This window comes from Pinus tabuliformis, chromosome 9 (genome assembly GCF_031772625.1).
Source record: "Pinus tabuliformis cultivar Carrire ecotype Pingquan chromosome 9, CPIR1, whole genome shotgun sequence".
NCBI lineage: Eukaryota > Viridiplantae > Streptophyta > Pinopsida > Pinales > Pinaceae > Pinus > Pinus tabuliformis.
Window position 1 is genome coordinate 1,149,886,618 of NC_142307.1, and position 72,089 is coordinate 1,149,958,706.

At 39.6% G+C, this 72,089-nt stretch overlaps 1 protein-coding gene across 1 annotated transcript; it reads right to left on the minus strand.

The window, feature by feature from the left end:
* Positions 1-25,694: 25,694 nt before the first annotated feature.
* LOC149152706 (uncharacterized) lies at positions 25,695-39,418 on the minus strand. Its single transcript, XM_089443573.1, has 3 exons — positions 39,094-39,418; positions 36,850-38,745; positions 25,695-25,969 (listed from the first exon to the last, which is right to left on the minus strand). Exons 1-3 carry the CDS (start codon positions 39,416-39,418, stop codon positions 25,695-25,697), a joined length of 2,496 nt encoding a protein of 831 aa, XP_089299699.1.
* Positions 39,419-72,089: the final 32,671 nt, after the last annotated feature.

A 72,089-nucleotide genomic window follows, 5' to 3' on the forward strand; every position in this document is an offset into this window, starting at 1 on the left:
GTTTATTCATATCATTTTAAATTCCTGTTGCATTTTACTGGTATGATTTCTTTAGATTTGCCTTACTTCCTATATCAAAGTGTAGCTAAGATGGCAGATAAAGTGCAATGGCAGATAAAGTGCAAATGAAATCTCAAGGACATGAAACTTCCCTTTTTCATCATGGTCTAATTAAACTGATAGTTCTACATGAACCCAAAAGGATCAACAGAGAATGGTATTCGTTTTTATTTTTATGTGATTTTGGAGCAGAAAATGAAGATGCAGGCATTAGCCCTAAGGTTAAAGAAACTCCATCAGCAGAAACCAACAAGTCTGTAATGTCCAGGGCAAAGAGATTTGTTAAGTTGAAACCTAGAAAGCAGGTGAAAGAGCAAGTGAACAAAAAATCAGTGGTTATTCCTGAGATTCCTAAATCCACAAAGGAAAATATAGTTGAAGTTAAAGAAAGGACACAAGAACAATCAACTAACAAACCAGGTCAAAGGAGATTGATTAGAAGTCAAATTGCAAAGGAGAAGGGTAAATCAATGATCTCGGGAGAAAGTCCAAGCTTGAAGAGTAATTTAAATGATATTTTAAAAGCCATTGATATTGTAGAAACCCCTTTTGTGCAGGCAGATGTCATAGAATTTGATAAAGGAAAGTTGAAGAATATGAAATCCTCTAAGAAACTGGAATTTGAGGATGATGTTACGACATTTGTGTTCAAGCCCAAAAAGCCCTTAACCAGGCAATCTAAGAAGATACAAGAGTCTAATGTTGATTTAGGGATAACAGAAGAAGATCCCGCTATTCAGGAAGAATTGATAGACCCTTCATCATCAATACCTGAAGGTGACAAAAATAGAGTTTTTCCCACTCAAACAGAAAAAACCAGTTACGAAGAAATGGAAGGAAGGTTAAGAGCAGCTAATAATGAAATTTCTAGACTAAGGATGACAGCAAGAAGGCACGTTGCTGAGAAGACAAATTTCAAAAGAATAAAGGCCCTTTGGGAAGTTGAAAAAGTTTCCAAACCAGAAGTAGTAAGCAGTGAAACTCAATACTTTACTTGGACTGTTTCTGCAATCAAAGAAGCCAGATTTGTAAGGAGGATGAATGCTCAGTTGAGAGCTACTAACAAGAGATTGAAGAGACAAATTGAAGACCTAGAAATACAATTAACAAAATCTGAAGAAAAGGCTACAACAATAATGAAACAGGGTGATGAAAAAGGGCAGTGAAGGATATATCTTAAAACAATTTTGGCATAAAAAAGAAGGTCATCTGTGAAGAAGAACATCTTATAAGGGTAAGTTGTTTTGATTTTTGGTGATCATATCAGTCTTTATGAAATTTTGAAAGTTCCCAAACTGTATAATTTTGAAGGACGTGTTGAAAAAAGAGCATACACAGTAGTTTCATAGCACGCTACAAAACTGCTGAAGGTGACCTTTTAGCACCTTATAGATGTATTTCGAAGGTAAGGTATGATAAATTACAAGTTTTGATGATTGATGGTAGACATATGAGGATCATTGATGAAGTTTCAGATGGCAGTGATGTAGAATGGTTCAAAGAAGTATTTCATAAGTGATATAAAAGCTGTGCTACAAAAATAGACTATTTTCGTAGCACAGTCATGTTTCATCCTCTTTTCCATATGTTCAAGGTTCCCTTTTTTTCACAGGTGGAGAATGAAGTTTTAATGGAGTACTAATACATGCCACATATACACCAGCAAAATTGCTCGAAGATGAGCATAAAGGATCAAGGGCTTTAAAGGAAGGAACTCTGTCTCCTTGTTTTCAGGATAGTTAGGTCATGACTCAGCAGGGTTTGCAACAATAATGGAGACAACATAAAGCTCGAAGACATGGATTAGAAGCTGATTAAAGAATGTATTTAAGTCATAGATAAGGTTGTTGAAAGCATGTTTTAGGAGTTTCACTCCTATTTTTATTAGGACTCTTAAAGACAGCTAGTTGTCAAGTTGTAATTAAGTAGTTTGTTTTATGATAGATAGGTGTCAATGTTAGGATTTCGAATTCCCCTAAACATGGATCATAGTATCCAAGGTTGTAAAAACTCTATATAAAGCATGAGAATCGAATTCCTCCAGGGGAATTTCATTAGCAAAAGAAAGTTGTGTTATCGTAAGAAACGGTGGTTTTTCAAACTTAATACAGAGATCAGTTTGACTACTCAAGATTCACAAGGAGTTTATGTGTTTGATGTTCTTATGGCCTTTTTATATTACTTATTTGCAGTGGTATGAGTTTGTGATACTTAGAATTCATTGGAAAGTTCTCTAACTTCCTTCACATGCTTGTAAACTGTGTTGATTCACTATGTTACTGTTTTACTTATAAACCTAAACTCCAAGTGCCTTGACTTCCATGTTTTGCTAATCATGTTGTTTTGTTGAAGACTATCTTGACTCCATAGCCCAATATATGTTTGCTAATATTTGATTCAACCAGTCAACTAGTTATACATTTGTCCACTTTTGTTCCTAGAGTTAGCCATCTAATCATTAATAAAAAATCTTAAACCTATTGAGAGAGCCCTCTCAGGTTGAGGAGGCTAAGCCTAAGCCAAAATATTGGTTTGAAAGAGTTACTCAAAGTCTACTTGATGAACAGCCTATCAGGGTCATATTTCGTGATAACACTTGCCATGCGAAAATTCTTCAAGTTGCATGACTAATTAGAGAACATGAAAGCAAGAGTGGCTACATTCAGTCTCAAAGGTAAAGCAGATATTTGGTGGGAACATGTGAAGAATGTCAGATGCATTCATGAGGAGGATTTTACTTGTATTTAGTTTGAGTGGCTATTTAAGAAGAAGTACTTGTCATAGAGATACTTTGATGACAGAGAAAAATAATTTTATGAGCTAAGGATGGGTTCCATGACAAATGATGAGTACACTAGCAGGTTCTTGGAGTTACTGAAGTATGTGCCTTATCTCACAAAGGAAAAGGCCAAGATTCATAGGTTCATTAGTGGGTTATTGGTTGCATTTAAAGATGAATTGAGTTCAATGATCTTAGATCATTTGAGGAGGCGATTCAGAAGCTAAGGCATTTCTATGAAAAATCGAAGCGCAAAACCGAGACTAAGCTAGATTGGAGAGGTAATGAAAAGAACAAAGGAAAATGGGATAGAAAGAGAGAAAGACCTCAAGATACAGGTAACAAGGAGAATTCAACACCACCTAAAAATTTTAATGCATTAGATAGAGGATGGGGATACCGATCAGGGGAATAGAACAAGGAGGCAGGATGGAACCCTATAGAGTGTTGGATTTGTGGCAAGGATCATCGCAGGAGGCACATACTATTGGGGATGTTGGTCAGAGTATTCTGTGCATCTATGAAACATTGGATAACAAACAGTCAGATCATTAGGCATATATTATTGAGATGGATGGTAAGCTTTGTGATCAAGTTACTTCTATTTTGATTGACCCTGGATCTAGTTATCACTATGTTAGTCCTGACTTGGTGGAAAAGTGTGGTTTGAGTAAGGAATTTCATGCAGAGCCTTAGTTAGTAAAGTTGTCTACAGGTACAAAGAAACTAGTTCATCATTGAGTAAGAGTTTGTGCATTTGATTTGAATGGTATGCCTACAACGACACATTTTAATGTATTACCGTTGGGTTCATACAATATGTTGTTGGGCATGGACTGTTTTTATCTTCATAGAACCAAGGTAGATTGTTATGATAAAGCCATTGAGTGTTTTGATGACAATGGAGAACCAAGAGTCTTATAAGGTAAGAAGAAAGCTACATCATTCAGGATGGTGATAATTATGCAAGCAAAGTGTAGTCGTAGGAAAGGGTGCAAGTTATTTACAATGTACATTTCTAGTGATAAGGGTAAGGAAGTTGACGGTATAGATGTGTTGACAAGGTACCTAGTTTTACAACAGTTCAAGGATGTATTTCATGAGGACATTACAAAGTTTCCACCTCACAGGGAGGTAGACATTTCTATTGAGTTAGTTCCAGGGGTAGCTCCAACATCAAAAGTACCTTAAAAGATGAGCACACCTGAGTTGGTTGAGTTAAAATTGCAGTTGAAGGAAATGTTGGATAAGAGATATATTAGGCCAATTGTATCACCATGGGGTGCATTGGTATTTTTCATAAAGAGGAAAGATGGAACACTTAGATTATGAATTGATTACAGGTAGTTGAACAAAGTGGCTATCAACAATAGGTACCCTTTTCTGACGATTGATGACTTATTCAATCAACTAAAGGGAGCAACAATGTTCTGAAGATCAACTTGAGATTTAGATACCATCAGGTATGCATCAAAGATGAGGAAATTTACAAGACTACATTTCAGAGTAGGTATGGGCATTATGAGTTTGTTGTTTTTCCATTTGGCTAAACTAATTGTTGGCGCGAAAGAGTCATTAGGGGAGAAGACACTGGGTTCAAGCACGGAGAGCCAACAATGGACCGTTGTAGTATAGGACAAAAACGACATTTTCAACTTACCCAAGGGGTAAGGAGTCTCACCCAAGGCGTGCCGCAACCAGAACTAAGAAGGGCTCATCATGGAATCAAGGATGCACCAACCGATAATAGATAAACAACATCACGTACATAAGCAAGATAACAACATACCATCCATTACTAAGAAACTACTATATGCATGAACCTTACATGACATTTAAAATTTTAAGTGAGTCACCACATCATAAACAACCATGCTCATCATGCTAAGTAACCAGTATAGACTTTACTTCATATTAATTCAATAGTAAACTATTACATAACACATCGACATTTGTCACAAATGATAACAAGGAATACCCATTTACAGACTCACAGGCTTGTTCTCTAACTCAAGGGTCCTGCTCAACTCTGTCTCTGCCTTCAAGCTCTATTCTGCCACAACCAAATATCCCCACCGCAACGCTACCACCCACAACTTAACCAACAAACCTCTCTTCCTTACGGGTGTTCTCCTTTTATATTTTCCCTGCTGTGTGGACTGCCAGTTCCCGCTCGGTTGTTCTTTCCCTCAGCTACCCCTTCTCCTCCCTTTCTACTCGACTGCCTTTGTCTTTCGCTGACACCTTACCACAACCCTTCCGCAATTGCCTATTCCTGTTTTATTGTCCAGTTGTCCTCTCCACAATCTAACCGTTGCTGCTACCACTCGTTGCTGCAAGCCAAAATAATCAAAACCTTTGCAAAATCAAAATAAAGGCCCCAACAGGCCCCGACCACAATTCTTTGACTCATCCTCGAGTAAATTCATTTCGATCTCAGTTGACCCTATCAGTATCTCCATGGGTGCTCCGGTTGGTGGCTGCACTGTCGGTTGTGTTGGTTCTACTGATTGCTAGGCTGGTGCTTCCTTTGTTTCAGCCAACACTTGCAGGGTGGCATTTGCTCCGCTTACACTTTTCTCCTTCTGAGGCTCCCTCATTTCAAACGAAGGCTCCAACTCTAGAATAACTGTTGTGGTTTGCTGCCTGAACTCTCTGTACTTCTAAAGGGCGGCTTCCCATCCGACGAGGATTGTGTCGACTCGTTGAGTAAAGTCCTCTGTTGTATTCAACATTAACTCAGTTGGCCGTTGGCTTTGCAAATTGTCCCATTATTCCCCGCTTGTGTCATAAACCTATTTTAGAGTCAGGACCTGTGTACGGACCAGTGGGCGCAGGTCTCTAATTACCTTCTTTGTTTTTATTGACTCTTCTTCGATTTGATCGACCTGTGCCTAGATTGTGTTGATCTGTTGTAGGTGTACCAGATCCATGCAGTGCTTGGTGCTAGTGAAAAATGCCTGTATCTTCTCTCGCATGGGGTATACCAAATGATTTTTCAGCGCCAAGATTCCTAGCCAATCGTGGACTATGTTCATTAGGGCGTAGCCATCCATAAGGACATTAGCTAGTGCTTGCCTTTTTTCTTATACTTCAGTGATTTTGCCTTTGACTGTCCTCGTGTATATCGCGACTGTGTCCGGTAGTGCTGATCTTACCATCTCTAGTTTCCTTTTCATATCAGCATTAGTGGCTACTAGATTCGAGCATGCCTCTTGGATATGGTCGCAACATCTTACCAGTGTGCAAGCTGCGATATCCATCAGGGATTTCGTGTTTGCACCAGTGATCGTTGGCCATAACGATTGGAATCTCTACATGACCTAGTCAATATAGGCTTGTAAATATGTGTTTTCCTATCTCAGGCGATCTCATTTTTCCATCACCTCCTGCAGTTGCTTTGTCTGTTGCTCATGCTCTTTGGCGAGATCATCATGGATATTTTCAGACCTATGTGCCACTTGTTGTATGAATGCAAATAGATGTGTCGACGATCAATGTTGTAGTGTGTCAGATTGCATTGTGTTGGGCTCTGGAAAATGCTGCTGTATGGGTAGGTCGCTTGCTATGGATTTTTCAAAGTGGGAGGTGGGTGAGTGAACGGGCTGTGACTGTGGAGTGAACAGAGGAGTAGGGGGAACAATGCTAAGATTTGGGACCACTGGGAGATTTATAGGAAAAGGTGGTTGGTACGGTTCATCCCTTTTCCCCTGCAGAGTGGTTGTGCTTGGGATTTTACCTTGTGGTGGGTCCAACCTAACAAGTAGTGATGCTAGTGATGCTTTTTGGGTACCACTAGCAGAGGTGGTGCACCTATCCCGCTCTGCTCACTCAAGTTCCATTTCCATAGTTGTTGGTCGTTGTCCGGACAAGAGGGTTTCTGATAGGGTCATAGAAGTGGAGGTTGTGTGTGGGGAAGATTCCCGCGATTGATGTAAGGCAGTGGAGGTGGTGGGATGAATTTCTTTGAAAATTGGGGATTCAAAAAATAAGTGTTAAACCTCATTAGTAAGGTCGACAATTCGAGGTGGTGGAGTAGTTCTTGGCTTTTTAACGGCTGGATTGTGAACGAATATTTTCTTCTTCGGCTTGGGCATTGTTGGCTGGTATGGAGTGTGAGCGACTCCGGTGGGGAGTTTCATAGCCAACAAAGTTGTGATGATGAGTGAAAACATGGTGGAACCTTGAAATTGCAAGGGTAGGTTTGCCTCAGTGCAAACATTTTCTCCCCCATCTGCAGTACCATTGGGTGGAGCACATCTTTGGCTGGTCTCTTTCTGCTTCTTTCCGCTACCTCTCCCTCTTGTTCCCCGCGGCTTTAAGGGACCGAACAAATATTTTCACTTCCCATCACTATTCTCGCAGGCCACCCCCCGCCATGATCCCACCTCGCTATGTAGTGCCGCTTTGTCTAGAATAAATTTTTGTGGCCTCATCTTGAATGTTTCTGGATGGACACACCGTGGTCTAAGGTAGGTGTGCCCATGTGAGGCTCTGAACCAGATTTCTCCAGAAAACTCATCTAGAAAAGTTTTGTGTATCCTCTACATTCATCTTACTGTATTCAGTATCATTTCATACCAGTTCCTAAAAGTCGTTTCATTTACCTCCTTCGTGCTTGGATCCCCCGACACTCTCCATTGTTCATACCGGAGTGCTATCGGTTGTCCTTTGACAATGGGCATCATTTCCCTCTCTCTCAGCGGCCTCCATTTACACATGGACAAAGACATTAGAATGTACCCAAATAGAAAATTGGTATTCCACCTATACACATCTTCCCATCCTTCAAAAAGTTTGTTAAGAACAAAAGTAGACCAGTTGAGTACCCCCCCTTTGTAGCAATGTTCCACAAGTGAAATTGGGTCTAGTGTGAATTTGTTTCTCGAGAAGTGTCTCATGGTTTTTCCTGTTATGATGTAGCAGGAAAATCTAATGCCAACTTTATTTATCATATCAAGCTTTGCTCCTCTTCCACCATGTTCAGTTCCATATCTTGCATAGTAGTTATCTTCGCTATGTTTCTTGGATCTTTTAGCACCTAACTGGAACGTTGTGGTGACTACGTTCCCCCCGGCTAATAGCCCTGTTAGACAATGAATATAGTTTACATGAATGGGGTACTCTTTTTCAAGCCACAGTGATCTCCCATGCATTCTGCTGGCCAATATTTTAGTACATTGCATGGCGGAGAATTGAGTGCCGAAAACAGGTAGGCTTCTCAAATGGAGTAATGTCGACCTATGTAATCCTCTGAATTTGTCCTTGACTCTAGAGGTCTTGGTGCCATCATCCTTCTAGATGTCTTCTATGTAGACCTCTCTCTTCAGAGTTGGGAACTAGAAGCAATCTGTAAGGTCGTTGGTGACTAGAATCACCTTATCGTATTTCCCATACAGATTGTCGACCAACACAATTCATTCATCTAACTGATCTTGTGGAACTCATACAATTCCCTTCACCATATCCCTGCGTATCTGGTAAACAAATGTCACCTGAGGTTTCACACTTTTGTGTTTTTGCAATTGTTCTTCAGAGCGGGCTTGGTTTTCTTTTGCTATCTGCAATTGCGACTCTGTAGTTTCCTTCATTTTCTTGCAAGTTAAGTAGCTGGTCTTGACAAGACATTTCCTGACTAGACCTTAGAAAATAATTACTCTGGCAACTTTCCCCATGTGTTCTAGACTTGCTTTGCCACTGTCAGCTGACCTGGACCTAACAATCTTGACGTGGACTGGGAAAGTGTTTTGGGAAGTTTTAGTGTCTACGGATAAACACTTAAACCTCTAGACTAGTAACTAAGTCTAGAACAATAGTTTCAAGAGTTCTCTACTTTTCCTATGAACAATAGATTAAATCAAAGGCAAAGAAGTCTACATGTAGCCTTCGCTTGCTCCTTATCTCACTTGATCGATTCTGTTGCTCCTCTCCGTACTTAATCCGCTTGAAGAGTACCTACACACAGACATAAGACAACAACCAATTAAAGCATATGATAATGATCTATTGATTAAACATAGCAAGGAATCAAGTACATGATACACATATGAAAGCATAAATGAATAACACAAGCATATGGAAAAAGCTTTGAACACTTTATTAATAAAAGGAAGAGTTACAACCCATTGCTCGATTCAGCGTCACTCCTCCAGTTCAAACCCATCCTCTCCTCATAACAAGCAAGACATTTTGACGTCACTACAATACTTGAAATCAACTCAAGTCTCATACTAACAACATCTCCCTATAATTCAATAATTTCCAGCCCCTGATCACTTGGATGAGTGGTATTTTTATAGGTAAATGAAGGAAGTTATGCCATAAATGGTGATAATGAATGCCCTCCCAAACTTAGAATTTAGTTCCATGGAGGAATGGATAAGGGATTGATGCTCCTTAACTCCCTTACTCAGCCAAATACGAGCTCAAAGGAGTAGATAGCCTTGAGAAACTTCTAGAGGCATCCAATGGATAAGGAATCTTTCAAACCCTCATGGAAATTAGCTCAAATTCTCCCAGCGCGGGCCAAAGAGGGACCAAGTGCACTGCATAGCACCCTGCTAGTGTATGGTATGCATTGCAGCGCACCCTAATGAAGGCCTACATGCGCTGGTCTTCTTAGAGGCAGTTTCTGGATGATTTTGGTCATGAAACTTCTTGGGAAGCTAGGCATTTTGATGGTTGACTTCTTTAGGGCATGTAACAACTGAATTAGGGTTTGATGGGCCCTAATAGTACTGATCTGTAGGTTGGGGTTGATGTTCCCAAATGGATCTGTAACAGTTTCCCCTAAAGCATGAAGTCGTAAATATATTTGTTGAGTGAAATGCTTTATCATGTAGAGAGGAGGCTTCGAAGCAGAAGGTGACCTGCATCAATTACAATACATATATCATGATAATTTGATTTTTTCTCATGAACTTGCTGAGGGAAGGCATACCCATGCTTAGCTTCTAAACTTTCATTACATGTACAAATATAGTCGTTTACAGATGTAGAGACATGAACGGTTGACCATGAATGTAAGGCCATTGTACATTTGATTTAGTACTCCTAAAAATATCACAGCCCGGATGGATGAAACTAGATCCGAGGTCTTCAATATCGTTCAATCTTTCGCTCAAGTACAAGTCTAACCATGTGAATAGATGTTCTGAAGTCGAACATGGAAAGACATCATCTAATTACCAGGAAATGATGTAAGCTGTTAACAGACGTGAGAGGAATCACCGATAATGATAATGACCCTCAAGGTACTACAGTACATTTCGCATGGTGTTAATAAATGATTTGATGTTGGACACCATAGAAAGTCTTTTGGTCAAAGGCCAGTGATGTCAACCTATCGCTGGAAGTGAGAATACTACCATTGATGTATGCAAGCCTCAAGGTATTGAAGGGGTGTTTCTAAGTAAACTTCTTGGATAATGTACTGATGTCGACAATAAGAGACTCGTCGTAGGAGGGCCTTGATGTATCCCACATCAATGACACGAAATGAGGTAAATGATTTTGGAGATGAAAAAATCGACTGACGACACAAGGTTCAAGAATGGCGGTCATGAAAATGAAGGTTTATGGTATTGCAAAGGATGAAGTTTGAACTAAATGACTTCTCTTGAACATTTCGTCGACACTAATATGAATTGGTAGCATTGACCCACAACAAAGTAATGGATGGTATGATAGACCAATGGTATGATAACCATCAAGCTGAATGACCCAACCCACATAGTCATGGTGATGAGGCGAAAGTGTCATGTTGAAGAGCGACTTGCTACCATAAAGTTTTCTCAGCTTTTTCCCATTTCCCCAGTCATTTCTGACCAGTACCTCTTTATTTTTTATCAAGCTTGAGGAGGATAACGTATGCTTGTTGTATAATTTCACCCTTTGGGCGAATCCATCGCTATTTGATGTTTTAACGAGTCTAGCGAAGGTGAAACTTGGTTCTTGTCTAGATGGACAAGTTTGTCGCTATTTATGTTTTTAACGAGTTTAAAAACAAATATAACTCAGTATTTTTCATGTTTAGGGAGTTTGAAAAGGGACGAAAAGGAAACTCCACCAGTTCTTTTTCGTAAGTTAATCTCTCAAGTCCGAAAAAGCGTAAAATAATACAAGAGAGATATCGTTGCCAATGTTTTAACGAGCTGGAATGGACAAGTGCTCGACAATCTTTTCATAATTAGAGAGTCTGAAAAGAGCTTTAAAGAGGACTCCAATGGGGTTCCTTTTTCATTTTTAACAAAGCTCGAAAAAGAGATAAAAGTTTTTTTTGTGGTCAAAGATGTTCAATTTACATTTGAGTAGGTGAAATTCTACATTTCAGTTGTTAAACCTGCTCAAAACACCATCAAAATAGATTAAAAATACTTGTTTTATGGATAAAAATGAATAAAAACTAATGTTTACTCAATCAATGTGCAAGAAATAAACATAAAAACAAGTTTTACCATTCATTTTTACCATTTCACTTTTACCCTTTGGTTTTGGTGCTCTGGAGCAGTTTTTACCTCAAAGTTCACTTGCTGACTGCGGAGGATTCAGTGAACCATTCCTCGTGCCTTCTGGAACAGGTAGGAGCTATCTCTGTTCTCTTTTATTTCATTCCATTTATTTTTAGTTTTAAGAAAAATTTTGAGTTTTTGAGGCCCCTAGGGTTTCATTTTTTAAACTCTGGATCAGTGCACCCTTTCAACATCGAAAGGTGCGCTGCATTACACACACCCAAAAGGCTGTATGCATTAGAGCGCAATGTCTCTAAGGGAGGGGTGAACTGGCATAAAAACCAAATTTACATAGTTGTTTTCTCCCAAATTCGTCGCTGCTCTTTGCAAAAAATGGATCCTAATTTGTCTAATGGTTGCATTGCAGACATTCATCGGATCAAAATGGTGATTATATGGAGAGAATGAGAGCATGAAGAACAAGATATGATTGCCATAAATAATCAGGGTACGGTTGAGGCCCTAAGGAATTGTGGGTTACTCAAGTATTTTCGATTATCTAGCATGCAACAACAAATTGAGCTTTTACAGTTCCTTATTCGTTCTTGGGATCCTACCGATCAGGCCTTTCACATCAGGGACAAAGTGATCCCTTTTACCATCGATGATATATAATTTCTGACTGGACTATCGAGGTGGGGTGCCCCCATCTCACTATTAGGATTTTCCAGAGGACGTGAATCAATGAGAGACTATATATGACAGTTCTGCCGGGAAGGAGCTCAACCTAGCAGAGACGAAAAGATTAACATCAGGGATGTTAGTGATTTACCGTTGAGGATGATCCTCTTTACCCTTGCCAAACTGGCTGGTAGTGCAACACTACACTTGGAAAACAGATCATACATGCAATATGCATTAGAGTGTTTAGAGCCAAAAGTGTTCAACTGGTGTGAGGCAGTTCTTTCATCCATGAAAGAACAACTGACCAAGGTAAAGAATGGAGAGAAATTTTTTTTTGGCTATGGGTTGATCCTAATTTCTTTTGCCCTAGAGTGAATACCACTTATGTAGCCACAACTCATTTCACTGGGAGTACCTGGACCTAGAGATCCAAGGATGCAAAGATGGGTAGATCTTATGGCTAGACATGCTGGTCAGTCATTGATCCCATTTACCCCTGTATTCTTTGAGTGGTTTGATCGACAGGATATGGCCTTCACATAATATCCATATTCAGGAATGGATTTCCGTGGTGATCCAGATTTGATGTTACCATTTGGAGCACAGTGGAGTGCAATAGGTAAATTAATTGACCAAAGTGTTTTTGATTTTAAAGTTTATACGTTTTTTTGTGTTTTTTTATTATCTCCAAGACTAAACAATTTTTTTTTAATGTATGCAGATGTTGGACCTGTTCGACCTGTGGGACACCAATAAGAGGCAGGTGGACCAGCACAGAGACCTATTGGGAGAGCAGTTCTCCGAGATTTAGACTTAGGTGAGACATTGGATGAGCTAAAGGATCACATAGAGGGTTTGACCCTAGGCATTCTGGATGTCCGAATCGAGGAGTTGCCTATGAGACTGCAGCGCCACACCATTGGTGTGCTGAGTTGTTGGATGAGACTCTTACGTATGATAGCACATTTTGTGACCTATTATCATGAGAAACACTAGTCTACTTAGATGTTTTTGCATACATTTTGAGTTTTTGTGTTAGATGACCAAATTTTGTCTTGGACACAAACTATTTGTAAAACATTTTAACACAATTATCTATTTTACTTTCAGAGTTTTATTATGGTTTAAGTGATGCAATCCTATTCAATTGATGATGTGAATTGAAAATATTTACTTTACATATGTCGAAAATGTCTATTTAACACATAATTTGCTAGAGAATAAGTTAATGTGTTTAGATTTATGGAAATATGATGATATTGAGTAAACTCAAAATACCTTTCCAAAATATGAACTCTAAGGAACGTGTGATGAATTGCTTGGTTTCGGATGGTATAAATGCCAATAAGTTGTAGTACAATGAGTTGTGAGTCTAGCCTAATAATGATTTGGCGTATGCCAAGTGAAATGGCATCAGATAGGAGTTCAATCAACACGCTATACTCAACAATGTTGTTCTTCGATCGACCAATACATATCCCTCTAAAACTCACTAACTCGCTGCTTGGAGCGAAAATGGCCCATGCTGTAGAGGATAAATTTTGTGTACTACAACTAGCTCCATTGGGGTAACCAACAAATGGTTTTCAAAAGTTCGACATATGTAACAAATGAAAAGTGGATTACTTATCCAAATAAGAACTCTAAAAGAAACACACACACACACATGTAATCAAAGCATATATACAGTGAGTTTTACTACACTTAACTAAGCATAGTAACGTTTAAGGTGCAACCCATTTCGAGGCTGAGACAATGGAATCCCATCATAGTCCACTAACTCGTAGGCACCTTTCGTCAAAACATGCTTAACAATGTAAGGGCCTATCCAAAGTGGTTCAAATTTTCCTGTGCTAAGTTTATCAGACTCCTGATCGTAAAGCAAGACCAAGTTCAAATTTTCTTGTGTGCTTCGTTAGCCAATGCGGCATCACGACGAGTTTCATCCAGATGGATTAAGTGCTTTTGTTTCCCTGGTCTGTCAAACACAGTAATATTGAATTCTTGTAAAAGTAAGAGCCATCTTGTAACTCTGCCATTAGTAATAGGTTTGTTCATTAGATATCTAATTGCATAATGATCAGTATGGACGAAAGTTTCATAGCCTGTTATATAATGTCTAAACTTATTGATTGCATGAGCAACAACTAAGAACTCTTTTTCAGTCACAGTATAGTTCAACTCAGTGGGAGTCAAATTTTTACTGGTGTAGTAATTGGCATAAGGAACTAAGTAATTTTGACCCAACACAGCTCCTAGAGCTGTATCTAAAGCATCTGTAGAAATATGGAAAGGAAGTTTCCAATTTGGCCCTCTCAAAATGGGTGCTTTAGATATTCTTGTTTTCAAGGTTTCAAATGCAGATTGACAATCAAGATCCCATTTGAATTCACAGTCTTTTGTAAGTAATTTGAAGAGTGGAGATGCTATTTTGGTGAAGTTTTCTATAAATCTTCTATAGTATCCAGTAAATCCCAGAAAATTTCTAACATCTTTTTGACAATTTGGAATAGGCAACTTGGAGATGACTTCAACTTTTGATCTATCAACTTTAATCCCATCCCCTGAAATATGATGTCCCAAAACAATACCTTCAGTAAACATCATAAATAATTTTTCATGACTCAATGAAAGGTTTGTTTCTTTACACCTTATAAGGACTTTTTCCAAATTCTCTAATGCCTCTTCAAATGAATCACCATAAGCTGTAAAATCATCCATATAAACCTCTACACAATCATGGATTAGATCAGAAAAGATTCCTAGTACTGCCCTTTGAAATGTTGCGGGTGCATTACATAATCCAAAAGGAAGTACTCGGTAAGCAAAAGTTCCCCATGGACAGGTAAATGTGGTCTTATCTTGATCTTCAGGTGCTACCTGAATCTGATTATAGCCACTAAAACCATCCAAGAATGAAAAGTACTTCTTGCCTGCTAGAGTATCTAATACCTGATCGATAAAAGGTAAAGGAAAGTGATCCTTCAAAGTTGCTTTGTTCAACTCCCTGAAATCAATGCATACCCTCCATTTACCATTCTTTTTAGGTACTATAACCAAAGGAGAAACCCATCGGCTATCTGAAATTGGATAAATGAAGTTTACATTGAGTAGTTTTTGGAGCTCTTCTTTCACTATCTCCCTAAGGTTTGGATTCATCCTTCTCTGAGGTTGTCTGATTGGTCTACTATTTTCCTCGATGTAGATGTGATGAATGCAAGTCTTAGGGTCAATACCTTTCATATCAGTATACTCCCATGCAAATGCAGTAGAATGTTTTTGCAAGATTTTGGTTAGCTCTCCCTGTTGTGATTTTTCCAAGTTTTTGTTGATATTCAATGTTTTACCTGGAAAGATCTCAATGGTGGAAATACCAAACTCTTCCATAGAGAAAAGAGACATTTGTCTAGATGATAGATACTCAATGTCAGAATCTAACTGAAATTGTGTGTGGTCATATTTTAAAGATGTTTCAAAGTTTTCTAATGTGTTCAGAATTTGACTATCTTCACTGATTTCAGAAATGGTAAAGACAGGTTGTATAGTATCCTCATCATCAACCCACTCATTATCTCCTATTTCTGTAATTGCTTTTCTGGAGGATACAGATTGAATTTCTTTGTCGAATTACCATTAGAAATATACATATCCCCAGATCTACAACTGATAAAAGCATCAGCTGTGGCTAGCCAAGGTCTTCCTAAGATGAGAGGGTGTCCTCCTAAATTACTCTTGGGAGTTAAAATCATGAAATCTACTGGATATTCCCAAGAATCTAAGGAGACCGAAATGTCTTCTAATACACCATCCGGTTTGATAATTGATCGATCGGCAAGTTGCAGTAAAGTAGGTGTAAAAAGAAGATTAGGAAGTTTTAGCTGTTCCATAGTCTGTCTACTCATAATGTTGATAGCAGCCCCTAAATCAATCAAAGTATTTGGAATTTCTACCCCATTGATATGTCTTTTGACAATTGGACTACCGGGATCTACATACTTCAGCATAGTAATTTTTCCCATCATGATATTTGCAATTTTTCCTACCAGGTGGATTCTTTTTGTATCTCTTGGTTTCCTTCCTGGTCTTTTAAGACTCAACTCCTTTATTGTTTTTGCTAGAATAGGAATCTCTCTAATGGCTTGTAACAAGGGAATCTTGATACAAACATTCTTTAATTCATCTAGAAAATCATATTCAGGCAACAAGATTTGTTTTTCCACCCCTTTGTCAATTTGTAATCTTTCAGGAAAAGGAGGTGTGGATGAAGATGCAGGTTGCTCAACTATAGGAGTTGTGGGGGTTGACACTTTTTCTTTTTCTTTTTGAGTGCTTGAGTTTTGAAGAGATGCTTCAGAACCTTTATTGGCTTCAAGAGAATCTTCCTCATAAATGCTTTGCTTTTGAGCATCTATAGAAGGCTTATCTAAAACTCTACCAGATCTGAGTTGTACATCATTGAGAGGAATAATCATATAGGTAGGAAATTGTTGTCCTTCTACCATGTAAGCATCTTGAGTATTTTTATTGGTTGGGTTCGACAATGGCTGGGAAGGTAGTTGATTTGTTTTCTGTTGGAATGGAAGCAAGAGTTGAGAATTTGGATTCTGTTGAGAAGGTTTTTGTTGTTGTGGAAATGGCAATGATAGTTGTGGATTTTGATTTGGAAGTTGTGGAGCTTGTTGATTTTGAAAAGATGGAGGATATTGATAAAATTGAGCAAATCTCCCATAATGATTTTGCATACCTTGTACCCATGATTGAAATGGATTTTGAGGTTGGGACCAAGGTTGTTGCCAAGGATTCCAATTTGGTGGGGGTTGAAATTTCATAGAGTTGTTAAACCCTTGATTTTGTTGCCCCTGCCAAGGTCTCCTGGCAACAAAACAGAGAGACTCAATTGAATTTGGATCTTCTTGAAAGACAACTTTGAGCCCAGGGATTGAAGGACAATCCTTGGTCTCATGGGTTTCTGAACAAATCACACATGTTTCTACAACTTTTGCATCCAAGGGACATTCCCTTAGAGCATGTTTCTTTCTACATTTTGGGCAAAAGATGGCCAAAGCTTCAGCTTCTGCTTTCTGCTTATTTTGTATCTTAAGGGTGTCTAGTTGCTCACTAAGACTCCCTAAGATATCAGTTTTGAATTCATCAAGCATGTTGCCAATCTCAGCCCTACTTACTGATCCAGTTGCAGATTTGTTTGCTCTAATGAGAGAAGGATCTCTAGGCCCTTTTCTAGTTTTAGATTTTCCCCTTGAGAGATGGACACATAGCTCTGCTATATCATGAAGTGGAAGTTGAGATATATCTCCTTTTCCCATCATGTTCAAAATATCTATCCATTCATCTCTAATGGCTTTTAATAGAAGGGATTTCAAGGTTTCCTCATCTAAGTTATTCATTTTTTCTCTTTTCAGGTTGTATTGAAATCTTTCAAGTAAATCCTCCAAGTTTTCATCTTCTCTTTGCACCATTTTGAATACCTCATCCTTGTGATTGGTGGGCATACAATAGTCCAGGTATCTATCCAAAAATGTTTGTTTCATATCATTCCAAGTCCTAATGGATTGAGTGACTAATCCCATAAACCATTTCAAAGCAGCTCCTTTCAATGTTGAAGGAAACAATTTGAGTTTTTGAGAGTCTTCCAGATAATCATAAGTTCGACACACGACTTCAAATTCAAATAGAAATGTTTTAGGATCCTCATTTCTTAACCCATGAAAGTTTGGGAGGACAGATGGTGAGATGTTTTTCATTGTTGCTCGAGAATCCTCATCAACTATAGGAAATCCGAATGAGTTATCTCCATCCCTATTTCCCCCATTGTTACCTCTACCTCCTCCATTGTTTCCTCCTCCTCCTCTACCTCTACCTGTACCAAATCCGTTTACTACTTCCTCTGTCATGATAGTTTCCTCAGAGACTTCAAAGTCCTCTGGTTCCTCTACTAATGGCGAATGAGGAGGAATTTCTCCCTCTTCTTCTTCAGGTGATTCTATTTCTTCAATTATAATGTGTTTTCCTGTAGAAGTAAAGAAAGGGTCTTTTCCTAATTCAGATTCGGTGGATAGTGTGGGAGAGTCTCCTAATTCAACTACTGCCTCTTTAATTCCAGGAATCCTAAGGCTAGGAGTGTGAGTTGGAGATGATGGAGGTGTTTCTTGTCTATTCCTTGAAGTAGATGGAGTTGTAAAAATCGAACTCTTGGCCCTAGCTAAAAACCTTCCCCTAGAATCTCTTGCTCTATGCATGTCATTTTTTATTTTTTTTCAAGTCGGGCTAATAATTCTCTTTCTGATCTTCCAGATCACTCTAGGTGCAAGAAGAGAGCATACTCAAGAAATTATTAAACCAATAACTCTCTTTTCTGATCCTCCAGGTCACACTAGGTGCAAGAGGAGAGCATACTTTGAGAAGTTATCAATTTTTACCTTCCTTGAAATTTTCTTGTTTTTTTTTTTAAGAAATTGGCTACCTAGTTTCACTTCCCGGGCAACGACGCCAAAATGTTTGGTCAATTTAATTTGTTCTAATTTTTTGTTTAAAATTTCAATCCGAGAGTCGTAAACTGATGAAGTGAAGTGCACTGTATATGCAAGATAACCGATTTCTTATTTCTTTGTTGTTTTTGAGTTTTTGGTTTGTTTTTGGGTTTATCTTCTGCTGCTTCCCTAATGTGAGATGGAAGAATTGAAAGTCAAGTATGGATGGTAATGATGATTTCTACAATTATTTTCCAAACTTTAAAGTTCTCAAAAAGGTTTCAAACTGGCTGTGATGAAATCAGTTCTCAAAAGAAAATAAAAATGTACCAAAACAGTGAACTAGTGACAATGAAGCTCAGTATCCTTACTGCTATAAAAAAGAAAAGAAAATAAAAACTTAACTCAAAGCAATTCAAAGACTGTAAGCAAAGCAAACTAAATCACACTACTTCAACTCATATTCTGGCCCCTCACCTTTTGACTCGCTTTGGCTATAGGAGGTAATCATAAACAAATTGAGTAATATGATATCTAAATTGTAGGAAATGAAATTGCATAAAATGAAACTAAGATTAAACTACTCATTCATATTTCAATTCCTGAAAATGACATAAGTAATTTAATCACTTACTTGCAGGAAAGTAAACTAAATCATACTACATCAAGTAATATTCTGATTCCTCACTATTTGAGTCGCTTGGCTATAGGAAGGAAGTCATAAACAAATGAGTAATATGATATCTAAATTGCATAAAAGTAAATAAGCAAAGCAGAATTGAAAGAAATGACAATGCTGGAATTAAAACTCAGAAAATGAATCAGCAGAAAGGACAAGATGGTCTCATGTCATTAGTCATTAAAACTATGTAAATTTCCCGGGCTGCCTACAAGAAAGAAAAATATTGATCAACTAACAATCGTGAGAAAGCATAAAAGAAAAGATGGACAACAGTTAACATGAATATTAGGACAGCGTAATATATACAAGCAAATGATTATAAAAGCAATAACATAATGAAAGAAAGTAAGAAACTATACAGTAGATACAGAACCTTGGTGTACAGGGGCCCTCTGCAACCTCGGCCAATCAATACTCAGTCACAAATTGAACTTAAGAACGTTGTCTTCTCATATATTAAAGTGCAGTCATAAGACAAAGGTAAAGCATGACATAGTGGGCTCGTAACAACAGTCAAAATTACATATGAAAAGCTAACTATCAAGCTTATGATAACGAGTTATTTATAACTGAAGATGCTATAACTGATTCCTAAATTCTACGCTGCCAAACAAACACGTAAATCTCCACGTCCTGAGATCTAGCAGTATGGTAGTCATGACAAATAAATCTATGGAGTGGTGGCCGTTCGATTTGGTTCACGGATTGATCCACAGGTGTTAGCACACCTTCGGAGATTGAGGAGCTTGCCATGCAAAACTTCACATGGGCAAAATAGAGTCGTGCCACTGCAAAACTCTTGGTTTGACCACTCCTTTGATCGTCCTTGACCATGGCTGTTTGTGAGTGATTCGGTTGAACCAAGGGGACACGCTCCATGTACATGTCATTTGCAGCTTGCCTATGTGGTCGGATTCTCCATTGGACACCTGTAACATAGTCTTCAACAAAATGGTTGCGGAAACTTGAGCTGGCTGCGGAAAGTGACAAGTTTACGCAGTTGATTGAACAAAAATCTAAATCAAACAGCAGTCACAAACATAGTTAGGAAACCATTTTATAAGCTCTTTTTAAACTAATATGCAATGCTTTAACAGCTTGGTGGGTCAAGTAAATGGAAAAGAAGGCTAAAAAGGTGTATAGGGAAGATGTAATTTTGGGGCTCAACAGCACCTACGTAAAATCATATCAAGACCACGATGATAAAGTGTATCACCAACGATCAGATAATCTTTGGCTTGGTATCGAGTACGTCATTCTTCAAAGTGAGAGTTATTAGGCCGAAAAGCTTGGGTCTGGAGATAGACCAGTATATCTCCATACCATGGATCACTTGACGAGATAAGAAACAGAGATTCATCCAAGATTGATGCTTATGATGTTAAATCATTGGAGGATGAGGGAAGATCGCAAAGTAACTCGGCGAAGACAAGAGATTTCTTTGATTTAGACTTGATGAATTCTAAATCAAACTCTTGCAAAATTACTATCCATTTTGAATATTTTCCCCCTAGCAATTGACGTGACAAAATGTATGTCATAGGGTTGCAATCTGATATAATGGTAGTTTTACGGAGGAGGATGTAATGACGAAATCTCTATACAACTTGAACGACTGCCAAAGCTAACTTTTCGACGTAGGAATACTTACTTTCTGTATCATTGAGATTATAACTCAAGTAATAAATAGGATGTTCAATTCCACTTTCTTCTTGGACTAAAACCATACCAATGGTTGTATCTGCAGCGGCGAGATACAGGTAATAGTCTTTTTGATAGTTTGGGGCATACATTAATGATGCTCTAATTAGGGAATCTTTGAGAGCATCAAAGGAAGCTTGCACAACCTGATCCCAATGGAAGGGTACCTCTTTCTTCAATAGACATGTAAAACCTTTAGCCAACTCAACATAGTTTGGAATGAACCTCCTCAGAAAGTTTGCCTTCCCTTGAAGTCTCTGTAACTATAACAAGTTTGAAGGTGGAGGCAAGTCAAGGATTTCCTGAACCTTAATTGGATCGAGTCGAATTCCATCTTTTGAGACTACGAATCCAAGCAATCAACTAGATCCAACATAAAACACACACTTGTGTGGATTGAGTCTTATCTTGTAGTGTCGACACCGTAAAAATATTGCTCTCAAATGTTGCGGGTGATCAGACCACTTTTGTGAATGAGCAGGTAAATCATCAAGATAAGGTTGAACAATGTGCTTGATGTCATGGAAGGCATAATTCATTATCCTCTTAAATGTTGCCCCTGCATTCTTCAAACCAAAAGGTAACTTTCGATGAGCGAATGTGCCCCAAGGAAATATAAAAGCTATTTTAGATTGGTCCTGTGGGCGGATATTGATTTGATTGTAACCAAAAAATCCATCCATGAACGAAACGATTTCACATCTGGCACATTCATCAATAATCTAGTCAATAAAGGGTGTAGGATAATTGTCTTTTGGACATGCTTGATTTACATCCCTATAATCGACACACACTCGATTTGTCCCTTGTTTTTTAATCACTGGAACAATGTTAGATACCCAATCAGTAAGAGGTACAAGAAAAATGAAGCCAACACGCAAAAGTTTTTCAACCTCTGCTTTAATGGCAATGACTTTCTTAGGATGAATAGGTCGAAGCCATTGTCGTACTGGTTTGACATCAGGGTACATTTTAATCTCATGTTCAACAATACTTGAGTCAATTCCTGGCATCTCCTCGTAAGACCATGCAAAAATATCTATAAATTCACAAAACAAAGCACGGTAATTATCAAGTTCCAATGAAGAACAGGATTTTTCGACATGAATGTTCTCTACAATATTAGGCTTGGTTGAAATGTTTATAGAAATTGTTTCTTCTATGTTTGACAAATTACGCTTAGAATATACAATTTCTACTCTAACAGAATTTGACAAGAAATAAAAATTGATGGGTGTTTTAACTCATTTGAATAATATTCATTGTCATCTGGAAGATTGGAACGATGATGATAATCACCCCACAGTTCCTCTCCTATCATCATTGACTGGATGATTCGTTCATCCGTAGAATGTATACGTGAAAAAGGATTCGAAGAGGTACCATATTCTAACAACCTATCTACCCATACAAAAGTTGAGTGCGGATTTGGGTTTGTCGCACAAGCCCGAAAGATTGATTGCTATGATAATTCAATGGGGCTTAACGGCAATACCTCATGATTACCGTCAACTTCAAATTGGTTGGAAATCCTCCTTAAATTAGATGAGGTGGAGGAAATCATGTTGCAGGTTTCTACTCTTGCCACTTCCACCAAATCAGATGGTGACGGGAGGGTAAAAGTACCCATTAGGGAAGGATCTTTAAAGAGACCTACTCCAACACTTTGAAGTGACAACAGGGGTCCGTGTACTAACATAATGCTTCCTATAGCCTGTGAACTATTGGCAAAGAAGGATAGCTGGTCAATGACTATGATTCCACCCTTAAAATGGAATGCCATAGTACGAAAATACGTGGAAAACCACAGCAACTATAGCATATACCCAAGGCCTTCCTAGTAAAATGTTGTAATCGAGGGGTCTGTCAACTACCTCAATTTCAACAATAACCATTTTGCCCCCTAGTTCGACTTGCAGGTAACTCAAAATCCCACATGGAGTATACGTTCTTCCATCAAAATATTTCAACGTGGTTGGTGATCGTGACAACGGTGGTGAACCAAGTGTTTTCCAGCAACTCATGGACATAATGCAAGTAGATGCCCCCTCGTTAATAATAGTTCAGTGAACATTCTTATTGAGAGATTTTACTTGGATTAGGAAAGCTAATTGCATTGGTAACTATGGTGAATATCCCACTTGGTTAAAGAGTACAAGATTTGAATCTGTAGGATCTATTCCGCCTATTGCTGATAGTAAAGCCTATTTCTGGGAGGGACAGTTTTGCAACACCTCAAGTGTCGACATAGTTGAAGGTGATTTAGCAAGATCTTCTATAATGTTATAGTTTTGAGCTGCTCGAGCCCGAGGGTTGAATATCGATTTGTGTACAACTCCCTTTGGTGATTTTATTGTCAATTCAGGTACAATAGGTGGAACAACTTTAGATGAAGTCGAGGTCGAAGGATTAGGTTGATCAGTGGCCTGATTATTCGATGATGACAGATTTCCATAATCTTTGTTTCTCGTTGACACCAAAACATCATTTTGAGGCTTTGCGATGGATAACATAAGTACTTGGGATGTGGAATCATGGTCTGTTGCAACCAAATGTGTTTCCGGGGTTGGAAATGGATCTGTCAACACTACTGATGTGTTTGAAGTCTTTAAAAGTTTAGAGACCTCAAAGCGATGTTGATAAGCTCTTGTATAATGCTCATCATTACATATCAGACATGGATAACAAGTTTTCCTTGCCGCGGTAGAGGAATCATATGATTTCTCTGGAGGGGAATTTTCTTGTTTCTTTTTGTTCTTCCCATTTTTCTTGCCTGCCAGTTGCTCTGGATTTTTTCCTTTGTCAAATGACATGACATTAATCTCAGAGGCAAAAGTATTTTCTGATGCATTGGTAATTTGGTTGGAAATAGAAAGAGTTTGACCAGATGGTCTTCCTGCTGATTGTGTGCTTGAAGAACCGATCACACCGTCGCCAGCATGGAAGAGGTGGAATAGTGAAAGCTGGTTGAGTGCATTGGGAATTTTATCGTAAAGCGTGCCATATTGTGTGTAAATTAAATCCAAGTATTGGGCATGAGAAATTACTTGCTCTTCTGTGATGACTCCACCTTTTGCCACATCCTTGGTGATTGATGGCAACAAGGATTTTATGAACCACTCAGCTAAAAGTTGATCGGGAACATATGTCTTAACCATTTGACGATGACGCCGCCACTCATGAATGTGATTTGATATATGGGTAGCAGTAGTCTGTTTAAAGTTGGTTAGGAGTTCCATTCAAGTCTCGTATCTAATAGGTAACTGGAAGTGGGTCAAAAAAGTAGTGGCTAAAGTGGTGAAGTTATCGAAAGAAGCTCTTGGTAGCTCAATGTACCATTTAGCAGCTGGACCAGTAAGTGTTCTTTGGAAAAGACGAAGTTTGACCGAATCATCATTTAAGGAGTTAAATAAACACCACAAATGAAAGGTCATAACATGATTTGATGGGTCTTCTCCAGGATTTCTGTTAAACTTCAGAATGTCAGATGGTAACTTATGCCAAATTACCTACCACCAAGGTGCATATAAGATTTGATCATTAGTGAGCCGATTTAAATTTGGTGATTCTAAAGTTGCGACAAATGGAAACTGATGATTCAATTTAGGTTGAGCATACACAGGATATGCTGGAATTGCTGGGGCAATAGGTCTTTGCATACCGGCATAGGGCATCTGCATTTGATAACCTTGGTATGGTTGTTGAACAAAACCAGTGTAAGGTGGTTGTTGATAACCAAGTCGAATAAGTGGTTGTCCATAACTTGCAAAGCCTTGTTGACCTTGACCTTGGTAAGCTTGAGATTGACCAAAACCAGGTTGAGCCTGTGAAACGGGTCCAAACTGAGGTTGGTACTACTGGAATTGGGGTTGTTGAAATTGAGGCTACCACGGTTGTTGAATCAATTGTTGTTGTTGTTGATATAACTGTTGTGGATTCAACGGTTGTTGTTGTCTAGCAATGAAAGTTTGGCTAGGTTGTGAATAAACTATACCAATGTAAGCTTGGGTCAGTCCAGATAAGGGTACACTAACCTGAGGTTGTTGTTGGACTCCAGAAACAAGTGGTTGTTGTACAACAACTTGAGGAATTTGAACTTCTTGACTTGAAACTTATGATTGCAAGGTAGAACGATCTATTTGAACAGGTTGAGATACAACAATTTGAACTTGTGACTGTGGTATAGTAGTAAAAATAGGTGTAGTAAGAATAGTTGACACAGTTTGCATTGGTTGTGTTGGATACACAAGCCTTGGTTGAACTAGCATTGTTGGTTTCCATTGACAAACTCTAATTATAGGTTGACCTGAATACTGTGGGATATTACCATATGGTAGTCCCCCAGAATAAGGAGGATACAGTGAATAAGCATATTACTCTCCATATGGTGGAAATCCAGTATTTAATGGATACATAGGTCTTGGTTGACCAGATTGCCCAGCTTGATACTGATATGCAGGATCAAATTATTGAGTTCCCATTAGAGAAGAACCAGGTAAAATTCTGGTTGAGGACATGGGTGATAACCATGGGGTAGAAGCAACCCCTGAGTGGGTTCCAGATAATTATTGGTAACCAATTGAGACAGACGATTCACCATATAGGTGCGACTCAGGTGGAGTAAAAAACATCGAAGAAGTGACAACAGACGAATCTGTTGTAGCTGCATCAGATGATACAATCTGAGATGTTAACGGTTGTTCAACCATAGTTACTTGACCCAAAATTTGTCCTAAAGATTCAACGGGTACTTGAAAAGAAGTAGGATCAAATGAAGCAAAGAAATCAGGAGTATTTGGGTAAAGATAAAGCCCAGTTCCAAAGTGAAACAGGGTTCCAGATATGGAATCTTATTCCAATTCCTCCTCTATGGCAATCAAACCTAGTGGAAGAAATTCACTGTCAGGTCCGTAAAATATTTCTGGTGTTGGTGAAATTGAAGTTTCTATAATTATTGATGTTTGAGGGGTAACCAGTAAAGTAACAACTTCCGAATGTTCAACTTCGAAGTCCAGATGTTCCGGTAAATGAACAACAATTTCATTGAGAGGTTCTTGAACAAATTCAGGTTCAGATGTAACTTTTGTTCGAACTGGGGTTATTTCTGGATTAAATTCTGGTTGAACTGATTCAAATTCAGAAGTAATTTCTTATTGAGAAATCTCAATTTGAGGTTCAACTTGTGGTTGAACAACTTCGGTTACTGTTTCACTAGGATCAGTGCTAATGTCCTCAGGTAATTGTGAAACTTCTTCTTCAGCAACATATGTACAAGAAATAGTTGGAGTAACTAGAGTCTCTATAATTACCGAAATAGATGATTTAGGTAACTCAGATGAAGAACAAGGAGTTCTTGATGTACTAGACTCAGTTAAACGAGACAAATTTTCCTGAATTGGTGTCGCTTTGGGAGGCAAAGGCAGTTTTCTCGTTGTTCTCCACGAACAACGGGGTAGGGGTTGATGTTCCTCCATGATTTCTATTTAATTTTATTATCAAAAATAAATAAACAAAAAGGGGTAACTAGGAAAAAGGTTTACCAAGCAACTGTGAATTGAAAAATACCTCCTAGCAAACCAAGAAGTACGAGCAGGAAATATCCCTGAATGCTGTGTTTGGTGTATCACATTTGCAAGGTGGTTGACTAGGTTACTTAAGGATGGATAGCAACCTAGAGTTTTCCTCCCATATATACCCGAAGGTACATGGAGGCCCACTCTATATAAGCGTTTTCTAATGCAAAACCGCATAGTGAGAGCATTCCAATATACTTTACGTATTGTAACACCTCTCTATATACCCGAAGGTACATGGATGAGCTACGATATACTCATGTACGTGGAATGAGGTATCACACTCGGGATGTATTGCAGACAAGTTAGCTACAACTGCTTTGTTTTACGACACCAGAACACGTCTCTAGCCTAGAACCACTAAATGTTTGCATTAATGACAATGCTCCATTAGGTAAATTGATGTTTATTTTAAGTTGATATTGCTTAGGAATTTGCTCTTCAAGTTCACCACGTGATGTATTCTGAAATTCCTAAGAATGCAACTATCATGATAAGCATTCTTTCCATTCAATTTAACAATGAAAATCCTAGCTACTTAGGGATAGAGCAATCAAATTTATTTTGATCAAAGAGAAAAGAGCACAATCTAAATGTAAATTCCCTACACTATTCCTTATCAACACACACAAACTTTTTTAATGCAACATGCATGTATTTATTTTCAATTTTCCTTAATGTGAATGAACAAAGAGGAAATATGCACAATCGATCAAAAAGTCTCTTTTCATAAAAAGGATGATTTTGCGACAATTTCTTTTCAAGGAAAGGAAGACTTTACAACACTTTCGTTTTCGAAGAAATGAGGAATTACGACACTTTCAATGAAAAGACTAATCATTTGCATACATTAATCAATCGGTCTTTCATGAATAAAGATCTGACGACAATTCAATTTTCGAAGGAAAATATGATTTTACGACACTTTCTTTCGCTAAAGATCAATCGATCAAAACCTAACTTTCGACTATAGATTGAAAATGATAAAGTAAACACATAAGAAACATTTACCAATCCTAGTCTAAGTAGGTCCACGTAAGGAGATGAAACACTATTTTCAGAGACAAAACATCATTGACATTCAGAAATCATTCAAACAGGAGAAAATTGACTCAAAAACTTTAATTCCTAGATGGGAAACTGATGCTCAAGGGATCAGCGCAGGCAGCAGTGAGAGACAGTGCACTGAAGCACACTGGGTCTATACGAGAAATGCATTGTAGCGCACTGTGTCCTTCATTGGGCTGCGCTGGTGATAGTAAGAAAATTTGAAGACAATTTGGCATAGTTTTGGCTCAATTTTCAATGACAGAAGATTGAAATTCAATGAACGACCACAAGTACAATATGTAGAAATGTGTTAAGAGGCTGATAAGCTACTAATATGGATGATTTATCTCCAGTATGGTCACCAATTTGTTTTGGGAAGTTTTAGTGTCTACAAATAAATGCTTAAACCCCTAGACTAGTAGCTAAGTCTAGAACAATAGTTAAAAGAGTTCTCTACTTTTCCTATGATCAATAGATTATATAAGAGGCAAAGAAGCCTACCTGTAGCCTTCACTTGCTCCTTATCTCCCTTGACCAATTCTATTTCTCCTCTCTGTACTTAATCTGCTTGAAGAGTACTTACACACAGACAGAAGACAACAACCAATCAAAGCATATGATAATGATCTATTGATTAAACAAAGCATGGAATCAAGTACATGATACACATATGAAAGCATAAATGAATAGCACAAGCATATGGAAAAAGATTTGAACACTTTATTAGTAAAAGGAAGAGTTACAACCCATTGCTTGATTCAGCATCACTCCTCCAGTTCAAACACATCCTCTCCTCATAACAAGAAACACATTTTGACATCATTACAATACTTGAAATCAACTCAAGTCTCATACTAACAACATCTCCCTATAATTCAATAATTTCCAGCCCTTGATCACTGAGATGAGTGGTCTTTTTATAGGTAAATGAAGGAATTTATGCCATAAATGGTGATAATGATTGCCCTCCCAAACTTAGAATTTAGTTCCATGGAGGAAGGAATAAGGGATTAATACTCCTTAACTCCCTTCCTCATCCAAGTACGAGCTCAAAGGAGTAGATAGCCTTGAGAAACTTCTAGAGGCACCCAATGGATAAGGAATATTTCAAACCCTCATGGAAATTCGCTCAAATTCGCCTAGCGCAGGCCAAAGAGGGACCAAGTGTGCTGCATAGCACCCTATCAATGTATGGTTTGCATTGCAGTGCACCCTAATGAAGGTCTGCCCACGCTAATCTTCTTAGAGATAGTTTCTGGATGATTTTGGTCATGAAACTTCTTGGGAAGCTAGGCATTTTGATGGTTGACTTCTTTAGGGCATGTAACAACTGAATTAGGGTTTGATGGGCCCCAATAGTACTGATCTGTAGGTTGGGGTTGATGTGCCCAAATAGATATGTAACAGAAAGGACAGAGTGGGCTGCATGGCATATTAATTTTTTCATGATGGGGTTAGTTATTAACTAAAATTACTCTTAACAGGAAAATTTTTATGGATCGTACTTGACAGTTGCATTATTGGTTACTTATTATGGAAATGACTACTGGTACGGTGGAAAGGACGCGTACAACGTGTGTAAAGACTAAAAAAGCGTCTGCCTACATGTAACTTGCTAACTGTGATTTCATGTGCAACTGCTAATTCTACTTCCACCCCCCGCCCCCTGACCACAAATGGGTCGCGACATGATGTAATTGTTGTCGCAACCTTATTGAAAATTTTGTTATCTTTGAAAGGGATAAAAAAGCATGACTCTAACTAGTTGCTTAACATGACCGAATAACTCTTATTACCTCCTACCTACTTGCGGGCTCGTTTCTGAGACCCTCTTCATCTTGAATTTGTGTTTGATGATTTGTGGAAGGGCTTGAGGCATGCGCCATTTACCCATCCCTACAACATAATTCCATCTAGTTGCACTAATCTTATTGCTCTAGGATCTCTAATTTCCGCAACATTGAATGGGCCTAGCTAGTGCATCTGTAGTTTTCTTAGGAATTCTGGAACATATTGTCATATAGTAGTACATGATCCCCAACTTCGAATTTCTTCTTCTTGATATGTCTATCGTGCCAAGATTTCTGCCTTCTATGCTTCATGGACTGGTGAAACTCAGCCAAGAACCAAGATTCATCAAGTTCCATTAGTTGACTTAGTCTTTCTCTCAATGTCGTATTGTTCGTCATTCTCGTTGCTTCAGATATGAACATGCTTGGTATTATGAACTCTATTGGCACCACTGCTTCCTTTCTGTGTACTAGATGAAACTGTGTTTATTTATGAAGTCTCTTCAACGTTGTTCTGTACGCCCATAGAGTTGCTGGTTCTCTCATCCCAGTCATCCCTGTTGGTTGATATAATCTTTGTTAGAACTTTATCGAAGATTTTGTTGAATCCTTCAATAGTTCCATTGGCTTGTGGATGATATGGACTACTTTTGTTATGCTGAATCATGAAATTCTTCAGAAGAACCTCAATAGTTTCATTTATAAAATGTGTTCCTTGGTCACTTGTGAGACTCTTCGGGCATCCAAATCTCGAGATTATGTTCTCAAAAATAAACCTTGCGGTCGTGTCCACAGTATAGTCTCTGACGAGTGCTGCTTCTACCCATCCGGTGAGGTATTCGGTAGCAGTTACTATGTATCTTTCACGTGAATTCCTTGCTGGTGGTACAATGGGTCCAATGAAATCTATTGCCCATTTCTAGAATATTTTCATGGTGTGAACGAGATTTAGAGGCAGTTCATCCTGTCGGGAAGGTTTCCCAACTCTTTGACAGACATCACAACTTTTAGCATATTCCTTAGAATCTTTGTGAAGAGTTGGCCACCATAGTTGCGCCTACAGTATCTTCATCGCGGTGGATTTTCCTCCCATATGGCCTCCTATGACTCTTGCATGATGTTCCCATAGTATGTGTTCTCTTTCATGCTGAAGTATGCAACATCTCAGTACTTGATCTAAGCCCATTTTGTAGAGGTGTCCTGCGATCAGTTGATAGTCTGCTGCCCTTACTATTACATTCCGTTTTTGTGTTGTTTTATATCCTTCTGGGAAATGACCTATTGTCATTAACGTGGTGATCTCTTCTAGGTGATCTAAGACTACCTCTATTCTGAATAAATCAGCATCGAGCAACCAATCATCCAATACTCCTCCGTTCTCTCCTGTCTCCAGTCGTGACAAGTGGTCTGGCCCCACATTCAGTCTGCCTGGTTTTATGACCACCTCGAAAGTAAATTCTTGGAACAACAATAACCATCGGCATATTCTTCCTTCTAGTACTGGTTTGTTTACTAAGTATTTTAGTGCGGAATGGTCTGTGAAGAATTTGAATGGTGCCCCCAATAAGTAATGCCTGAACTTTTGGAGAGAATAAACCATGGCCAAGGCCTCCCTCTTAGTTGTCGTATAATTCCTTTCTGCAGTTGACAACTTTCTACTGGCATAATACACCGGGTGATCCATATTTCTCTCCCCTGGTTGCACTAAGATTGCTCCTAGTGCTATCCCTGACGCATCAATGTGCACATGAAACATTTTGTTCCAATCTAGATAAATAAGGATTGGGGCGCTTACCAGTTTTTCTTTCAATATATTCAGTGTTGTTTGACAGTCCTCAGTCCAAACGAACTCTTCTGTCCTCTTCAGTAATTTTTCCATTGGGGTTGTGATTGATGCATAATTCCTGATGAAGCACCAGTAATACCCTGTATGGCCTAGATTTGACCTCAGTTGCTTCACGTTGTGCCACGACTCCATGGTTACAATTGCCGCAACCTTCACTGGGTCTATGCATACTCCATCTTTGCAGACGATATGGCCTAATAGTGTTCCAAACGGGACCGCGAAAATACACTTCTTGAGGTTTAAGGAAATTTGCAGTTGTCGACACCTTTCAAACATAACCCTTAGTAAGCTTGTGTGTTTCTTCAATAGGCTATATACTATCTAGTCATCCATGTACACCTCTATTTTGGAGAATTTGGTATCTACAGATAAATACTAATTCCCTAGATAAGTAGCCATATCTAGAACAACAATGTAAATCACTTTAGCCTTTTCCTATAAGCAATAGATAAGACAAAGAAGATGAGAAGACCTACTTGTAGTTTCGCTTTCCTCTTGTCTCCTTTTTATCGATACTGTCTCTCCTTCCTGTACTTAATACGCTTGAGAAGTACCTGTAAACACAAACAGAAGACAAAGAACCGATCAAAGCAAAAGATCTATTGAATACAAGTAAATGGAATCAGATACATTTCACACATATAAGCATCATATGACAATACAAAAATATGGGAGAAAGGTTCAAATACTTTATTGAATAGAAGAAGGGATTACAACCATTGTGTCTGATTCAAATTCGTTCCTCCAGCTTGGATCCCATCCACATCACATCAAAAGCATGAAAAACTTGTAGCATTACAATACTTGCTTCAAAGCCAATTCTCATAGCAACATTATCTCCTTACAATTCAACATAGTCCAGCCCATGAGCGGTCAATTTATAGGGAGATGAAGGAAGTTTTGTCATAAATGGTGGTATTGAATGGCCTTCCATACTTATAATTAGTTCCATGGAGGAAGGGATGAGAGGATAGGATTCATCTTTACTCATTCCTCATCCATTTTTGAGCTCATAGGAGTTGATAAGTGAGGTAACCTTCTAGATGACTCCAAAAGATAAGAATATTCCCCATACCCTATGTGAATTTCACTCAAACTCGCACAGCGCAGGTGAATAAAGGCCTAACTTCTCTGCAGAGCACCCTGGCATGGACTTAATTGATCTGCAGCACACCCTTACATGGGCCTACCTGCGCTGGTCTCTCTAGAGGTCAATTCAGGATGTCTTCATGTCATGAAACTATCTGGGAAGGAGGCATTCAAAAGGGTGACTTGTTTAGGGCATGTAGCAACTGAAATTAGGGTTTGATGAGCCCTGAAACACTGATCTGTATGATGGATTGATGTGCCCAAATGGATCTGTAACAACTGCCCCCTAAAGCATCAAGTCAAAAAAATGCCAATGTCGAATGAAATGCTTTACGATGTGATGAGGAGGTTTCGAAGTGGAAGGTGACCTGCATCAATTACAATACATTTATCATGATATTTTGATTTTTATAGAATCACTGAGGGAAGGCATACCCATGCTTAGCTTATAAAATTTCATTACATGTACATAGGCAGTCGTCTACAGATATAGATCCATGATCGGAATGACCATCAATGTAAAGCCATTGTACATATGATTTAGTACTCCTGAAATCGCAGCCTGAATGGATGAAACTAGATCCAAGGTATTCTATCTCATTCAATCGTTCACTCAAGTACGAGTCTAACCATGTGAATATGTGATCTGAAGTTGAACATGGGAAGACACTGTCTGATTACCAGCCAATGATTTAAGCCGTTAACAGACGTGAGAGAAATCACCGATAATGATAATGATCCTCAAGGTACTGCAGTACATTCTGCATGGTGTGAATAGATGTTTTGATGTCAAAAACCATACAAAGTCTTTCAGTCGAAGGCCATTGATGTCAACCTATTGCCAGAAGTGAGAAACCTACCATTAATGTATGCACGCCTCAAGGTACTGGAAGGGTGTTTCTAAGTCAACTTCTTGGATAATGTGTTGATGTCGACAAGAAGTGACTCATCGTAGGATGGCCTTGATGTATCCCACATCAACAACATGAAACAAGTGTAGTGATTTTAGAGATGGAATTTTACTGACGACACAAATTTCAGGAATGGCGGTCATGAAAATGAAGGCTTATAGTATTGCAAAGGATGAATTTTGATTGGATGACTTCTCTTGAACATGTCGGCAACACTAAAATGAATTGGTAGAATTGACCCAAAACAAAGTGATGGATGGTATGATAGACCAACGCTATGATAACCATCAAGCTGATAACCCAACCCAAATAGTCACAGTGATGGAGTCAAAGTGTCATGTTCAAGAGCGACCTACTACCATAAAGTGGTTTTCCCCTTTTTCCCATTTTCCCCATTCATTGCTGACCAATACTTCTTTATTTTTATATCAAACTTGAGGAGGATAACATATTCTTGTTGTATAATTCCACACTTCGGTTGAATCCATCGCTATATGATATTGTAACAAGTCTAGCAAAGGTGAAACTCGGTCTTGTCTAGATGGACAAGTTTGTTGCTATTTGATGTTTTAACGAGTTTAGCGACAAAGATAACTCGGTCCTTTTCATGTTTAGAGAGTTTGAAAAGGGACAAAAAGGAAACTCCACAAGTTCTTTTTCGTAAATTAATCTCTCAAGCCTGAAAAAGCGTAAAACAATACGAGATAGATGTTTTTTCCAATCCGTTAACGAGCTGAAAAGGACAAGCGCTCGACAATCTTTTCATGTTTAGAGAGTCTGAAAAGAGCTTAAAGAGGACTCCAAGGTGGTTCCTTTTTCATTTTTAACAAAGCTCGAAAAAGAGATAAAAGTATTCTCTATGGTCAAAGGTACAATTTACAATTGAGCACGTCGAATTTTGTAAGTCAACTATAAAACCTGCACAAAACACCACCAAATGGATTAAAAATACATGTTTCATAGGAAAAAATAGGAAAATACTAATGTTTACTCAATTAATGAACATGAAATAAACATAAAACAAGTTTTTACCATGACATTTTACCATTTGGAACTTACCATTCAGTTTTGTGCTCTGGACTAGTTTTTTACCTTGAACTTCATCAGCTGATTGCGAGAGGTTCTATGGACCATTTCTCGTGCCGTCTGGACCAGGTAGGAGATCTACCCCTCTTATTTACTTTCAGGTCATTCTTTTGTCATTTCATGTAATTTTTAGGGTCTTTTGGGGCCTTTGGGGTTTCATTTTCTCGCCCTGGGATCAACACAAGCTTTCACATCAAAAAATGCTCTGAAGAGCACCCAGATAGAAGGTTGCCTACTCTACAGCACACTGTCTCTGTGCCTGGGATGCACTGGGAGAGTTTCCCAAGTTTGATTTAGTTGTTTGCTCCAAAATTTGACCTGTTTTTTTTACATGGAAAGGATCCTAACTAAGCTTATGACTATGCTTCAGGCTTTCATCGAATCAGAATGTCGATTACATGGTGAGAAAGAGAGCATGAAGAAAAAGACATGGTTGCCCTAAACAATCGGGTACAGTTGAGGCCCTAAAAAACTGTGGGTTACTCAAATACTTTAAGTTGTTTGGAATGAGGCAAAAAATAGAACTATTGCAGTTCCTTGTTCATGCATGGGATCTGATAGATCAAAAATTTCACATAAGGGACAAGATGGTCCCTATTACCATTGATGATATTTACTTTCTTACAAGACACTCGAGGGGAGGTGCCCCCATCTCAGTTTGTGGATTTTCCCGTGGAGGTGAATCAGGGAGAGATTACATTTGACAGTTTTGTCGGCCAGGTACACAACCTAGCAAGGATGGGAAAATAAACATCAAGGATGTAGGTGATTTTCCTTTGAGAATGATCCTCTTCACAATCGCAAAATTGGCTGGCAGTGTGACACTACATTTGGCAAACAAATCATATATGCAATATGCACTTGAGTGTCTAGAGCCAAAGGTATTCAACTGGTGCGAGGCCGTGCTTTCTTCACTAAAAGAACAACTGACCAAGGTAAAAAGTGGTAAGACGAAGAATTTATGCTATGGTTCGATCTTAATTGCTTTTACCTTAGAGAGAATCCCATTGATGCAACCACAACATGTATCACTGGGTGTAGCTGGTCCTAGAGATCCACGTATGCAGAGGTGGGTCGAATTGATGGCTCAACATGCGGGTCAGTCAACAATCATTTTTTCCATTGCATTATTTAGTTGGCTCGATCAACAACATCTCATCATCGAGGAGCATCCATACTCAGGGATGGATTTCCGCGGAGATCCAGATTTGATTCTACCGGTTGGAGCACAAAGGGGTGATATAGGTAAATTGTTTGACCAAAGTGTTTTTTTATTTTTCAAGTTTCTACATGTTTTTTGTGTTTTTAATGTTTCCAAGACTAAACTAAAATCATTCTCTTGCATGCATATGTGGGTACTGTTCTACCTGTGGGGCACCAACAAGGTGCAGGTGGGCCAGCACGGAGAAACATTGGGAGAGTAGTTCTCCAAGACTTAGATTTGGCTGAGACCTTGGCAGAGTTGCAGGATCACATAGAGGGATTAACCATTGGTATTCCAGATGTCTGGATCAAGGAGTTACCTATGAGGCTGCAACACCACACTATTGGTGTTCATAGCCGCTAGATGAGGCTTTTGTGCATGATAGCATAGGTTGTGACCTATTATTATGAGCACCACTAGATCTACTTAGGATGTTTTTTGCATGCATTTTGAGTTTTTGGGTCAGATGACCAAATTTGTCTTGGACACAAATTTTGTAAAAGATTTTAAAACACCTATCTATTTTACTTTCAAAGTTTTCTATGGTTATGTGCAATCCTATTCAACTGATGATGTGAATTGAAAATATTACTTTTACATGTGTCACAAATGTCTATTTAACACATAATTCGCTAGAGAATCAATTAATTTGTTAAAATTTCTGGAAATATGTTTTTTTTTTTTTTTTTTTTTTTTCCGGGGAAAATAGAGTTCGTAATTTCTATTAAAAAGTTGTTAATAGATATTACATGTTGTAGATGCCGAGGCATATGCTGTAGAGTGGCCAGAGCCACGTTACAAAGAAGTAAGCAAGATATAAATATCCAGAGAGTGACCAGGTGAATACATGAAGCTGTATGTCACCAGAAGATACAGAAACCCCAAAATTCTCAAAATATAAAGCCCAAGGCCATACAGGAATATGTACATCCATATGTCCATACAAAATATATACCCGATTAACTAGTTGCTGCTATACAAAAAGTAGCTCCCAAGTAGCAGTTGCAAAAAAACTAATAAGGGGGAGGACCCCCCATCAGCAGGCCGTCGATGTAGGGACGATGATAGAACCTGTGGATCCCAGCTGGTGTGTGTTCTTCGATCAGCCAGTCTCCTAGAGGCCGATCCGCCGCCTCTTTCGAAAGCTGGTCAGCAATCGCATTTCTTTCCCTGTAGATATGAGAAACAGTGATCTGGTCAAAATGTGTTTTTAGAAAAACAATTTCTTCCAAGATATGTTTCAAAGAATATGCATGACAGATAGTTTTATTGTTTGTCCAATCAATCACAATCTTTGAGTCCCCAAAAATTTGAATTTGTCTGCAATGTTTAGTATGGGCAAAATAAAGAAGGTGTCTCAAAGTGATAAGTTCCGCAAAATTATTTGAGCCCGAACCCAGACCCAGTCTTAGGTGAAAAAAATGAGTATCCGATAGGAAAAAAACAATCCCCCCACCACATCCTTGTGGCGGCGCTGCCCCGTCAAAATATGCCCAAGGCATATCCTTATTTATGATTTCAGGCTGAATAATTCTAGGTCGGGTAGGTTTGCTCTCAAAAGGTATTTCATTGTAGGCAGCACAAATGGATGCCGAGAGTAACTGTTTGTTGATTCTATAGTTCTCAAAAATGTAAGCGTTCTTGCTCCGCCAGATGAAACTCGATATCACTGCTGGGAGATTTAAGGCCTTTTCTGTGGCAACCGCTTCCCACCAATTTGTCCAGGCAGTCGGTATGTCCTCGCCCTGCCAATTCTTTCTGATATTCAGTGCCTGTGTGACCTGTTGCCAGATTTCTTTTGTTGTCTCGCAGTGGAGGAACAGGTGGATCGACGATTCTTCATTTCTTTGGCAAAGTACGCACCAAGATGGTCCTGCTATGGCCCGCTTCTTGAGGGCATCCCCTGTAGGTAATTTATTTGCGATTATGTTCCACAGGAGAAGCCTGTTTCTGGGCTGCACTTGGAGCTTCCACACCACTTTCCACCAGCCTAGCAGGCTTGTAGGTTTTCTGTCTTCCATAAGCCTGATATAACCCAGATTGGGTGAGTATGTCCCAGATTTAGCAGGGGCCCATATAAGCTGATCTTCATCCTCCCGAAGTTTGATATGGGTTTCAATAAGAGCTCGTATGTATCCATTCCACTGTTCTGTCCAAGCCTCCGGGAACTGTCCGAGCCCAACATTAATCCAAGCTTGTGAAAATATAGTGGAGCGCTCCCGATCGCCGATCTGTGCTAAATATTTGATGCCCCTGTGATTGAGGTGATGGATCAGATCTCTGGGCAGTATGTGAGCATTCCCCGAACTAGGCCAAGGGTCAAGTCCAATACGAATCTGAGCCCCATCACCCACCCTCCAGAGTAGATTATCTCTAATAAGGGGCATCGCCTTGAGAGTGGCACGCCAGATCGCTGAAATACCTTGTTGATTCCAAGAAGGTCTGCGAAGCCATTCCGTGAAGCAGGATGGCCATATGTATTTGTGATGAATAATCTTAGCCCATAGACTGTCCATCTTGGTGAGGGCCCAGCCCTGTTTGGCCGTGAGAGCAAGTGCAAATTCCTGTAGGGACTTGATACCCCATCCACCCCATTTCTTTGGCAGTGCAATTGTGGTCCATCTGGTCCAAGCAAAAATCCTTCCTTTTTTGTTTCCATTCCAGAGAAAACGGGAGCAGATTTGTTGAATCCTGTTCAAAATGCCTTTAGGGATCCATGTCAGAGACATCCAATAAACAGGGGTGGCCTCCAGGACTGTCTTGATCAGTAGGAGTCTGCCTGCTTTAGACAATAGCCGATGCTGCCAACCTGTTATCCTCCTTTCAATTTTGTTTATAAGCCAATACCAGTGAGTAATTTTATACCCATCCGGCTTCAGTCTAAATCCCAGATATTTGATTCCATCCATCAACTGGCATTCTATGAAAGGGAAAAACTGTCCAGCTAGTAGAGCTTCCTGCTGTGAGCAATGCATCATGGACCTGGTGGATTTCTGCTCGTTTATTTCCATGCCCGTGGCTTTACAAAAGAGGAGCAGAATGTCATTAAGGGCGACGGTGTCCCTGATACTGCCATTCAGGAAGATTAATATATCATCCACGAACAATAGGTGGGTTAGGACAAACTGCTCCGTAATTTTGAGACCACTTATGTCTCCCGTCCTTCTAGCTTCAGCTATAAGCCTGCTCAATCCTTCCATAACAATGAGAAAAAGTAATGGGGATAGAGGGCAGCCTTGCCTTATCCCCCTGGAGATATGAAATCGTTCCGAAGCCGCACCATTGATGAGTATAGCAAATGATACCGAAGTAACACAGCCCATGATCCAATTGATGAGAATATGAGGGAAACCTAGATGTGTAAGTATCATCTTCAAATATAACCAATTTACTTTGTCAAATGCCTTGGCAAGGTCAATTTTTAGGGAGATGCCTTTCAGGTTCTTTAGCTTGATAGAGTGTAAAGCTTCTTGGGCAGTGCCAATAGCCTCTTGAATATGTCGGTTCCTGAGGAAGGCAAATTGCTCTGCCGAGATATGCGAGGTTAGGATTGGCTTTATACGGTTGGCAATGATTTTGGCTATGATTTTATAGAGACAGTTGCAGAGGGATATGGGCCGAAAGTCATTGAAGGATGTGGGCTCGTCAGATTTGGGGATCAAGGCTATAAAGGTCTGGTTCATGGGTGGGTGAATGTGACCCGTGATCCTGCTCTCCTCCACCACCGCCAATAGGTCCTCCTTCATCATCTCATAGAAGGCCAGGTAGAATTCCACAGACCATCCGTCTGGTCCCGGGCTCTTGTCCTTTTTGAACCACTTAAGCGTGCTTTCAAGCTCTTGTTCACTGACTGGTTGGCAGAGATCCTCAATGTCCTCCTGTGCCACGAACCTTGGAAACTTACCAGCAAGTCTGATAATCTCTGGAAGGTTTACAGAATTTGGGGCCGTATAGAGTCCCTTGAAATGAGTGATCCCCAATCTAGCCAACTGTTGATGAGTGGTTGCCCAACCATCAGGCTCCATTGGAAGCTGCCATATAGTGTTAGCGGCCTTTCTGCCATTGGCAATATTATGAAAAAAATTTGTATTGTTGTCCCCTGCTTTAAGCCAGATGGCTCGGCTCTTCAGGCGCCAGAGTTATTCCCTTTCCATTAAGATCTTCGATTTTTCCTCAATCAGTTGGCAGAGTTCAGCTTTTGTTTCATCCGATCGATAACCTGTTCCCCATTCGTCTGTTAATTGGCCTATTCTATCTTCCTTATCCTTCAGGTTCTGTTCCTCTCTGCTTCGCTTCAGACGAGCCCAGGTTTCTGACATTTTGTTGAGCTTTTTAAGCCTGTCACAGAAGTCCGAAGCTTTCCTCCCTTCTCTCAACTGGGGCTGTGAGGCCCAGAAATCCGATACCAACTTGATGTATTCTGGGTCTTGAAGATGGCCAGCAAAAAATTTGTAGGGGGAGCGCGGCTTTGGCGAGTTGCCACTGATCTGAAGAAGGATAGGGTGATGATCAGACAGACCCCCGTTGTTGACCCACTGTCTATATAATGGGAATTTCTGTATCAGCGCCTCATGCATCATGTACCTGTCCAGCCTCCTTCCAAGAGCAGCCTCTCCCGTACGCTGATTGTGCCAAGTAGGAAGTTTTTTATTCATGGGGATGTCCACAAGATGCTGGCCATCGAGGAGCATGGACATTTGTTCCGCGATAGGATCCCCTTGTGAAGATATCCCCCATGTCTCCCCAGATCCCAACGAGAAATTAAAATCACCCCCGATAATGGTGCTCTGTGTAATATGTCCTTCAGATAGAAAATTTTGCCAAAAGTCGAGCCTGTTTTGATTGGGTCCATAGATGTTGAGAATTCTGATGGGAAGGCCCAATTCACCCAAAGCGATGTCCATACCAAGGAAACCTCTCCCTCCCCATACCGAAAGAGGTCTGTGTATTTTAGGATTGATACCAATGAGTAGTCCACCAGATCTACCACAGGCATCCAACCCATGCAGGAACCATCCAGGGAGAAAAGAGTGTAGGCAACGAACTGCAAGTTCAGAGGAGCATAGTGTTTCCTGAAGAAAAATGATATCACATCTGGATTCAAGTACCAGTCTCTTGAGAGCCAATCGTTTTTTAGGGCTGGCTAAACCCCTGCAGTTGAAGGAGAGACAAATCATGGGGTCACCCAGTTCTGGGGCTCATTCGCTCTAAGTGCCCTTTCAATAGTGATCTGTCGACCCGCAGCCACATCAGCCACCGCAGATAATTTTGCAGAAGAAATTTGGGATGGCCGACCTCGCTTTTGTTTCCGATGCCGACCTGGGGAGGATCCCAGTCCTAAAATTTTAGGCCGAGTTCTGGATCTCAAATGATAATGGTGCCCACCAGATACCATCGGGGAGGGAGGGGAATCCGGGAGACCAGTCTCCGGGATATAGGAAGGGGGGGTAGTTGAGAAAGTAGGGAGGGGGGGATCAATGGGGCAATGGATGGATGGTAAGGAGACACTCTCAGAAAAGGAAGTTCTGAATGCATGGTGCATAATGGATTGCAATTCATTCGAAATAGATGGTTGACAAGTAGGAATGGAGTTATCACCTGAATGTGAAGATGCCGTCTCCATCGGCTTTGCTGCGGCTTCAGCAGTCTTGGATCTGGTACGCGGCGGCTCAGTTGAAGGCACAGCAAATTTCCTGGATGATCTCTTTTTCCCCCCTTCGCTCGGCCCCTTGGTTGTCGTCTCCTGCTGTCTCGGATCACCCTCCGCATTATTGACATCTGCCATTGGAGTAACAGGAGGTTGTTTTCTGGGACCATGCATGCTCTCCTTGACCCCCCCTGTAACCAATGGGCAGTCCTTATAGAGATGACCAGTGTTGTGGCATCTGCGGCAACGGAAGGGAACACCTTCGTAGTCCAGTATCTGCTTCCTGGTGACATGGTTATGATAGATTTCTATAATCTCCTCCAGACTCGGTCTAGTATCCATATGAACCAAAATGCGAGCCATGGAGCGTTTACCAGACTTCTTGTATGAGCGATCATGCTCCAGGTAGGTGCCTAGGGCGTCACCAATTTTCTTGAAAGCGTATGGACACCAGAATTGCCATGGCAAGCCTGGTAAGCGCACCCAGATAGGGCCAGCCCCAAGTTGTTTGCGCTCAGGATCAAATAAGGGATCCCAGCGTTTAAGGAATACCGGCATAAGCTCAATGTGCCAATATTTGCCCAGAATCCATTCAGCGAATTGATGGTGGCAGAAGTGCAGGGCGAACCATCCTCTGGTAAGAACCATCACCTCGGGTAATTCTTTAAGCAGCGGTCCCCATATCTCCTCCACCCACGCCTTAAGTCTCTCCGCCGTATAATTTCGTCCTCGAACACGACCAACAAGAACCTTACCCGCGGCATCCATAATGTCCGGCAGCGGAGCTTCAGGCCCAAAATTTACTTTGAAACCAGAATAATTAGCTTTAAGGCATCTTCCTTTAGTAACCTTCTCCGAGCGATTACCCAAGAGGGATTCTCTGAGTAAATTGCGACACGGGTCCGAGGAGCTTTGTTGAGCAGAATGTACCGACTGAACAGGGAATGGCGGGGTAAAGCATCCAGAACGAATAGGGGTGCGAGGGGCCGAGGAAACGGTACCCTGTAGGTTCGGGCCGGAAGTAGGGGGGGTATACGCTGATTCAGCGGCATAAATGAGACCGAGAGGGAGTGAGAGCTAGATGGAGGGGGAGGGGACGGGGGCGGAGGGAGGGGAGGTCGCAATGGTTGATGGAGAGGAGCGTCCAGAGATGGCGACGCAGGGAAACATGAACCCAAGAGCTGAAGAGTCGCCGGAGAGAGGGGTGGGCTATCAAGTGCGGCGCCCGGGGTAGGATATTCCGGCCTTTTGCCTTTCCCAGTAGGCAGCTGGTGCTGAGGCCGTGAGGAAGTGCCAGCCGTTACCCCAAGAGCAACGCTACGCGGAATCATCAACGGTCTGGTGGTGTGAGCCCAAATTTCTTGGTTGGGTATGGGGTCCTTCCCATAATCTAACAGGTCCTCCTCAACCATGTTAACTGTCGGTGGGAGCACAGAAGGGTTCGAGCCCGGATCCGTCGGATGCGGGAAACGGAGGTCAGCGCTGGGTGGTTCGAAACCGGGACGGCGGCAACAAATAACGGAGGTCAGCGTCAGGTGTTGGCGAGCAGGGAGGAAACCACAGGGGAGAAGGCAGACGCCAAGAAACCAAACCGCAAAGCACAAGTAAAAGTAAACTGACGAGCGGCAAGTGGTCAGCCCTGCCCTATGGCAGTGGCCCCATCTGTAAAACCTTGGAGGGCCCAGCTAACCGCATCCATTGTCGACTAGCGCGCCAGCTGAAAGAGGCCTGTAGTTCCCGCACTAGGGTTCCGCCATCCTCTGGAAATATGTTGATATTGAATGTATTCAAAATACCTTTCCAAAATACGATCTCTAAGGAACATAAGAAGAATTGTTGGGTTTCGGACAATATAAACGTTTGTTAGTTGTAGTACAACAAGTTGTGAGTCTATCCTAATGATGGTTCGGCAAATGCCAAGTGAAATGGCATCAGAGAGAAGTTTGATCAACACGCTATACTCAATGATGTTGTTTGTCGATCGACCGATACAAATCCCTTGAAAACTCACTAACTCAACACTTGGAGCGAAAATGGCCCATGCTGCAGAAGATAGATTCTGCGTACTACAAAATAGCACCATCGGTGTAATCAACAAATGGTTCCGAAGATTATGACATCTACAACAAATGCAAATCGGATTACTAACTAGATAAAAAACCCTAAGAGACACACACTGACACACACACATGAAATGAAAGCATATATATAGTGAGTTTTACTACACTTAATCAAGCATAGTAACATTTCAGGTACAATCCATTTTGGGGCTTTAGTAATGGAATCCCATCATAATATACTAACTCATAGGTACCTTTTGCCAAAACATGCTTGACAATATAAGGACCCATCCACATTGGTTCAAATTTCCTTGCTCCAAGTTTATCAGCTTCCTTATTGTAAAGCAAGACTAGGTCTCCTTCTGAGAAGATACGAGGCTTGACATTTCTATCATATTGCACCTTGATTCGTTTCTTATGCGCTTTGTTAGCCAATGCGGCATCATGACGGGTTTCATCCAAATGGATTAATTCCAAGAAATGCACTTCTTTGTCAGAAGTGTCGGGTAACAAGTCAATCACAAGTTTGAGAGATGAAATTTCACATTGTATTGGTAAAACTGCTTCTAAACTGTACACCAACTGAAAGGTTCTGAATCCAATTTCTTTTCTCACCGAGGTTCGATATGCCCACAAGGCAGAGTATAGGATTAAATTCCAGTTTCGTTTATGAACCCTTATCATTCTTTGCAACATCCGCTTCAAGACTTTGTTGATGGCCTCAACTTATCCATTAGCTTGCGGGTAATAAGGGGTAGAACTATCATGTGACAGTCCTAACTTAGCAGTAAACTCAGCCATCATGTGATTGCGAAAATGTGACCCATGATTTGTAACTATGGCTTGTGGTACACCAAACCGGGCAACCACATGGTTAAAAAAGAAAAGAGCAGTCGTTTCACCACTGTTGTTTAATGTTGGCATCGCCTCGGCCCATTTGGTAAAATAGTCAATGACGACTATAATATACCCATGCCCCTCGGCCAAGGTGGGGTTACATGTCATGAAGTCAATGCCCCATTTGGCGAATGGTCCAAAAACAATGACTGGATGCAATGGTGCAGGTTGTAATCTAGTTTTTTTGGTCATAAATCTGGCATGTGTGACAACTTCTGACTGCAATAATACAATCTTTGAATATATTTGTCTAGAAGTAACCGGCACAGAGAATTCTCTGTGCGGTAGCATATCCAGATAAGTGTCCACCACAAGCACCTGAATGGCAATCATTCAATGCTTTCTCGGCTTCCTCATGTGTGAGGCATCTCCATAAAATCGTATCGATACCACGATGGTAAAGAGTGTCGCCAATGATAAGATAATCTTTGGCTTGGTATCGAATACGTCGCTGTTGTGAACTAGAGTTAGCGGTTCAGAAAGTTTGGGTCTGGAGATAGATCAGTATATCTCCAAACCACGAGTCAGATGACGATATGAGAAACAAAGACTCATCCAAAATCAATGGTTCAGATGTTGAATCAATGGAGGTCGAGGGAAGGTCACAAAGTAGCTGACGAAAACGAGAGATTTATTTGATTTGGATTTGATGAATTCCAGATCCAACTCCTGCAAAATGACTATCCATTTTGAGTATTTTCCCCCCAGCAATTGACGTGACAAAATGTATGTCATATGGTTGCAATCCAAAATGACAGTGGTCTTCCGGAGCAGGATGTAATGGCAAAATCTCTGAACAGCTTGCACAACTGCCAAAGCTAGTTTCTCGACATAAGAGTACTTACTTTCTATATCATTGAGATTGCGACTCAAATAATAAATCGGATGTTCAATCCCATTTTCCTCTTGGACTAAAACCATGCCAATGGTTGTATCTACAGTGGCGAGATACAAGTAATAGTCATTTTGATAATTCAGAGAATACATTAATGACGCTCTAATCAAGGTATCTTTAAGAGCATCAAAGGAAGCTTGCGCAACCTGATCCCAATGGAAGGGTATCCCCTTTTTCAAAATACGTGTAAAAAGTTTAGCCATATTAGCGTAATTGGGAATGAACCTCCTCAGAAAGTTAGCCTTCCCTTGGAGTCTCTGTAACTGTAAAAGATTTGAAGGTGGAGGAAAATCAAGAATTGCCTGAACCTTTAATGGATCGAGTCGAATTCCATCTTTAGACACTAAAAATCCAAGCAATCGACCAAAACCAACACAAAACACACATTTGTGCGAATTGAGTCGTATATTGTAGTGTCGGCACTGTAAAAATATTGCTCTCAAATGTTGCGGGTGATCAGTCCGCTTTCATGAATGAGCAGGTAAATCGTCAAGTTAAGGTTGAACAATGTGCTTGATGTCATGGAAGGCATAGTTCATTACCCTCTGAAACAAAGCCCCAACATTCTTCAAATTGAATGGGAGTTTCCTATATGCGAATGTGCCCCATGGACAAATAAAAGCAGTTTTAAATTGGTCCTATGGGCAGATATTGATTTGATTGTAGCCTAAAAAACCATCCATAATGAGAATATTTCACATTCGGCACATTCATCAATAATCTGGTTGATAAAAGGAGTAGGATAATTGTCCTTTGGACATGCCTGATTTACATCCCTATAATCGAAACACACTCAAATTGTACCTTGTTTCTTCATGACAGGAACAATGTTGGAAACCCAGTCAGTAAGAGGTATAGGGTAAATGAAACTAGCATGAAAAACATTTTCAACTTTTGCTTTAATGGAAACAACTTTATTTGGATGAACAGGTCGAAGCCACTGTCATACTGGTTTGACATCGGAATACATTTTGATTTCATGTTCAACAATACTAGAGTCAATGCCTAACATCTCCTCGTATGACCATGCAAATATATCTCGAAATTAACGAAAGAGAGTACGATAACTATCAAGTTTTGATGGAGAACAAGATTTTTCGACATGAATGTTTTCTACAATATTAGGCTTGGTCGAAATATTAATAGAAATCGTTTCTTCAATATTTGAGAGGTTTCACTCGGAATCTACTGTGTCAATGAAAATTGAATTCGAAAGGAAATCAACAACTGAAGGGTGGTTTAGTTCATTTGAATAATCTTCGATTTCATCTGGAAGATGGAAATGATTATGATAATCTTCCTAATGTTCTTCTCCTATCATCATTGATTGGATGATTCCTTCATTTGTAGAATGTATACGTGAAAAAGGATTCGAAGAAGTACCATATTCTAACGAATGGTCTACCCATACAATTGGTGAAAGTGGATTTGGGTTTTCCGCAAAAGCAAAAAAAATTGATTGCTATGCTCGCTCAATGGGGCTTAGCAGCATAACCTCAGTATTACTATCAACTTCAGAATTGTTGGTAATCCTCCTCAAATCAAATGAGGTGGAGGAAATCAGTTTGAAGTCTCTACTCTTGCCACTTCCGCCAAATCAGATGGTGACGGTAGCGTAAAAGTACCCATTAGGGAATGATCTTTAAAAATACCTACACCAACACTTTGAAGTGACAACACGGGTCCATGTACCAATGGAATGCTTCCCGTAACCTGAGAACTAGATGCAAATAAGGCTTTCTGATCGATAACTGTGATTCCACCCTTATGAGGGAATGAAATAGTACGAAAGTACGCAGAAACCACAACAACCATAGCATATACCCATGGCCTTCCTAGTAAAATGTTGTAGTCGAGGGGTCCATCAACTACCTCAACCTCAACAGTAACTATTTTGCCCCCTAGTTTAATTGCAGGTTACTCAAAATCCCATAAGTATATGTTCTTCCGTCAAAAGCTTTTAATGTGGTTGGTGATCTTGACAATGGTAGTGAACCAAGTGTTTTCCAGCAACTCATTGACATAATGCAAGTAGATGTCCCCTCGTCAATAATAGTTAGATGAACATTCTTATTGAGAGCTTTTACTTGTATTAGGAAAGCTAATTGCATCGGTAACTGTGGTGTATATCCCGCATGGTTAAAAACCACAAGATTGGAATCCGTAGGGTCTATTCCAAAAATTGCTGACAGTAAAGCTTGCTTCTAGGAGGGACAATTTTGTAACACCTCGAGTGTCGACATAGTAGAAGGTGAGTGAGAAAGATCTTCTACTTTGTTATAGTTCTGAGCTGCTCGAGCCCGAGGGTTAAATGTCGATTTATGCACAACTCCCTTTGGTGGTTTTATTGTCAATTCTGGTGCAATAGGTGGTGGAATATTTTCAGATGAAGTCGAAGTCGAAGGATTAGGTTGATCAGTGGCCTGATTATTCGACGATGACAATGGATTTCCATAATATTTATTTCTCATTGACACCAAAACTTCATTTTGTGGCTTTACGATGGATAACATAAGTACTTGGGATGTGGAAGCATGGTCTGTCACAACCAAATGTGTCTCCAGGTTTGGAAACGGATCAGTTAACACTGCAGATGTGTTAGAAGTCTTTAGAAGCTTAGAGACTTCTGAGCGGTGTGGACAATCTCTTGTAAAATGCTTGTCATTATAGATTAGACATGGATAACGAGGTTTCCTTGCCGAAGTAGAGGAATTAGATGATTTCTCTTGAGGGGAATTATCTTGTTTCTTCTTGTTTTTCCCCTTCTTCTTGCCTCCTGGTTGCTTTTGATTTTTGCCTTTGTCAAATGACACAACATTGACTTTGGAAGCAAGAGTGTTTTCTAATGCATTGGTAGTTTGATTGGAAATGGCAAGAGTTTGACCAGATGGTCTCCCTGCCATTTGCGTGCTCAAAGAACCGATCACACCATCGCCGGCATGAGAGTCCTTACACGATTGTGGAGGAGGAGGAATAGTGAAAGCCAATCAGGGTGCATTGGGAATCTTGTCGTAGAGCATGCCACATTGTGTGTAAATCAAATACAAATATTGGGCACGAGAAATTACTTGCTCTTTTGTGACAACTCCACCTTTCGCCACATCCTCAGTGATTGATGGCAACAAGGATTTTACGAACCACTCAGCCAAAACATGATCAGGAACATAGGTCTTAACCATTCAACGACGACGTCGCCACTCATGAATATGATCTTATATATGAATAGAAATAGTCTATTTAAAGTTGGTTAGGAGTTCCGTTCCAGTCTCTTATATGATAGGTAACTTAAAGTGGGTCAAAAATGTGGTGGCTAAAGTCGTAAAGTTGTCGAAAGAAGCTCATGGTAACTCAATGTACCACTTTGCAGTCGGACTAGTAAGCGTTCTTTGGAAAAGACAGAGTCTAACTGAGTCATCATTTAAGGAGTTTGATGAACACCACAAATGAAAGGTCATGACATGATTTGATGGGTCTTCTCTGGGATTTCTGTTGAATTTCAGAATGCCAGAAGGTAACTTATGCAAAATTATTGATCACCAAGGTGCATATAAGATTGGGTCATTAGTGAGTCAATTTAAAACTGGTAATTCTAAAGTTGCTACAAATGGCAACTGTCGATTCAAGTTAGGGTGAGCATACCCAGGATATGATGGAATTTCCTGAGCAATAGGTCTTTGCATACCAACATAGGGAATCTGCATTTGGTAACTTTGATAAGGTGGTTGTTGAACAAATTCGGCATAAGGTGGTTGTTGATAACTAGGTTGAATTTGTGGTTGTCCATAACCAGCAAAGCCTTGTTGACCAGGACCTTGGTAAGCTTGATACTGTCCAAACCTAGGTTGAGATTGTTGGGTAGGTCCAAATTGGGGTTGGAATTGCTGGAATTGAGGCTGCCACGGTTGTTGAATCAACTTTTGTTGTTGTTGGTACAATCGTTGTTGATTTAACAATTGTTGTTGCGCAACAATGAAAGGTTGGCAAAGTTGTGAATAAACTATACCGATGTAAGCCTGAGTCACTCTGAATAAAGGTATACTAACCTTAGGTTGTTGGACCCTAGACAAAAGCAGTTGTTGTATAATAACTTGAGAAACTTGAACTTCTTGACCCGAAACTTGTGGTTGCGAGGTAGAAGGACCAATTTGTACAGGTTGAGATACAACTATTTGAACTTGTGACTACGGTACAGTGGTAACAACAGGTGTAGTAGGAATAGATGATATAGTTTGCATTGGTTGTTTTGGATACACAAGCCTTGGTTGAACTGGCATTGTTGGTTTCCATTGACAAACACGAATTCCAGGCTGACATGAATATTGCGGGATACTACCATATGATGGTCCTCTAGGATATGGAAGATAAGGTGAATAAGCATATTTCTCTCCATATGGCGGAAATCCAGTATGTAATGGACACATGGGCCGTTTTTGACTAGATTGCCCAGTTTGATATTGATATGCAAGGTCAAACTGTTGAGTTCCCATTAAAGAAGAACCAGGTAGAATTCCAGTTGAGGACATGGGTGACGACCATGCTGTAGAAGCAACCCCTGGCAGGGTTCTTGATAAAGATTGGTAACCAACTGCGATGGACGATTCACCATATAGGTGTGACTCAGGTGTAGTAGAAAACATCGAAGAGGTTATGACAAAATATTATGTCACATTTGCATTAGATGATAGAGTGTGGGATGTTGATGATTGTTCAGCCATAGTTAATTGACCCAAAAGTTGTCCTAAAGAATTGACGAGTACTTGAAAAGGAGTAGGATCAAACGGAGCAGTAAAATGAGGAGTATAAAGATAAAGATGAAGCTCGTTTCCAAAATGGAATGGAGTTCCAGGTGTGGAATCCTCTTCCAATTCTTCCTTAACAACAATTAAACCAGGTGGAATAATTTCACCGTCTGGTCCGTAATAGACTTTTGGTGTTGATAAAGTGGAAGTTTTAGTAGTTACTAATGTCTGAGGGGTAACCGGTTGATCGTCTTCTAGTAAAGTAACAACTTCTGAATGTTCAAATTCAAATTCTAGATGTTCCAGTAAAAGGACAACAGTTTCAGGGAGAGGTTCCTGAAAAACTTCAGGTTTAGATGTAACTTTTGTTTGAACTGTGATAGGTTCTGGATTAACTTCTAGTTGAACTGATTCAAGTTCAGAAGTAATTTCTTGTTGAGCAACTTCAAGTTGAGGATCAACTTGTTGTTGAACAACTTCAGTTACTATTTCATTGATATCAGTGATAATGTCCTCAGGTAATTGTGAAACTTCTTCTTCAGAAACAGATGTACCAGAAATAGTTGGAGTAACTGGAGTCTCAGTACTTACCGAAATGGATGATTCAGGTAATTCAGATGAAGAACTAGGATTTCTTGATGTACTTGACTCAGTTAAGTGAGACCGCTTTGACCGAATAGGTGTAGCTTCGGGCGGCAAAGGTGGTTTACTCATTGTTCTCTGTGAACGACGGGGTAAGGGTTGATGTTCCTCCACGATTGCTGATTAATTTTATTATCAAAAAAGAAATAAAAAAAAAGGGGTAATCTAGGCAAAAGGTTTACCAAGCAACTGTGAACTATAGAATACCTCCTAGCGAACCAAGAATTACGGGCAGACAATCTCCCCGAATGTTGTGTTTGGTGTATCACAGTGTACAAGGTGGTCGACTCGGTTATCTAAGGATGGATAGCAACCTAGTGTTGTCCTCCCATATATACATGAAGGTACGTGCATGCCCAATCCGTATAAGCATTGTCTAATGGAAAAGCACACAGTGAGAGCATTCCCATATACCATGTACTGTAACACCACCCTATATACTCGAAGGTACATGGACGAGCTACGATATACTCACATACGTGGAATGAGGTATCACACGCGGGATGTATTGCAGACAAGTTAGTTGTTTTACGACACCAAAAGATGTCTCTAGCCTAGAACCACTAAATGTTTTTCGTTAATGACAATGCTCCATTAGGTAAATTGATGTTAATTTTAAGTTGACCTTGCTTAGGAATTTGCCTTTCAATTTCACCACGTGATGTATTCTGAAATTCCTAGGAATGAAACTATCATGATAAGCATACTTTCCATTCAATTTAAAAATGAAAATCCTAGCTACTAGGGATAAATCAATCAGATTTCTTTCAATCAAAGAGCAAAGAGCACAATATAATGCAATTTCCCTACATTTTTCCTATGAGCACACACAAAATTTTTCAATGCAACATGCATGTATTTATTTTCAATTTCCTTTGTGTGAATGTGAACAAAAAGGAAACTTATGCACATACAATCAATAAATCTTCAACAAGAACGAAGACTTTGCGACAGTTCTATTTCGAAGGAAAAGAAGAATTTTACGACACTTTCTTTCAATCAAAGATTAATCAACTATATTCTAACTTTGACTATGGATCGATAATGACAAAGAAAACATTTAAGAAACATTAATCAATTAAGTCAAAGTAGGGGTAGCAAAGGAGATAGAAAGTTTTTTTTTCTGAGACATGACATTCATTGATCATTCAGCAAGCAAACAAATAGAGAAAAGTTGGCAAAAACACATTCCAAAGGTGGGAAACTGACCCCAGGAGGATCAGCGCAGAACTGAATAGGAGACAGTGTGCTTCAGAGCACTGTCCCTAAGCCAAGGGTGCTCTACAGTGCACTGTGTCCCTCAAAAGCCTGCGCTGGTGATAGTGAGCCATTTCAAAAGGTAAAATGACACAGTTTTGACCAAAATTCAATGCAAAAGAGCTGAAATACAATCAATGAACACAATTAGGGTCTGCAAGAATGTCCTAGGAGGTGGATAAGCTACTAGGAAGGGTGATCTTCCCCAGTGGAGTCGCCAAATTGTTTTGGATAATTTGGTATCTACGGATAAATACTAATTCCCTAGATAAGCAGCCATATCTAAAACAACAATTTAAAGCACTTTAGCCTTTTCCTATAAGCAATAGATAAGACAAAGAAGATGAGAAGACCTACTTGTAGTTCCGCTTTCCTCTTGTCTCCTTTGTATCGATCCTGTTGTTCCTTCCCATACTTAAGACGCTTGAGAAGTACCTGTAAACACAAACAAAAGACAAAGAACTGATCAAAGCAAAAGATCTATTGAATAAAAGTAAATGGAATCAAATACATTTCACACATATAAGCATCATATGACAATACAAACATACGGGAGAAATATTAAAATACTTTATTGAATAGAAGAAGGAATTACAACAATTGTGTCTGATTCAAAGTCATTCCTCCAGCTTGGATCCCATCCACATCACATCAAAAGCGTGACAAACTTGTAGCATTACAATACTTGCTTCAAAGCCAATTCTCATAGCAACATTATCTCCTTACAATTCAACATAGTCCAGCTCCTGATCACTTAGATGAGTGGTCAATTTATAAGGAGATGAAGGAGGTTTTGTCATAAATGGTGGTATTGAATGGCCTTCCATACTTAGAATTAGTTCCATGGAGGAAGGGATGAGAGGATAGGATGCATCTTAACTCATTCCTCATCCATTTTCAAGCTCATAGGAGTTGATGAGTGAGGGAATCTTCTAGATGACTCCAAAAGATAATAGTATTCCCCAAACCCTATGTGAATTTCACTCAAACTTGCCCAACACAGGTGAATGAAGGCCTAAGTGCTCTACAGAGCACCCTGGGATGGAATTAACTGCTCTGCAGTGCACCCTTAGATGGGCCTACCTACGCTAGTCCCTATAGAGGTCAATTCAGGATGTCTTCATGTCATGAGACTGTCTGGGAAGGAGGCATTCAAAAGGGTGACTTGTTTAAGGCATGCAGCAACTAAAATTAGGGTTTGATGAGCCCTAAAACACTGATCTGTATGATGGGAGTGATGTGCCCAAATGGATCTATAACAACTTCTATAAACCTGTGATTGTAATCTCAGAATGCAGGAATGACAAACCTCGAGAAGACCGCTGGTGCATTCTTCAATCTGAATGAAATTACGTTGTATGCTTATGACCCCCATTCAGTAGTGAATTTTGTTTTCCTTTTATCCTCCTCAGCTATTCGAACCTAATGGTAGCCCGAGAATATGTTCGTAAACAAATATGATTCATTACTCGCTACGTTGTCCAGGACTTCATCACTGAAAGGTGTCAGGAATGGGTCATGTATGCATGCATTGTTGAGACTCCTGTAATCAATGCAGACCTTGATCTCGGTCACATACTTCTTGTTTTGTATGACTATTGGACTTATCCACTCTACTTCATCTACCGAAATATAATCTCGTCTTCTAGCATTTTGTCGATTTCCTTCTTAACCTTCTCCTTCACCCTTGGATTCAATCTATATGGTTCGTGAGTTACTGAACGAGAATCTAGTCTTAGAACAATCTTCATCTCCCCTATGTATCCTTTTATCCCCTTTAGCTCTGCTATTGATGCTGGAAACAAGTCTTGATACTCCTGTAATAAGTCAAAATTTTCTTTTGTAGTATGTTCATCCCAATAATATCCCAGAGACGCCACTTTGGGTTTATCCTTCATCCCCACATTTTGTTTTCTCAACTTCATCAGTAGAAGGTGAGCACCTTCCCTTGATGGACTCTCCCAGATGTCTCTCACCCCTTCTGTTTCCTCGAAGGTTAGGTGTCTCAATCCTTCTAACCCGTCCTCGTCCGACTCTTCATATACCTTGTCACAGGTCATATATTCTACATAATCCATGTTGTACAGACACCGTAGGAAACTTCCGTCAGGACAACCTTCAACTATCTGTCCTGGTGTGAACAAAACCCTTTTAATCACATTAGGTGTCTCAGTCATGCATGCATCGTCACCCCTTAATGAAAAGTTGCTAACGAACTATGCCTCCAGAACATTCCACTCTGTCGTTTGCCTACGGAGTTCCTCTTGCACGTACCAAGCTCAAGGAAAAATTCCTAGGGTATGTATGAATATGTGTACCCACAGTCCTTTTGGGATCCCCTGTCTTCTCCCACCTTGTATGCAGGCCTTGACATGCCTCTCAGGACTTGAATCCCCTCTATATTTCATATTATCTTGCGGTCAGTCTTCCTCCTAGCCAAACCTTTCCCTCATGGCTTCCCATCTCGCAGTGTGTTGCGGTGTGTCCTCCACCATCTTGTCAATGTTGCGACGAGAGCGACATCAAGAAAATGATTCTTTTGATCTTCCCTCATTTCTCTATCTACCTGGTTCAAGAATACGTCAACTAGTTCAATACCGTGGAATTTGGGTTAGTTTCTTACCTCTGTTCCTATCCAATTAACTCGACCTATCATTGCATAACATCTAGTGTTTAGTTCATATCCACCTTGTTTACATGAATCCCATGTAGCTTCTGAACTAGTCTCTGAGCTCTAAATACTCATCCAGCTGACGGATCCTCCTGCAATAGGATTTATGTAATCTTCCCTTTTTCCCACAGTTAGTGTGTATAGTTGGTCTAGCATCCCTAGCTCGTCCTTGTCATCTATAGGCTCTGTGAACTTGGGTCCTTGATAAGGGTCCAAGGGTTGGATCACCCTTATTCCTTCTGCTTCAAAAATCATCAATTCTTTCTTTAGTCGATGACAACATAGTTTTCATAGGCCCAATTGATCCCAAGGAGCATAGGGTATGGGTCCTTATCACCCATTATATCGATCACCTCGAACTCGGTGTGCATATTCACCCCCGCCATATCTACTTATATGTTCTCTAGCCTTCTAATGGGAAGTATATAATACTGATTCACCATACTTAGTTGAATTGGCGAGTATTTCAGTTGCGGCTTCCCCATTGCCTCCCATGTTTTCTTAGGCAGGATGTTTACATCTGATCCTAGGTCTAGCATCGTGTCCTTGATTTGGAATCCCACAACCTGAGCATTAATTCAGAATTCCTTTTCACTTCTCTTCTTGTTTCACCACACCCTTCTGGTATGCTTTTCTAGTAAGTTGGCAGATGATCATTCCACTTCCCCTTCCTCCACTGATAGTGCAACCTTCAAACTTTTCTGCAGCTTTTTTAACATATGTTCTTCTTCGACGATCTGCAAGAATAATTTAAACCATTCTTCAATTGGTTGATTACTGTCTAGCATGTGTCCATTTTGCCTCTGGTCTTCCTTCATCTCGGTCATCCCCTTGAATAGCTGAGGTGCTTCGTGATAATATTGCTTTTGTCTCTCAGGCCGATATGACTTCTTCGGAGATGTTGCTTTAATAATCAATGGGGGGTTTGTCATGTAACAATCCTCCCCCATTTTATTTCCTCATCTTGTAACTATATTGATATTGGTTGTGGGAAGACCGTCGTTGGTACAAGGTTCGGTGTTAACCAGGTTAGCCCCCCTCTATCTAGTCCTTTCTTCCCACTTTGCAATGAGTTGCAGGCAATCCTCCATGGCATGAGTGTTAATTCTGCATTGTGAGCGCCATGGTCTCCTAGGGAGCGGGCATTCCCTGGCGACATGTCCTTCTTGGTCACAATTATAACACCTTACAGGGCCTCTTCCTCCTCTCCATCCTCCTTATCCTCCCCAGTTTGACTCATTAATCCTAAACATCGACCTATCCATCCATTCTGCTAGAGCATCCATTGTTCAGCACTGGTCAGTGTGATGTGTTGTAGATGCACATAACTCATAGTAGTTGTTATTAGGGATGTTGGAGTACCTCTGTAGTATTGGGCACATCCATGGTAGATGTCCATACATTCTACAGATCTCAAAATATTCATGGTTGTTCCATCTAGGAAAAACTCCTTACGCTCCTACTTCCGCAACTCCTGTGGTTGGTGGGGTCCCTGATGATCCCGCGACCCCCCCCCCCCCAAGATGGTTAATTCCCCACAACCTTGGGCATTATGTGGCGACATGTCCTTCCACCATGCAGTGTGTGCACCATACATTAGGTCTGGCTATTGGCACTGGTTGAAGATCCTTCAGTTTCTTCGTTAAATTTACGATCTGGTTCTAAAAGCCCATAATTGACGGATTCTGCAAACTCATCCCTCCCCGATATTCGTGAGGATATCCAGCCATGGCCTCTATGCATTATTCTTGCTCCAAAGCATCATGAAGGGTCTCAATTTTCTATTGCGTCAGTGGCGTTCTTGTGAGGGGCAGGAGTGCAGGTCTAGAGTGTAGCTCAGCTTAGCAATGACGTCCTTAAACCTTTGCATGAGTTCCCACGCATTTTCGCCCTCCTTCTACTTGATTTCCCATAGCTCTGATAGCCCTTGTTGGTCTTTCTGAGGTACTTTGAATTCCTGTACGAATCCTCTCTTGATATCATCTATCATGGGATTCTGGTTTTGTTCCGCCCATTTTATAAACCAACGCAAAGCTCTCTCCCTCAGCGTGGTCTGGAACTCAACTATCTTGACATCTTCTGGAGTCTGTCGTGCTCTCCAAATAGCTTCGAAGAGATACCATTGATGTTCCATGTCTTCATTTCCCCTCCCCGCAAACTCTGGATATCTGGTAAAAGATCCCACCATGCTTACTTGGGTATGAGCTAGTAATACGAACCCCTTGTTCCCTGGCTGTTGGGATCCTTGCAATCCCAAGTTACTAATACCACTAGTTCCTTTGTTACTTCTAGTATTAAAATTGGCCTTATATTTCTCGTGCACGCTGTGTACCCGTATTGCCTTGGCTAATTTAATAACAAATTTCTTTGGATTATAGTAAGGTACTAGGGGAAGGTTGGGAGGAATACTACCTGTACCTTGGGGGTATTGTTGCTGACTCCTAGTGGATGCTTCTCCTTTGGAAAATAATCTTCTCATGGTGATTTCCATGTCCTCTTCTCTCTCCTCTTCGTACCTACTCGACATTTGTTCCTACACTATCCCTCCTGTACCTGTAAGGAAGGATCCTCTTCCTCATCCTAGCTCCTATCCCATTTGTTATCGATATTGTTCTATTTTGCATCTTCTTCCCCTTACCTTTCCTCTTAGGGTTTTCCCGAAACCACTCCTACTTGGTGGGGTCCCATATTTCTCTTCTTCAAAGTTTGAATCACTCTTACTTGCCACTTCTTAGCTAACAGTGCTCTCCTCTGTGCTCTCACGTCTCTAGCTTCCTTCAAACCTTCTACATCCATTCCTTCAGCAGCATCTCTATTCCCCAACTGGTAGCATTCTCCCTTTAGATCCCTCCCTTGGTACTAGGGTTTTACGCTACCATTTCCGCGATAGGTGAGGGAAGTAGTCCTTTTTCTACCATAAAATTTTTAATCCAAAACATCATTTCCCTCATCAACCTTCCTCTTAATTCAGATCCAAACACCACTTATACCTTTGAGAAGGATTGATAACTTTCAGTGGCAAACTCGACTATATACCCTTCCATCATAGTCTTTACCCAAATATCGAATGCTCTAGTCAGATCGTTGTCTAGCTACTAAAGAGATATAAGATCTGAAGAAGTCCAACTGTGGCGAGCTGACATCAATCCCCCTGACTGATTTTTTCCTTTCAGTCTTCGTAACCAGTTATACAAGTCTTCTGGGAATTTGCACCAGAAGATCTCATATTGGTCATTGGCACCCTTGGCATATAAAATACCTTCGCTTACCTTGTCGATCGGTTGATTCCTATGGATAGCATACTCTGCTATGAACTGATATATTTTGTGATTCCACCAATCCCTAATCTCTTTCTTGAATATCCTTGACACCATGTTCCAAACCGGACCTTGTAACTTCAAGTCTCGGCAACGGAACCATTTGTTGGTGCGAAAGAGTCATTAGGGGAGAAGACCCTGGGTTCAAGCGTGGACAGCCAACAATGGACCGTTGTAGTCTAGGACAACGCCAGGGTTTTCACCTTACCCAAGGGGTAAGGAGTCTCACCTGAGGCGTGTCGCGACCATAACTAAGAAGGGTTCGTCATGGAATCAAGGATGCACCAACCGATAATAGATAAACAACATCACATACATAAGCAAGATAACAACATACCATCCATTACTAAGAAACTACTATATGCATGAATCTTACAGGACATTTAAAATTTTAAGTGGGTCACCACATCATAAATAACCATACACATCATGCTAAGTAACCAGTCTAGACTTTACTTCATATTATTTCAACAATAAACTATTACATAACACATAGACATTCACCGCAGATGAGAACAAGGAATACCCGTTTACAGACTCATGGGCTTATTCTCTAACTCAATCAGCTTTGTCTCTACATTCTAACTCTTTCCTACCGCAACTGAATATCCCCACCGTAATGCTACCATCCACAGCTTAACCAACCAAACTGTCTTCCTTACGAGCCTTCTCCTTTTATATTTTCCCTTCCGCCTGGACTGCCAGTTCTCGCTCAACTGTTCTTTCCCTCGGCTCCCCCTCCTCCTTCTTGTCCACTTGGTTGCCTTTGTCTTCCACTGACACCTTGCCACAACCCTTCTACAACTACATGTTCCTGCTTTACTGTCCAGATGTCCTCCCCGCAATCTAACCGTTGCTACCGGCACTCGTTGCTGCAAGCCAAAATAATCAAAACCTTTGCAAAATCAAAATGAAGGCCCCAATGCTAATGCTCCAGCTACATTCATGTGCTTGATGAATAGTGTGTTGCATCCATATTTGTATAAGTTTTTTATTGTGTTTATTGATGATATACTGGTATATTCTAAAAATGAGGACAAAAATGACTAGCATTTAGCAACAGTGTTGAGAGAGCATCAGTTGTATGCTAAGCTCAACAAGTGTATTTTCTTTCAGACTGAGGTACACTACTTGGGGCATGTTGTCTCCAAGGATGGAGTTGTAGTAGATACAGAGAAGATAAGGGCCATCATGGAGTGGGTAGCTCCTAAGAGTGTGGATGAGGTGAGATCTTTCATGGGTTTGGCAGGCTACTATAGGAGGTTCATCAGGAACTTCTTACATATTGCTTATCCTATCACATTATTGCAAAGGAAAGGTAAGAAGTTTGAATGGACTGAGGAGTATGAGGCTCGATTTGAGCAGCTTAAGAAGTTTTTGATGCATGCACTAGTGCTACAGATTGCAGATCCGGACAAAGAATTTTTGGTATGCACAGATGCTTGCAAGAGAGGACTTGGTGGAGCCCTAATGTAGGATGGACAAGTGGTATGATATGAGTCTCAGAAACTAAATGAGCACGATAAGAACTACCCGACACATGTCCTTGAATTAGTAGTGATCATACATGAATTGAGGGAGTGGAGACACCATATTCTAGGAAGGAGGTTTTTACTTATGAGTGATCACATTGGGTTGAGGTATTTGTTTGACTAGCCGAATCTGAATGCTAGGCAGGCTATATGGTTGGCCATGATCAACAAGTTTTATTTCAAGATCAGGTACATCAAAGGTAAAGAGAAAAGGGTGGAAGATGCTCTCAGTAGATGGGTATAGGTAAATCACTTGGAAGCTATGAGCTCCTATGGGACAGACTTACAGGATAGGATCTTGCAAGCAGGTCAGTAGGATGTCAGGTATATGGATATTATGCACAGGTTGCAGCAGAATGCTGGTACAGGTACAGTTGTAGGTACATGTACAGGTGGAAGTATAGGTATAGGTGCAAGTGCACAAGGTATGGATTATTGTCTTACAGTAGATGGGTTGGTTAGGTTCTGAGACAGGATATATGTACCGGATAATAGTGAACTCAAGAAGGTGACCTTGAGGGAGTTTCATGCGAAAATGTATTCAGGTCACCCAAGGTATCAAAAGACATTAACTTTATTGAAGAAATTTTATTATTCGCCAAATTTGAAGTGGGATGTAGCAAATTTTGTGGCTAGATGTTTCGATTGTCAACGAGTGAAAGGAGAGTGTAAGAATCCAGGTGGACTGCTACAATCGACTGTGATTCTAGAGTGGAAATGGAAAGTCATTTCCTTGGAATTCATCACAGGGTTGCTGAAGACAGTGAGACAACATGATTCCATTATGGTTAGTATGGACAAGTTGATGAAGGTTGTACATTTCATTCCAGTGAAATCTACATTGTCAGCTAGCGATGTAGCACATGTATTCATTTGAGATGTGGTTATAGTACATGGTGTTCCGAAGAAGATTGTGTCAGACAAGGACGAAGTTCACTTGCAAGTTTTGGAAGGAATTATTTGTAGGTTTGGGCACAGAATTGGCCTTCAGCACAACTTATCATCCACAGACAGATGGACAAACAAAGAGGATCAATAGGATTAGAGGACATGTTGAGGATGTATGTGATGCCTCAGCAAAGGAAGTGGGAACAATATATCCCTTTGGTAGAGTTCACATACAACAACAATTATCACGAGCCATTGAGGATCAATACTTTTGAGGCATTATATGGGCAGAGTTGTAACACTCCCATTAGTTGGAGTGATCTGGTTAGTAGGGTATTGATTGTACCAGATATGTTGGCGGACATGGAATAGGAAATGCAGGTGATCAAGAAGAATCTAAAGAAAGCACGAGACAAGAAGAAGAGTCATACAAATAGGAACATGTTGTTTAAGGAGTTCCAGGTTGGAGAACAAGTGTACTTGCACATCAAACCAAATAATAGGTCCTTATAGGTTGGATCTTGTGCCAAGATGGAACCACGTTTTGTGGACCCTTCAGTATCGTTGAGATGATTGGGTCAGTAGCCAATCAACTTGCACTACCTCTAACATTGAAATTCCATGATGTTTTCCATGTACATTTTCTTAAGAAGTATGTTAAGGATGTTGATCATGTGATTGACTAGTTTGTATTGCAGGTTGAACCAGATGGAGAATTCCAGTTGGAGCCTAATTGTATATTGTAGAAGAACTGAGAAATTTAGCAAGTTAAGGTGCATTGGAAGCACTTTGGGCCCGATGAAGCTACATGGGAGATGGCATATCAGATGCGGGCTATGTATCCTTCCTTGTTTGCCAGTTGAGGCAAAGTAATTTTGGCATGGTGTTTTGGTGTGATTTCGGTATATACTATGGTATATGTTTTGGTATATGCTTTGGTATATGCTTTGATGATGTTGGTTTATGTACATATGTATATGGATGTAAATGCCGCCATGAGATATGTTATAAAGCTCCATGATGTGATATTTTGTTATGATGTCATGTTATTATGTTGTTATGCTGGTTTGTTTTCCAGCAGGGTGATCATTGTAAATATTGCATCGAGCTATGTTATAAAGCTCCATTGGCAGTATATATTTTTCTTACAATATTTTTGTGGTTATAGGTGTTGTTGAACACCGAGGACGGTGTTTCCCCAAGGGGGCAGGTTATGTAACAGCCCTGGTGAAAATTCCATGTAATAAAAGTAAATAAAGGCAAAATAATAACCACAGATGATGGGACACTTATTCCAAGCTAGATGTTGGGCAGAATCCTAGTGATGGGGATCACATGTGATTGTTTATGGCTAAGGAAATTGGCAAAGGAAATGGCTTAGGCTTTGGAAAGGAAAAATGGAATTTTTGGCACAATTATTTATGAAAATAATGGAAATTATGAGAAAAGGGAGGTGAAAAGTCACAGGTTACATGTGAGGATGAAATTGAAGGAAAATAATGGAAAATGAAGAAAATAGAGGCCTCATTCACAAAAAGGCTTCAGAGGATTAGTTGATAACCTTTTGTTAGCTCAGTTTTGGAGCTCTCTCATTATTCTCTCTCTCTCATAATCTTGGAGACTTAGAGTTTTCTTCGAGCAACTCTTGGTGGGTGTGTTATACTTGGATATTTGGAGAAATAAGGCAAAGGAAGAGTAGGAAAGCACAAGAAGGCATCAATATCAACAACTACATCATATTTTCTTGCAGGTACCAAGTTGCATGTATGTTTTCTTCACTAGTTTTGGCATGCATGGCACATGCATGTGGTTTCTTGGTTGTGATTTGTCATTGTCATGGAGGATTGCTTGGATTGATAGTGGATTGCCTAGCCTTGCCATTTCCTAGATAACCATGGTGATTGTGGATTTAATTTCATTGTTTGTTTTTGGTTGGTTCTCATGTCTCCTTAGCTTGGGTTGAGTTATTAGTTCTTGGAAGCCTTGGTTGGACAAACGCTCTGGAAGCCCTTGGTGGGTTGAGTTACTAGTCCTAGAATCCCTTGGTGGGTTGAGTTACTAGTCCTAGAATATTTGGTTGGATAAACACTATGGAAGCCCGATGGAAGCTATGGGTTGAGTTACTAGTCCTGGAAGCCTTGGTTGGAACAAATGCTCTAAAATCCCTAGAAGGCTTGGATGGAGACCAATCTAATGGTTGTTTTGTGATGTATGACCATGAGGTGGAATCATTGTTTGATGGGTTGAGGTGGATGGCCTTTGGAAGCCTTGTATGAGTTTTGATTGATGTGTTATATGAGATCCCACATTCATGCTTGGAATATGGCACGAGGGTGAATGACTGAAGAGAGATTTGGCTCAACCATTCTACAGTCAAGTCAAACATGGAAGTCCCATCCTAGGTTTTGATTTTGCATCATTAATGAAATGCTATTTCTCCTTGTATTTATATGATAATTTTGATGGATTATATGCGGTCTATATGGTTGTACTTTCATGAGTATTTCTACTGCTATTATGCTGGTTATGTATGTGTTTTATGACAACAACCATGTGTGGATTTCATCATGTTTTTTCTTGTAATTGAATGATCAATGTATCTATGACCTAATGGATGGAATGGCAGTTGATGTTTTAATGCTTCAATGGTTCTTAGTGATTCTTAGCTAAGTATGAGACCCCTATGGTTAGAACTATTAATTACACCTATAGATTACACACTTGCAATGTGTTTGACGAAATGTTTCTCATGGCTAGTAGGGGTCCAGTCAAGGTCTTAAACAAGTATTTTATTTATTTCTATCATTTCCATGTTATTTTACTGATATGAAGAGATGATTCAATTATGGGCAGTGACTTGGGCTCTAGGCCTGAAAAAGTGGCTCAAATCCCGAAGTCGCTGGCATAGCACTGACAGTTTTGGTCTTTGGTCGCTGGTAGGCAAGCCCGTGAGAGAAACTTTAGGTTTCTGGTCACACTCATGCCTATAGCATGGGAGCGACTAAGCCTTAAATTGTCCAAAAGATCAGTGGGACCCCAAGGAAATATGTTTAAAGTATTGGATTGGTTTTTGAGGGTCTTGTAGTTGATGATTAATGTCTGTACTGTGTGTTTTTGTCGGTTCCACTTCCTTAACATGACTTAGGAGGTTGAATCATATCATAGTGGCCTCTCATTGCATGTTTACCCTGGCTGGCTAGTTGCTTGGGTAGATGTGGGAGGAGGGTGTTACACCTTTTCTTGCTACAATTATAACACTCCCTCTTAGTAAGAAAATGATTTTTCACAACCCCAATCTTGCTCCAGAGTAGGACTGTATTGTAACGAGACTCCCTCTCACTGTTGTTGTTTCTACTACAATAAATGCAACTCAGAAGGGTCTAAAATACTAAATTAATTTTGTCTGTGATTTGACACTATCTCCTGAGTCTCTAATTACTACTAGTCTCTACACTATCTGCTGGGAAAACTACACTGTCATTGATTCTGCATTGTGCCTCCTGCCCTGCTAGTAATATTGCTTTGTGCTCCTTTACATCTGATTGTAACTAGTTTGCAAATGTCACTCAATATTTGACGACATCAGCTAACATTGATCCTTCTACTATTGAATATTGTGGGACCTTGTAGCAAGGGTAATGATCCATGAAAAGAGTATAATGCAACAAATACTTCTCTCCTATGGACCTTGCCAAAATCTTTGCAGCTATGGGACTAAGGCTCTACATCGCCCCACCTCACTCCTAGAGGTGAAATAACTACATGAATGGTGAAATATACCTCGATATTGTAGATATTTTTCACTCTAACTCCAATTTGTTTCACTTGTCCAGTAGAAACATGCTTCAGAAAATCTTTTCCCTTACTGAACACCACATCATATCTACGATCTTCAAGCACAACTACAAAAACTAGATTCTTCTTCATACCAAGCACATACATTACATCCTTCAGGTGAAGATGGGATCCTGACTCCCTCTTTAAAGGTGATAGTGCCAATCCCTTTGGTACTATACCTTCCATTATCTCTAAGCTCTATGTGTAATTGTAAATCTTTCTCCTCCAGGTTGTTGAAGAACTCCTTATTTCTATCATATGATATGAAGCAATAGACTCCACATACCATTCACTCCCTCTTACTTTTCTTTCCATGCAATAAATGAGGGTGCAATCCAACTCAAATTGTGATACGATAGCATCTCCTCCAACTCGTGTTGTAGGCTCTTTACTGGATTTCTTATGCAAACACTTAGTTGCATAGTATCTATATTTATGGCAGTGAAAACATTTTATTTTGCTGAGATCCTTCTTCTTTCCATTGTTTTGGCTGGATTCTTCCTCACCTTGGGCCTTTATGCCTTTGTCCTTATTTCCTTTTCCAACTAGAGCACAATATTCTTCCTCATATTCAATGGATGTGACACCATCTCTAGTGTTTCTTTTGATCTCCTCCTACACCAAGTCAAACCAAAGTATCTCCCAATCTGGTAGCTTGTCTCTTCCATTAACTGAATCCTAATAATTGTGTTAGGATTTTAGAAGGCCAAGGAGTGGTAAGCTGACAAGTTCAGATGGTGGCACATTTTCTCCTAGTCCTCCAAGTTCATCTTGAACCTCAGTGAATTTGGATAGGTACAAAGGAATGGTTTCATTTTTATGCATTCGAATGCTCCTAAGTTTATCTCTCAATGCAAATTTCTTGGCATCACTGCTGCTCTGTAATAAATCTATGAGATTTTTCCACATTGAAAAAGGAGTCTCCTTTTCATGTATGTTAGAAACCACATGATCTCTAACACACTGTAGAATAATCCTCATGTCCCTTGTTGTGTATTTCTTACACTGAGCAAATACTTATGCATCTGATGTTGTTGGTTTTAGAATATCAATTTGAGTGTATTCCCATACTCCATTGTCATCTAAGACAACTTATTTCCTATCTTTCCAAGAACAAAAATTTGAGGTGCCCTCCAATGCATACTCCAACCTCAATCCATTGAAATACATTTTTCCTGCATTGAAGAGAATTTGCACCAAAAACTCTACAAATATAAATTTCTTTGAGATAAGATATGGAACAAGGTTTCTATGTAGTCTTTTGAGGCTTTGATACCATGTAGAAATTGCAAGTAATTTTCTACTGCTAATGAAATTGAACTGAAATAAAGAGACAAAAATTTCTCCTACTATTATGTGGAAAGGAAAACACATGATAGAAACACATGAGATAACATGCAACCATTAAAACACAAGGAACACAAAGATTTTATAAGGGAACCCAACCGAGAAAAACCCCTTCTTCCCTAAAAGTATGGCCACTAAGGTTACCTCAAATCACAGACACCATCGAGGGGGTCACCGTCGTAGACAATACGCTGTGTGGCCAAGGCACCTGAGTCCTCAACTCAAATCTGATATCCCCAAGGGATCCCCAGTGCACAGAATACCCACCGAAATTCAATTGAAGGCAGGCTACCTTCTCTTACACTCTAATTTTGTCTCACGCTTAACTCTGTTGTAAGTGGAGCAGTCCTTGATGATATGAGTGTAGCAGGATTTTACTCTCATTAATGACGCTAGCCTCAGGTTTGAAATATTGGGTTGTTTACTCACCACAACCTAGCCCAAGATTCTAGCTTAAACTAATATGTGTGTATTCTGAAAAAGAATTTTTGATTACTTCTATTATGAGATTGATTTAAAGGTACTTTGATAATGTCCTCAAAAGGGGTGTTGACATATGAAGTTTTATGAGACTCTGACTCAAACCATGTAGAAAATATGATTTTCAATTTCAGTTCAATGAATAAGATCTTCAACAAGGAGAGAGTAACTATATGCCTTTTCCAAAATGAACAAACAAAATACAAGTTCCAATGCACCTAAAGAAAAATGAAAACAATGATACTCCAAAGTGCATGAACACTAATGTATAGAATATCAAGCAGATATTTTTTTTTTTTTTAAGATGCAAGCAAATGAAATTTAAACTAAATTCCAAAAGAAAACATGAATGCAACCATTATAATCATATTCTAAGACATCAAAGACCAAAACACACAAAAAAGCAAAACATAGGTAGTGGAGATCACTAGAAAAGTGACAAATCAAAGGTTATAAGTACTAATGCAGGCTAACAAACCAATACAGTGTGTTATAAGAAGTGATACCGCACTGTAACTAAGGGCTATACAACGTTATAATGCTCGTTTATCCACTACAGATAGCGTTACATAGGTTTAGCTCAAAACAGGAGGGTTCGAGTCTAGGAAAAGTGCTCAGATCAGTTTGGATTATTAAGCATGCAAACAATTGATGGGAACTCAAGTAAATACAAGATCAGAGAGAGGGAGTTTAGGATAGGGGAAAAAAATTGGGAATTATAATTCTCCCCAGTGGAGTCGCCAATTCTACTATAGGATTTAATGTTCAGTTGGACAAACAGAAAACCCTCTTAGGTTCTCCCAGAAACCTAGGGCAGACCAAATAAGAGAAAGGTTGTTCAAGTTTTGATCCTTTCAGTGATGCAAGAAGTAAGGAAAAAATTGATAAGAGAAGTGAAATAGAAGCCCATGAGTCCTCGCATGAAGACCTGTTGGAGTTTTCAGTGTAGCTGGGAAGTAGTTCTAGCTAGCTCCAAAGCTTTGGTCCTGAACACAAGAAAGAACAAACAAACTATTCACAACATAATAATATTGTCAATCAAAACCATTAGAAACGCCTAAACATAACTGAATAAATAAATATAAACCAAACTTCCATACATTCATTAGGTATACAAAAGAAGTAAACAATTAATAATATCATATGGAATGAAGAAAAACTGATCTATATTATTAGAGTTGAAGGAAAGTTACAACCATCAAATGCAATTGCAACATCACCTCCCCTAGCTCCTAGCCTCAAAGCTCTCCCTCTCAAGATATATCTCACCAACATGACAATATAATAATTCTCATACTTTTTCCAAGGGCCAGGCCTCCAATATATAGGAAAGTGAAGGCTATGAAGATTCCCAAATTCTTCCTTAATTCGATTTTGGAAAAATCTTTTGGGTGAATAATGTTTCCTCATATACAAATGGATTTTTCTTCTTTGTATATGCTTTTATGCTTAGGAAAACACTTCCCCATGCTTTATGGCTCTTTCCCTCTTTTGTATGATTTTCGTGTTTAGGAAAAAGCTAAAGATGAGGATAAAGACATCACATTCCACCATATGAGTTTCTGAAAGTGAACAAGAGTGTCAAAGCTTGGTTAACTCGAGTTTTGTGCCTTGTGACTAAGTGAGAATTTTGGTAACACAAGTTAGATGAAGGAGACAACTTGTTATAGACTACAATGGCGTGGTCCTCATGGTACATAACTTGTATTATAGTCTTATATAGGTTAGGAAAAAAGGGTATTTCAACCAACAACATAGTATTCTCCTATGAGTTGATGAGGAGGTAATTTCATGTATAATAGTGAGTCCATGTGAGGGATGCGAAGGATAGGAAGAGAGTTACCTACAACAAGGAGGTGGTTACCCAAAGGAAATTTAAATACCTCCTGCTAGGACTTTTAGAGGTAGGATGGGCCATGCTCTATGAGGTTGTGATCAAACTGGTGATGATAGAGGACTGGGAGCGACATCCCATTGTATAGAGAGCAGCAGTCACACTGGCCACATCATGACCACTTTTGCTTCTGAGACAAGGTGAGGTAAGAGGATCTCCAGCAGTGGTCTAGGTGTCAGTGAACCCCATCCTTAGATGTGGACTATCATACTAAGGTAAGTACCCATTATAAGGATACTCTCCTTATTACATGTCATTTTTCACATCCAATAAAATGTCCTGAAAACTGGATCAATCAACATTCTTGACACCTTGTCATTATCCCTTTGCAAAGCACGAAGAATTGCCTCTCTAAAAAGTATGATTTTTTGGGTCAATCAACTCAAAAACCACGTTTTTTACCCCAACACACCCTGCACTTCAATCGACCTACAATGTTTGCAAGCTGCATAACTAAGTACGTGCACTGAGTAGTGCGAGTTTCTTTACTTTTCAAGTTTGATTGTTCTAAAATTTTAGGAAAAATAAAAAATATTTATGAAACTTCTCCTTCCATAAGCTTCTAAGGTGGTTTTAACCATTTACCATTGATAGAGATCTCGAATTCCTACTCTAGAGGTCTTATATCTTATCTTTAGAGCTTATCCTCTTCATAAGTGGATCTCAAGCCTAGATTGGTAAAGTTTTATCCTATAAAGTCATTGCCTCCCATAGAGTCTGGGTTGGTTTTTGGAGATTACTAGTGCCCTCATGCGGCTACTTTGAGATTAAGGAATCATTCTCCATTAATGCATTAGAGTTGATTTTGAAGGTTTGCTTTGTGGAAAGGAAGGATATGACAATTGGGGAGACATCTACAAAGTCAAGCATTTATAAATGGTTGTAACTCTCTCCATCTATTAATACAAAAATCACTTTGTTTTCATATACTTATGTCATGTGGATGCTTATGTATTTTAATGCCATTTGACTCATTGATTAGAGACATTAGTTTATGATATGTGGATATTGTACTTATCTTTCTTGTTTTAGTCATTTTGCAGGTTCCATTTATAGGGCTTAGAGCTATAGTTGGAGCTTACAAGTAAGGAGAAGAGGAGGGCTTACTACAAATTCTAGGTAGGTCTCTTTTCTATATTCTAATCTCTCTAAGGAAAAAAAATATTTTTTCCCCTCTTGTTTCTAGATCAGACCACTAGATCTAGGGAGTTCATTTTTGTCCGTAGAGGTTAATTTTCCACATAACAACTTGGCGACCATACTGGGGAACGAGATTTCCCTTAGTGGCTTCCTTGGCCTAGTCATTTTTAATCTATCAAGGCAAACTGAATTGACGTATTCAAACACTAATTATCCTTAAGAAAATATAATTATGAGCTTGGTAGGATTTTTGTGTCATCTTTTGACAAAATTAGCCCCAACACACTCTCTATTTTGAGACAGAGTGACCCAGCGCAATCTCTCCTCTCTAGAGGTGCAATGGTTCACACCAATGCCCATTCTGCACATGTGATAGTCTTGTAGATTACAAAATTTTACATCTATTTACCTTTCTCTAAGTTCTTCTTTGATCCATAAGGCTTTCCCGAGTCTTTGAATTTGTCAGTGTCTTTATAAAGCCATCATTGTGTTTAAATTTGATTTTGTTTGCCTTTGATGAGAATTTATTTGATTTTTTCTTTCTTCTTATCAATTAGATTTTGTAAACATTTGGCTTGATTATTAATTGGTTACAGGAATTTTTTATATTACAGTTCCATTTTATGTGAATTCTTTTATCAATGATCTAGCAACATTTTATTTTCATCACATTTGAAAATTGAAAAGGAAATAAAAGAAAAAAATTCATTATTTTCATTACATATAGGGATTTGAATTTGAATTGGAGAAGTTACATTGAAAGCTTTGTTTAGGAAGTTTTGTTTGTTGCATCGTTGTTTGTCTCTTCCCTCTCGTAGATAAACCTTCATCAAAAAGTGAAAGCGTTCTTGTTATCATGCTAGTTTCATCATAGGGAATTCAAGTTAACTCGTACCGTGAGTCTTGAAACTGAAACATAATTGAAGATCAACATTGAAATTTATTTAATTAACCTAAGGATCATTTGGAACATTAATGACACACATAGAGGTGTAAGCTAGAGACATGTTCTGACGTCTTTAAACATAGGAGCTAGTATTACTTGTATGTGTTACATTCTAGGGGTAGTCAATATTCCACGTACATAAGTATATAAGATCGTTCTCAACATACCCTTGGGTATATTAGATGGTGCTCCATGTATGAAAAGTATATCATAATACTTCCTATGATACATTACGCATTAGACAACACTACCATGGACTATGCTTACATGTACCTCCAGGTATATTTTTGAAGTCCCCTATAGGATGTTAACCTACCATACTTAACTAAGTCGACCGCCTTGTCTATTGTGAGACACCGAACACAACATTCGGGGATATTTCTTGCATGTACTGGAAATGGTATATTGCAGTTCATAGTGATTTGGTAAACCATTTTTCCTAGTTAACCCTCTTTTTATTTATTTATGTTTTTAATTTTTTAAATTGATTAATCCATCGAGGAATAACACCCTCAACAACCCCATCGCTCACATAGAATGCAAATATTATGTCCTTTAGCTACAAAGGAAACACATGGTCATCATAAGAATAAGAAGATACAAACTACTGAAACTGGTACTTTTGAAGCTTTCCCTTTTGAAACTACATCTGAAATAAATCACCCAAAATCATCACTTCCCATAAGTATTGAACCTGAATTTACAACTTTACTAGCTAGTGAGATTGATGTAGTCGACACTAAATCCCTTGAAACATTACAACTTGAGGTCATTAAACTCAAATTTCTAGATTCATATACTTTACAACCTGAGGTTATATAGTCTGAGGAACCTCAGCTAACTAAACCAATTACTTCAAGTCCTTCTTCTTCTCTTCCTCTACCTCTGCCTCAACCACAACCTGTATATTTTAGTCCTGATGGAGAATAGCTTCCACCTGATATTTTAAGTATTGAGGAAATTATTGAAGAAGAGACTCGACCTTCATCTCCTATCTATTTAAGAGGGACTCCTCTTTATGAAGATCATCCTATTCTTAATCCTCATAATCAAGTACAAGCTCCTTCACCTAGCACTCCTCATTTTAATTCACCTTTGAATTTCCCTCAACAAACTCCTTTGAGAATTTTAAACATGACTGAGGCAACAATAGTTTTTCAACCCATGTTTGCTATCATGAGTGAGTGAACTGAAGTTTTAGCTACTTCTATGTTTTTAAATTTGCTATAAAACCATTTGTATGGTGGTCCATTGGTACTGCCTGGCTACAATTCACTGTTTGGGACCTTTTCTATTGCGTCGACTAGTCCATGGACCTATCCATTTTCATCTTTGTTTGGAATACTATCTGGTAGCTATTTAATGAGCACCTAACAACCTATCCAACCTATTGCACCCCGAACTTCTTTGGAGAAACAATATGGTTCATTTCTTAGTGGATTGGGGCATCTATAACAACCTACTCTATCTTACACTGGGTACCCTCCTCCTGGGGGGAAGTTGCCACCATATTATCCTTATCCCATGGGAGGAGGAAAAATTATTTTTGGAATGTTTCCATCTACTTATAAAATTCCAAAAGTTGATGATCCATCCTATTCGAGTCCTCTTTCTATGGGTCCTCCATTTCCAAGAATGGATGATAATCCTTGGCATTCTATGATTCATGTTCAACTTGGTTTGGTTTTAAATCAACTCTAACTTCTCAACCTATCTTGGCTATGCCCTAGGTTCCTACTTTCCAATTTATTCAATTTATATCCCAACCTACCCAAGTTTTACCTCAAGTGAGTCAACCTGTCCAGGTTATATCTCAAACACAATCTATTCCACCTATATCTGGGATCTTTTAAATTGAAACTACTTAGTATCTTGAGGGTGCATTGCAAACCCCATCATTTTCTTATTCTATACTTCAAATGCAAGTAAATCAACCTGTGTATGGTATGACATAGGTACCCACCAGTCAACCCAATGTAGGGATTATGCAAAATCCCTTTGGGAAACCATTCTAAGGTATTCCACAAGTACATGTTTTTAAAACTACTATTCCACAAATGCCTTATCAAGGGCAACAGATTTCAACACAACCATTTCAAAATTTTCATGGAAATGGACAACCTAGTTATACTTATCCTTGTTATGAAAATCATCCTTGTCCTTGAATATGAATATTAGTTTCTCAACCCATTCCATCATACCCAGGATATCCTCCACCCCAAGTTAATCTTTACCCACAAGGTCAACCTCCATAGTTGGAATTTGATAGGTATTTTTCATTTGCTGCAACCTTTGAGTTACCATATTTATCCCAACTAATTAATGATCCCATTTCTCACTCTCCTTCGTGGTCGACCATTCCTACCAAATTTCCAAGTGAAATCCCAAAATTGAACAAAAATCCTAGAGAAGACCCATCCACTCATGTTATGACATATCATTTATGGTGTTCCTCCAACTCTTTAAATGATTATTCAATTCATTTACTTCTTTTCTAGAGAACTCTT

Bases quoted from the DNA above. Each gene is read 5' to 3' on its own strand.
- LOC149152706 (XM_089443573.1), bottom strand. From the start codon at position 39,418: ATGGAGCCTGATGGTTGGGCAACCACTCATCAACAGTTGGCTAGATTG. The intron at 38,746-39,093 runs GTCACATTCACC...TTACACATCTAG, and splicing joins GGAGGAGAGCAGGATCACGG to GTTTCCCTCATATTCTCATC. The intron at 25,970-36,849 runs GTGGGGGGATTG...AATTTGAATCAG, and splicing joins AGCGCCGCCACAAGGATGTG to TTCAACCAGAATTTAATCCA.